Here is a 72,089-nt window from a genome sequence, read left to right as displayed (position 1 = left end):
ACAAAATATGTCATTGAAATTTTTTTCGTTAGCTTCCCAATTCCAGTCCCAGCCAAACTTAGCTAATACGAGTATCCATAGCAACCACATTAAAAGGAACCTGCTGAAAAAATCCTATCATTCTGGCCCTGGTGTGTGTGTGTGTGTGTGTGTGTTTGTGTGTGTGTGTGTGATGTAGGGGAAGATTATAGAATGCAATGTGATTTTATGGTTTATTTAGTCACTCGCTTATAAGTTCACCTCAAAATACTCATGGTCTACTATATGCCTAACACTCTAGGGAAAAAAACAGATAATGTCTCTGCTTTTCTGAAGCTTATATTCTAGTACGTAGAGACAGAAAATAGCAAATAGAAAAGGAATTATATATAATGTCAAAAATACAATACCTGCTAGGAGAAATATAAAGCAGGGTAAATGATACACGATCCCTGAGTAGGATTATTTTCTTAATCAGAGAGGACTTCTTTGAGAAGGGATGGCATAAGCCAAACTTGAATGGCTATGGAAGGACCCACAAAGGTATCTGAGGATAGAAGTTTCCAGATAGAGAAACCAGCAAGTGAAAAGTCCCTGAGGAGGGAGCATCGTTGGTACCAGTGATCAAAGGAAGCTAGCTTAACAGGAGTGGGATGAATAAAGAGTGGTTGCTGACAGATTGTGCAGAGCACTGTAAGAAGATTATTCTGGCTTCTGTCTGGAGAATGGTTCATAAAGGAGTAAGAGTAGAAGAAGACTAGTTAGGAAGTTATTGCAACCATCTAGCCAAAAAGTGATGGTGGTTTGGACTGTGATGGTAGGAGTAGAGGTGGATGTATTATGAAGGTAGATACAATAGAATTCACTGAGGAGACTTGACAGAGACATAAAGAGAGAAAAGAGTAAAAATTACTCTAAAGTTTTTTGGACAACATCACCTAAAGACAGCATTGTCATGTACGGAGACCATTTCATGTCTCGATGTCACCACTAACACAGCCAGTATTTGCTTGAGTGTTTACAACTGCCAGACACATTTACTCTTTACATCAACACTGAAGTCAGACCCTGCTATCATCCTTATGTAACAGATGAAATAATGAAGACTTACAAAAGGTAAGGAAGCTGTTCAGTGTAATTCAGTAGGTTGTGACCCTTGCCTTACACTGGAATAAACAGCAAAGATAATTCTATAAAATACATTTAACCTCTGGAACTCTTCACTATTTACTGTAAAATGAAGATACTTGGCTCAAAGGATATCTGTCAGAACAGAAGGGTGACTAGTTCTGTAATTGGCACAAAGTAGGTACAAAGGTTGACATTTGACCATGACTATTATATAGTATTCTTTCTACGAAATTCATTCTGCAATGAATTGCTAAAAAAAAAAGAGAGAGAATATTTATCTATCATTTATCTTCATTGTTCTTAACTATGTAGCATGAATCTTTTCCTCTTCTTTACCAAAGTGGCTGCTTGTAAACTATTTCACACATAGACACACTGACTCCATACACATTAGATTTATTAGTCTTGGCATTAAATAGACAAAGATAGTTTTATTACAAGATCACAGTTTGAAAATGAGTGCCAAATATAATATTCCAACAAAAAGAAATAAATTTACTGCAAGCGTTGTCATTCACTGATACTCTCCCCATTAAATTCATTTTTTCCTTTTTTTGCTCAGCACCCTTCCTCCCCCACAAAAATGATCTCTACTTGTTCACTGCTCTCCATGCTGTTCTCATGTCTCCAGATTTTGTTTCCCTAGAGTCATCTTTTAACCTATAATGATGAATATTCAATTAATAAATAATATTACCCCCCTTAGAGTCCAAGAGAATACTGCTTCAGTCCCTTCTGAAAAAGGACTAGTGAGAGTAATCTAGTAGAAGAATAGCTACCAAGAAGACCGGGGAGTGGGAAGACAACTTACCTGTGTCTATCAACGCTGTAGGTGATAATGGGGAAACTAGGAAGGCTATTCTGGGAGACTCTAACCAGCCCCCTTTTTCAGCCTCCAGGGTGAAAAATTGAGTTCTATTAACAGGTGTTATCACTATAGATGAGATAATTTAAGGAAGGATTTTTTTTTTTCTGTGTAAGTTTGTGTAAGCCAGAGAGAATCCAGTCCTTAAAAAATCCAATGCTTTGGGCACCTGGGTGGCTCAGTGGGTTAAAGCCTCTGCCTTCAGCTCAGGTCATGATCCCAGGGTCCTGGGATCAAGCCCCACATCGGTCTCTCTTCTCGGCAGGGAGTCTGCTTCCTCCTCTCTCTCTCTCTCTGCCTGCCTCTCTGCCTCCTTGTGATCTCTATCAAATAAATAAACATTTAAAAAAAAATCCAATGCTTTATCTCTTGCAAACATGGTTGTTTGGGTCTCTGGCTTACCCTTGCAATTATATCATCTAAACATTATGGTGAATTAATAGAGAAGCTATCAAATAAGTTATAGTTGTGGTAATGTCACAACAAGATAAAATTCACTTGTTGCCTTTATGAAAATCATTCCCTTATTTCTCAAAACCCATTACTCATTCATTCATCCTTTGATTCATTGCCTAGTGCCCAGAGTTTCACTGATTCACATGTTAATTCAGCAACCATTTATTACACCTTCAATATGTGTAAGTGGCAGGAAGGTGGTCTTCAGGGGGGAATGCAAAGACAGGAGCCTGATTTGAAAGAGCTCCTCCTCTACCATAGGTACAACCAACATTCTAATGAAAAAGAGAGAATATGTTAAATGTGCCAGAGGCATGCACTTCAAAATATGCAGAGGCCAAATAACCACATGTGAATGACTGGAAGATGAAGCATGGATCATGTCTTTGAGACTAGAACACGGAGTTAGACATTTCAACATTTTGTACTGAAGATTAAGTGAATGCCTAAAGTAGGAAATAGAATTCGAAACACCTAATCTTGAAAGAACTGCTTCAGTTTCCTATCACTTCAGGAAGCAAGGGAGTACTATTTGTTGTGTAAAAAGATTAAAAATTTGGAAGCAATGAGGTTCTAGTCATTTCCTATATTTTATCAAAGAAGAGCATCTTTGCTCTTGGAGAGAAAGAAATCCTTTGCTTCGATTGCTTTCAATTATCAGAAGCCACATCTTCAACCAATAACCATGATGTTTTCACCAGCCTCTCTCATACGATAACACATATGGAACAACCAAGAGTACCTCTCCCAGCAGTGCTCTCCCTCATTAAGAACCAAAGGGCACAGGAGTCAAGGAAGGAAAGGTCTACTACACCATCAAGGAATAAAAGCTAAAAATCATTTCAGTGCATCTAAATAAAGCACTCCTTTTAGCCTTTAGGAATAGAAGAAATACGTCTCCAAATCTTTCAACCTAAAGAAATATGCTGTTACCTTATTGTTAAATGTTAGAATTTCTTGGAAAAGTATAGGTACAAGTATTTAAAATTATGCGTGAAAAAATACAGAAAGTAGAGCAAAACCAGTATTATTTAATAGGTTTATTGTAATGCTAAAACTATAACATTTTTACTTTTTTAACCTATATTTTTTCTATCTTGATTACATATTATTCTAATTTTAGAGAATATACCTTTTAAAGAAATTTTATTACCATTTCAAATGTCCCAATAGCTCTTTCTCATCTCTCTTCTTATTTCTTTTGGTGTCAGAAATATTAAAGTTCTGAGATGAATAAGGACTAAAGAAAGTAAGTTTACTCTCCTCTTAAGAGATAGGAATTATTTGGTAATTATAAAGTTCTGTGTGAAGGTTAGCCATTATTATTATAAGTAATAATCAAAAATTAGTATTGACTATTTATATATGCTAGACATCATGCAAAATGTAAATTATCTCCTTTAATATTGTTTAGAGAGAGTTATATGTGGTTGAAAGGTTTCTCCTTCTATTATACAGATAGGAAAACTGAAACATGAAGAAGGAAAGCCTTGTATCCCAGGACATATAGTTAGTGAGAGACAGACCTAAAGGTATAATTCAAGTCCGTCTGGCCTCAAGTCTTGATCTTGACCTTGGCCCCACATTACTTCCTACAGGAACACTCACCAAGGCACATAGCAGATCCTTAATTAACATCCATCTTTCAACAAAGGCTTTAAGAAGACTGATTCTCATTTTAAGTTGTGGAGATATTAACAAATAAACTCAAGAAACACTTGGGAATTTGAAATGCATCAACTTCTTCCTCTCAGAATTTCCCATATTCTCTCTCTGGAGAATTTACTTTTTTCCCTCTGGAGAATTTAGAATTACTATTAATTATTTACTTTGTCAGGTCAGTTAATAACATATTACTGTCCCTGTCCACTTCTAATTTGCCCTAAATTCACCATCAAAAGGTAGTATCCTATATCAAGCACTTACTATTTGCAGTCCTTTCATAGTTAATTCAGTATAACCCTAGAAGATGAATACATTATTTCCAACTCATAGATAGAAAAACTGAGGCTTAGAATGATTTATTTCACTTTTCCGGGATAGTGTAACTAGTAAGCGTTAGAACCAAAAGCCAATTTCTATTGTTTCAGTTCCACAATGTTATCTACCTAATTTAAGAAATTTCTAAAATAAAAAATCCCTGAAAAGTGTTGTACCATGTTTGATCCTGGACTTCCAGCCTCCAGGACTGTGGGAAAAATCAATGTCTGTTTAATCCTCCCTCTCTGTAATATTTTGTTATGACAGCCCAAGCAGACTTTGATGATGATGATAAATAATCCAGATTTGGTGAATAAAGGCCTGAGTTGAATCACCATAATTCAGTTCATAAAGGTCATGGCTCCTCATCAAATCAGCATATTTGCAACATATTTCCAGTCATTGCCAGAAATGTTTGACTATTTCTCTTTCCAGAGCACAGTTACCCTGGCAAAATGGTTTTAGATGCCTTAGAAAAAGGTTAAGAGGAAGATATACACCCCTATTTGTGGTGCTATCACACACTATTCAAGGATACCTGATGATTCCTTCATTCAAAAAATTCTAGCTTTAGGTATTATTCACATATGCTGATTTGATGAGGAGCCATGACCTTTATGAACTGAATTATGGTGATTCAACTCAGGCCTTTATTCACCAAATCTGGATTATTTATCATCATCATCAAAGTCTGCTTGGGCTGTCATAACAAAATATTACAGAGAGGGAGGATTAAACAGACATTGATTTTTCCCACAGTCCTGGAGGCTGGAAGTCCAGGATCAAGGTAGCAACAGGGCTGGTTTCTGATGAGGCCTCCTTTCCCAGCTTGTAGATTGTCCATCTTCTCACACTGTCCTCACATGGCCTCTCCTCTGTGCACACATTTCAGAAAGAGAACTCTCTCATCCCTTCCTCTCCTTACAAGGACACCCGTTCTATAGGACCCCAACCTTATGATTTCAAGGAGTAACACTTGTTCTATTTCCCACTGTTCAAGACTTGAAAGTCTAGGTACAAGTCACGTGAGTAACAAAACTTTTCAGATTACCTCAGGCTCAGCCAGTTTCTGTCTATAACCTCACAACAGACCCTGAACAAGAATTACCACCTCAGAAATGCTCCCAAATTCCTAACCCACTGAAACAATCTGAAATGATGAAGTGATTGCTGGTATTTTCAGCTACTAAACATTGGGGGGACTTTTTTTATATCGCAATGGTATCTGAAACATTGCAGCACTTTAGATACCATATTATTATTCAGGGATCAACTAATTGAACTACATAGAAAGCTAAGAAATAGAAGAATAGATATACAGATATTTTATATATAAAAGTAGAGGTGTTGCAGGGTAGTGGGAAATTCAGTGGTTTTCAATAAATGTTCTGGGAAATTTATTCTTATGATAAAAAGGAATGTATATTTCTACTTCACACCATACCTGAACATTTATGTCCTATATGGGTAAAAGATGTAAATGTAAGAAACAAAACTTTAAAACTTTTTCTTTATTTTATTTTTAAAATCAGGACAGGGAAGGACTTTGAGAAGTGTATGCACACATCTTTCATTCTGAATCCAGCTTCCTCATTTCTGCATAATAGCTTTGGTGGTAAATCCTTGATCCCAACTGCATTCACACCAGTATCCAGGTAGTAGGTCCTCCAATTCTGGTCATTTTGAAGTATTTAATCCACTGTACGGGATTTCTTTCTGATTAAAATACCTAGGTTAGTTTTTATTTCCTTCATTGAAGAATAAATAAAACTTCATGGCTGGCATTTATTCAATACATTTCTTCATGGCTGGCATTTATTCAATACATTTTAAATAAATGGAAGCATTAATATTGCTAAATACACTCACTGGATCCAATTACAAATTGAAAGAAAGATGGGGGCAAAAAATACCAATTTCATATCCAATCTGTGTTGAGAGTTGACCTCTCAGCAAGATAAAGTGTAATGCCAGGGCCTTCAGAAATGACCTTTGTAATACAGTAATCAACCTCCAAAATTTCTATAGAGAAATTGTAAAGAGAGAAGTCACTTTTGACTTATTACTTAAGTCCAGAACATAAAGTTTACAGAGGAGAAAGGCATTCATATGTAAAACAAAACATATTCCCAAAATGCTTAGATTTATTACAATTTAAAAAAAGTATATCCAGAGAACTTAATTAAATGTAGGTAGACTCTGACAGTCTACTGTGATATGAGAGACTAAAGGTATATTTCAACTACCAGAAGAGTCTTTATATCTAGATGCACACAATGCATTGAACAATTTAATTTTTCTGCCCAAAAATTCATTAGGATATAGAAAATCAGCCATATGCTACCATCACAGTATAAAGCTAATAAAGTTCACTTCTCATAGATCTATCCTCAGCTATGAACATGTGCTGTGAAATTTCGAATTAGTTAATTTGACAGGGAATTTATTTCTACTGTTAGATTAAGGTTTTTTTTTAACAATGTGAATTTTTAATTTTAAAATCACACTCTCTTGGACTAAGGAGAATAATTTCTATTAGGTCATATTTTTAAGTACCAGGGAGGTACCATACTCCACCAACAAAAACTTGAAATAAAACAAAAATTCATTGCTCACTGAAGAACCTTAGCACAGTATGATTATATAGATCAGAGATTAAACTTACACAATTCTCTTGCTTTCTAAGGGTTGTAACATACTCCATTTAGATAAAGATTAATTTATGTAGCTATTTCAGAATAAAGAGGCTAACTAACCCAAAGGAAATCATTTTTAAGATGTAATCACTGATAATGAAAGCAGTCCCTGATTCTGTGAAAGAATGAATATCATGTTCTGCATGAGCAATACAGCCCTCTGTCAACTGAGGTCACATTTTTACTCCAAAGTTTCCACATGGCATTTTTTATTTCTGCATTTCTCAGGGTGTAGATTATGGGGTTCAGCATGGGCGTTATGAAGGTCAAAACCACAGTCATGAATTTATCAATGGGAAAGGTAGAATTAGGCCTTGCATACAGGAAGATACAGGGAACAAAGAATAAAATGACCACAGTTATATGGGATGCACAAGTGTGGAAGGCTTTGTGTTTCCCATCCAAACCATGAGTGTTAAGGGAGTGTAATATGACCCCATAGGAAACTAGGAGAATGAAGAAGATGCCAGTGCAAATGGCTCCTCCATTAGCTATCATAGAAACTCCAATGAGGTAGGTATTGGTACAAGCAAGTTTCAGCAAGGGATACATATCACATACGAAGTTGTCAATGACATTGGGGCCACAGAAAGGAAGCTGATAAATAAAGAGAAACTGAACCGCTGAGTGCAGAAAGCCTCCAGTCCAGGCCACCAGCAGCATAAGAACACATGTCCTCTGATTCATGATAATTAGATAATGAAGTGGTTTACAGATGGCTACATATCGGTCATAGGCCATCACCACCAGAAGAATGACTTCAGCACCAGCAAATAAGTGATCTAGAAAGACTTGAGTCATACAAGCCTGGAAGGAAATAGTCTTCTTCTCATAAAGCAAATCTACAATCATCTTGGGAGCAATGACAGTAGAATAGATGGCATCTATAAATGATAAATAAGCAAGAAAAAAGTACATGGGAGAATGCAGTGACTGGCTGGCCATAATGGTTACTATGATAAGCAGATTGCCCATTATTGTCACAATGTAGATGAGTAAGAATGGGACAAAGAGCACTTTTTGCCCCTCAGGATCCTGTGTGAGCCCTAGAAGGACAAACTCTGTCACATTGTTTCTATTTCCCATATATTCTTTGGAAGGCATTGAACTCAGGCATCAGAGTCTGTAAATGAAAGGGCCATAATGAATTTGAGAGGATTGCATGCTTTAGGTCAAAAACCATTGCCGCACTCAACCGCATTTGCCCCACAGGACCTCACACAGGGTGACTTTCTAGAGAATGAAAGTTTAGAATCACCACCCACAGTTTCTGCTTTCATTTCCACAAATTTCTTGCATCAACTACAAGGAGACCAGTTCTCTACCTGGGAGGTACATGGTAGTAGGCATATCTGTGACATGACCTACCAAAAAACAAGGAAGCGGCTTTCATCAGAATCCTGCCTATGAATACTTCATTTTTTATTTTGTATGTCATTTCTTCTTTTCTTGAATGCTTTCTGGGTTTCTGACATTGACTATGAAAACATGCTCACCTTTAATAGCCTTGTTTACATAATAATATCTAGTGCATGGAGCATAAAGTGATTATCTGACATTTAGATAACTGCCTTTCTGAGTGACTTCACTATGAGCTCCAAATATCAAAAAAATATGTCACCTGCTGCGGTGAAAGACCCAGACATACTATGAGTGCCCCTTAAATATTTATTAAACTTTACTTAATCCAGCTGAATTTTAAACATGTAAGAAACCATCTAAGAAGAGATCAGTACGTTAAATTCTTCCCTGGGATGCCTGGGTGGTTCAGCCAGTTAAGGATCTGCCATCAGCCCAGGTCATGATCCCAGAGTCCTAGGATTGAGCCCCACAACCCGCTCCTAGCTCAGCAGGGAGTCTACTTCTCCCTCTCTCATTCCCCTTTTTTGTGCTCTCCCCCTTCTTTTCTCTCTCTCTCTTTCTTTCTAATAAATAAAATCTTAAAAAAAAAAAGAAAAAGAAATTCATCCCACTCATAAAAGTACACTTTGTTTGAAAATACAGACACACACACATACGCACACAAATGGAATTGGTATTTATTACAACAGAGGTTATAGAGGAGAAAAATGGATAGTACAAATTTAAGTAAATGGGTACTACCCAGGCATTTTCCCTACTTTCCAAAATGTTTTAGAATTGGTTATTGCTAACTGTAGCTCAATTCATAATGCCAACATAAAGATTTTAGGCAGAATCATGGTATAGTAGCAAGAATCCCACACTAAAAATCTCAAAACGTTAATTTTTGTCAGTCATCCTGGGAAAATCATGTCCCAACTCATGTTCTTATTGGAAAGGTTATAGCCTTCCCAGAGATATGTGTTTCTGAACTCTAGTCATGGAAAACCTTATCTTAAATGACACGCTAGCACTTACTGCTGGACCATTTTTATACTAACCACAGTGAATTAGCATGTGTTAAAGGTTATTTGATTATTAAGGTGATAAATTAGATTACACCAGATATTTCATTCATATTGTTAGCTCTTGATTTTCCGAGTCTGTATGGAATACAAGACATTCCTTCTCACTTGAGAAAAAAAAATTATCCATGAGGCCTACCAGATACAATCCAGGACCAATTGTACATGTAATATGTGCAACTTTGTTTTGGCAAAATTATTTTAGATGTGCTCCATTATAATATCTACATTTGTAAACCATCATTTGTGAAGGAAACCTTATTCTATTCTTTCTGCTTCTAGACATGTGAGAGGGAGAATAAAAATGTAGCAAAGAGATAATAAAAGAAAACAGAAAAGGCAGATAAGTACTAGCAAAGACCATAAACTAAATGAAATAGGCTTTGAATTGATTGAGTTTGGTTTGGGGAAACTGCATTGGAAGTAGAAGAATTTCAGATTTCCTGAGCTTTCAATCAAGAGTTAGACCAGAGGGTAACCTAGCATCAGTACCAGGACTCACTGCTCAGACTTTTTACATTTCCAGAAAACCAAATTCTGAACCTTAAGATATATCAGAAGAGGCCAGCTGCTTAAAGGACTTCCATCTTTGGGACTTCCTGCAGGTTATTCACATACATACATAATTAAATATCCCCACTCACAGTTATGAAGCTATGTCTGCATTTATAATGACAAATACTCATAATGCATAGGGGTCATCTGAGCATTCAAGAGATAACTTCCGGTATGAGGGTCCAACCTCTTGCCCTGTAGCACTCATTTGTTTATAGCTGTGTTTTCCCCAGTCATCTGTTAGATCTTCCAGGAGAGTAAACACATCTTTTTAACAATGGTATCACCAGAATCTATCGGTGTGCCATATAATATAATATGCATTTTAAGTCAATAAATAGTTGACTATTAAAAATGTGCTTATGAACATAATTATTACTCTAGACTATTGAAAACTAATGATTTGCTTCAGAACGATACAAAATTCTATATTTTACCATTATAGTATTTTATTAAAAATAAATATATCTGCTTTCAACATTCGTGAGATATTTCAAATTTCTTAACATATTCAATGATAACAAATAAATCACTAAGGAATGCTCCAAAAACTTTAATCTATAACTATCCCACAATAAGATAAATTAAGAGCTATACTACACCAAATTCAACAACATGAGACAGAAAAACAACCCAGGTGTGTGGTATGCAAGGTGTAAAACACTGGGAAAGACTTTCAGATCAGCAGGATAATGGAAATTGTAGACTCTGAAATTGTAAATTTCAGTCCAGAACTTTTTGAAACAATGATCACAATACTTATCTGAATGTTTCTATTTAATAGTCTGTATAGTAAAATCTGTTCCCCACATAAACTAGTGCTTTTTTTAATGGTTGAGCAGTGACCATAAAAATGAAGCACCAAAATTTTGAGGTCCTAATAAACACCTAATCAGATCATCAGATAAAAAATGAAGATACATTGTATGGGGTGCCTGGGTGGATCAGTTAAGCATCTGCCTTCAGCTCAGGTGATCATCCCAGGAGGGACTCCCTGCTCAGTGGGTAGCCTACTTCTCCCTCTCCCTCAAGCCTTTCCCCCATGTCCCTCACCCCTCCTTCCCTACCCTCGTGCTTGCCCTCTTGTGTTCATCCAGGGTGCTTGTGGGCTTATGTACTCTCTTTCTCTCAAATAAACAAATAAAATGTTTTAAAAATTCTTTAAATTTTAAAAAGATACATCTTAAAAAGCTATCACATTTTCCAAATGAGTTACTTTATAGCGAAGGAAAAATGCTACCTCTAAAACCTGAATGGAGTTGAACAGAATCTGGGGACAAGCACAGAAAACAACAATCAGAGAGTGTAGATTGCCTAGCCCAAATATAATCTTTGTGAGTTTTGTTTTGTTTTGTTTTATAATTTTGCAAGAGTGGCTCTGGATGCCCATAGTGTACTTTATGAGAATTCAGGTTCTATATTCTATCTTGGAATCTAAGCTGCAGAATCCATACTTAGCAACAGTGTGACCTTGAGTAAATTACTCACATCGTCTACATAATGAAACATAATGGCATCTAACACATAGGACGGTTTTAAAGATTAAATATAATAATGCAAATAAAGGGGGTGCCTGGGTGACTTAGTGGGTTAAAGCCTCTGCCTTCTGCTCAGGTCATGATCCCAGGGTCCTGGGATCGAGCCCCGCATCTGGCTGGCTCTCTGCTCAGCCAGGAGCCTGCTTTGCTTCTTCTCTCTATCTGCCTCTCTGCCTACTTGTGATCTGTCTGTCAAATAAATAAATCAAATCTTTTTTAAAAATTTAAAAATAATGCAAATAAAGCTCTCCAGAAACTATCTGACAGGTAATAGTTACTAAATACATTCAAGATATTATTTACCCTTGTTTCCCCGTGTAACTTTAGTGCCACATTACAAGAGTTTCCCCAAAGTCCACTATCTTATTTCATAACACAAAGGAGCATTCCCTGAGGGATGGATGGATTGACTGGGTCATTATCATATATGATTACAGAAGATGTGCTTTCTTTACAATTCACATCCCTGTGTGCAAATTTCCTCTTTCTCCACATCTCATTCACCTCTTTGCACTGAATCATTAAATCTAAATTCAGTAAAAGGGGGTCTTCATTTTATAAATAAGAGGTCAACTGAGTACATAATACAATGTGTCCATTTTACTCAGAATATTTTAAGACCCTAAAAATAAGGAAATATCCATATAATTAACCCATAGGCAAAAATAGATACTGGCATTTTCTGTAGATTTCATATCTAGTAAAATTCATGAATTCCATTTTCACAGACACTAAAATTCACTTTCTAATAAGGTGTACATATTATAGGTCAATGAGTCTAACAAGTAACTAAATTTCTCTGACCTCAACTTTCCACATTATAAGTTTTAAGTTTCCCTTTGTAATAAAGGTTGCTATCTTAAATATCAAACTGTAATCTTACATATACACACAAGAATAGAAAGCAGAGATTCAAACTGTTAATCGTACACCAATGTTCATAGCAGCATTATTCACAATAGCCGAAAGGTAGAAACAATCCAAATGTCCAAAAGCTAATGAATGCATACAGTGTGGTATGTATAGATGATGGAATATTATTCAGCCTTGAAAAGGAAAGAAAGTCTGATACATGCTATAACATGGATAAAGCTTGAAGACACTATGCTAGGTGCAATAAGGTCAACATAGTCATAAATAAACAGTCATAGTCACAGTACAGCAATGAATACCAAGGGGCAGGGGAAGGAGGAAATGGGGTGTTATTGTTTAATGGGTACAGAGTTTCAGTTTGGGATGATGATAAAAGTTCTGGAGATGGATGGTGGTGATGAATACACAACAATTTATTATGTGTATTTTACTTCAATAAAAAATGCCAATGAAATAATATGTCTAGATGGGCCAGAACATTTAAAGATACTAGACATAAGGTAACAATTTATAAAGGACTATAATAATCCTTACTATTATCCAATATATTAAGACACAAAAATAATCATTGGATTCTTTAAATTATAAAAGTAATCTTAAAAAGTTATTTCGAAGACCATATATATGAGAAGCTGTATTGTTTTGATGTGATTTCTTTCTCTTAATATATATTTAACTAATTCTAATATAAAATGTTGGATGAAATTACTGACACTGTACTTATTCCAATAATATTTTATAAAACAGAGAAAATGCATGTACTTACTATCTTTTTCTTGGAGCATCTGGCATAAAATATTTTAGATTAAATGGTAAACCTGTTGCTTAAAAAAGACACATAATTTACTACAAGTAAGTCTATTTTGCCCTATTCTTATGGCAGTGAAGAGTTTTTTTGAGTATGTTACCTGGGTTTTCTCTTTCCTCTTTGGTCGCTTGTTCCAAATCCACACTTCTACAATTCTATCTTTGGTCCTAGGAAATAACGGCTTCTTTAGATGAAGGTAAAACAGGATTGCCACCACATCAACCCTGGTGTGCTGCAGAAAAAAATATCAGGACAAACTTTGTCACTGCAGCCAGAAATGCTTTGTCACGTAAGGATTTCTCTCTCTCTGCCTGCACAAAGCATGACCATCTTCAACTTTCAAAAACATTTAACAGTTTGGATTATGGAAATATCCGGAGTTGACCAAGAATATACAGTTGAGATTTCTGATGAATCATTGAATTTGAAAGTCATCATTGACATTATGTATCAAAAATCAAATGCAAAACTTCATTATTATGTGTAACTGACCACATTAATTGAATAATAAGCCTTTAATAGTATTTTTTTGTCCATAAGGCAGACATCTGGGTAATCAAAGAAATGGATATTTTGGATTGTTTGGGCTATTTCTGAAGCATTCCTATGACTGTTTTAATAGGGTCTATGACCACTAAAGTAATGGTTTCTTTTCCCTTCTTGACAGCAACATCAATCCCCAAGGAGAAACCTTCTCCCAGGTAAGGAAAGACATGATTGGGCACTAAATCAACAATGAACAACAAATTACTTGGCTGAATTGTTAAAACAGTTTGTCCCCAAGGATGTTTGTTCAAAATTAAATTCACCAAGGATTCATGCTCTTGAGAACTGAGACTTTCCACATAATCCTTATTTTCAGAGGCTTCTCCTGGCCAGTCACTTCAGAAGAATTACGTGGGGAAAAAAAAAAAACAGCAATTTAACAGCAAGGACCACGTCACTTATTAATAGCAAACATATAAGGTTGCATGAACAGGAATTCTTTATTTTCCATTATTCAGCACATATATGAAATTCTCAAGCTGAAGAGGGCACTGGAGTGAAGTAAAAAGCTTGAGTCTTTGTGTATAAAAGAAATACATAATAAGAATGGCACAAGATTATTGGTAATCAATGCACTAAAAGTTTCCATTTAACTCCGAGGGTATAACACCCACATGCAAAATTCCAGCTCAAAAGTTTTGCCCAAAATAAGAGAATTTTTCTTACAAATAAATACAAACCTGGTAATTAGGATGTGTGATTTGCAAGTCACTATTGTAAATTAATATAAGAAAAAAAATAAAGACTAAAAATCCAGAAATATTTGGCACTTGCTATTCAGATGTCTTTTATAAAATAAAGTCAGGTCCTTAAATCTGAATCTCTCTACAAATGCTCTAAAAAACATACTATTTCTTTATATTTTTATTATGTTATGTTGGTCGCCATACAATACATCATTAGTTTTTGATGTAATGTTCCAAGATTCATTGTTTACATTTTACATCCAGTGTTCCCTACAATATGTGCCCTACTTAATACCCACCACAGGCTCCCCCATCCCCTCACCCCCTTCCTCTCTGAAAGCCTCAGATTGTTTCCCAGAGTCCTTAGTCTCTCATGGTTTGTCTCCTCCTCTAGGTTCCCCTCTTCAGGTTTTGTTTGGTTTGGTTTTTGTTTTTATTTTGTTTGTTTGTTTGGTTTTGGCTTTGGTGTTTTTGTTTTGTTTTGTTTTTTGACAAAGAGAGAGCAAGAGACCATAAACAGGGGAAGCAGTAGAGGGAGAGGGAGAAGCAGACTCAGCAGGGAGAAGCTGAGAAGGGAGCCTTATTCCAGGATGGATCCCAGGATTCTGGGATCATGACTTGAGCAGAAGGCAGATGCCTAACCAACTGAGCCATCCAGGTGCTCCCATACTATTTCCTTATTGAGGTTTGTTGATATGGAAGTTTTCTGTCTCTTTATTAATATTTCCATTTTATTCATGACCTTGACCTTTCCTTTATCTTCCTTTTCTTGGCCATTGCCACTTTTTTCTTTACTTCTTTGAGCATCTCTAAGTCATCGTGTTCAAGTCCTTGTCCAGGCATCAGAGCTTTTTAGGGGCAATTTTTGCTGGTTTTTTTTTTTTTCCTTTGAATGGGCCATACTTTCCTGGTTTTTTGTATGTTTCCAGGTTTTATGTTGAAAACTAGACACTTGAATCTAATAATGTGGTAACTCTGTAAATTAGATTCTTTTCTCTTCCCCAGGTTTGCAGATTGGGGTTTTCTTTTGGGTTTGCTGACAGGCATTTTTTGTTTTGTTTTGTTATTATTATTATTTTTTTATTGTTGTAGGCTATCTCTGTGTTAAGGATTGGTCTAAGGTATAAACTCAAGGTGCTTTTAGGTCTTTTCTAAGCCTGTTCCCTCCCCTGGGCATGCATGCTGAAGTCCCCAATTTCCCTAGCATATGTTGTTCTTTTTGAATGTCCTCTTCTTCAAAATCTGGCTCCTAAAAACAGAGAGAGAGAGAGAGAGAGAGAAATGAAGGGGGCAGGGAATCACCACCTCTCTTTAATGAAGATATTTTTAACCAGGAAATACCACAGGCATTCCCATTGAAGGTAAGAATAAGTCAAGGTGTCCTTTATTCATTTATTATCCCATGTTTTCCCTATGTTAAGTGTTACAATAATATAAGGAAAATGTAATACAAAATATTGGAAAGAAAATATTAGAAAAATCATCAAAATATTAGCATCATCTATCTAGCAAAACCAGATGAATTAATGGAAATCTCAGTTTAAATGAGAAAGGTCAGTAAAGTGACTGAAATTAAGATTTAACTGATAAATATTCTTAGTAACTAATTAAATAGTAGCCATATTTAGAAAATAAAATGTAGAAATTGTATCTTTCATTAATGTAACCCAAATTACAAAAAATATGGAAATCAACTAAAAAAGGTGAAACATAGAAGATTTACTGAAGACCTAAATAAAAACAGAGATTTTCATTTTCCCAGATAGATGATTCAATGTGATCAAGATATCTGCTCTTTTCCAAATTAATTAGACGTTAAATATATTGTCAGACAAAATCTTCATACATTTCTAAGACCTCTGACTTGTCTAATACTCATGTGGGTAATAATTATTCGAAATGGAAAATGTTGTTTTTAATAAGAGTATTGAGTGGGAGGCTTCTTCTCAGACATCAAAATCTACTCTCGTGACCTAAAATAATGGGGTATTGGTTTAGGAAAAAGCAGCCAATCAAAGGAAATAGATACACAGGTATTTGGATATATAATAAGCATATAATATCAAATTAGGGAAGTAGCTTGATTTTTTTAGTTTGTTGACAATATTGGATTTAAAGCGACAAAAATCCATTTGAAAAGTACATTTGGGGCACCTGGGTGGCTCAGTGGATTAAGCCTCTGCCTTCAGCTCAGGTTATCATCTCAGGGTCCTGGGATAGAGCCCCACAGGGGGCTCTCTGCTCAGCAGGGAGCTTGCTTCCCCCTCTCTCTCTGCCTGCCTCTCTGACCATTTGTGATCTCTCTCTCTGTCAAATAAATAAATAAAAATCTTTAAAAAACAGTAGATTTAAATTCTTAACTCATGAGCATACATGCACACACACACACTCTCTATTTTTCTCTAAGAACTCCCACACACATACATGCTTATTTATACTCAAAGCTTTAAACATAAACAAAGAGGAGAAAGTACTTATGGATTGTTATATAAGCTGGAAGTAAAAATGCAGCAACTCTGATAAATGTGATTGACAACTTTGAAAGAAAAAGTACAACCTTTCACACTACAAAAACACTATCTAGAAAAAACATTCAAGTTTTGCATTATAAAAAAAAATCTCTTTTAGGTCATTAAAACACTGTGAACATGTCAATTAAAGTACATGAAGAGGCACTTCATAAAAGAAATGCCAATGGTCAAATACAGCACTGCTAACAAAATGAACATAAATTGTTTACTTACAGTGAGATATAATTTGGCTTATTGAATAAAAATTATGAATATGTGTAAAAATCTATTTTCATTAAGTATGTGGGAAGGAGAAATAAAAATATACAGAAAGGTACTCATTAAGAGATATTTTAGAGAGAGGAGTCAAGATGGCGGAGAAGTAGCAGGCTGAGGCTACTTCAGGTAGCGAGAGATCAGCTAGATAGCTTATCTAAAGATTGCAAACACCTACAAATCCAAAGGGAGATCGAAGAGAAGAAGAACAGCAATTCTAGAAACAGAAAATCAACCACTTTCTGAAAGGTAGGACTGGCGGAGAAGTGAATCCAAAGAGATGGGAAGATAGACCATGGGGGGAGGGGCCGGTTCCAGGCAAGCGGCGGAGCAACAGAGCACAAAATCAGGACTTTTAAAAGTCTGTTCCACTGAGGGACATCGCTCCAGAGGCTTAACCGGGGTGAAGCCCACGCAGGGTCAGCGTGGCCTCAGGTCCCGCAGGGTCACAGAAGGATCGGGGGTGTCTGAGTGTCGCAGAGCTCACAGGTATTAGAACGGGGAAGCCGGCTACAGAGACAGAGCCGAGGAGTGAGCTCTAAGCTAGGGATTACCTTGAACCGGTCGCAGGCTCAGTCAGCTCAGAGCGCGGCCTGAGGCGGGGTGACGGGAGTAATTGGGCACTGTTCTCTGAGGGCGCTGAGGAGTGGAGCCCTGGGCTCTCGGCAGCTCCGGGCCAGAGACTGGGAGGCCGCCATCTTCATTCATGTCCTCTGGAACTCTACGGAAAGCGGAAAGAGCTCAGGGAACAAAAGCTTCCGAACAAAACCGGATCAGATTACTCAGCCCGGCCCCGGGTAAGGGCGGTGCAACTCCGCCTGGGGCAAAGACACTTGAGAATCACTACAACAGGCCCCTCCCTCAGAAGATCAACAAGAAACACAGCCAGGACCAAGTTCACCTACCAAGGAGTGCAGTTTCAATACCAAGGAGAGCAGCGGAATTCCAGAGGAGGAGAAAGCAAAGCACGGAACTCATGGCTTTCTCCCCATGATTCTTTAGCCTTGCCGTTAATTTACTTTTTTTTCTTTTTCAATATTTTTTCTCCCCTTCTGCTAAATTTTTTTAACTTTTATCCTTTTCTTTTTTAATGTTTTTTAACTAGTTTATCATATATATATATTTTTTCCTTTTTATATTTTTTTTTATTGTTTTTCTTTTTTTAATTGTTTCTTTTTTTTTTTTTCTTTCTGAACCTTTTTATTCCCTTTCTCCCCCCTCATGATTTGGGATCTCTTCTGATTTGGCTAAAGCATATTTTCCTGGGGTTGTTGCCACCCGTTTAATATTTTACTTGCTCCTTCATATACTCTTATCTGGGCAAAATGACAAGGCCGAAAAATTCACCACAAAAAAAAGAACAAGAGGCAGTACCAAAGGCTAGGGACCTAATCAATACAGACATAGGTAATATGTCTGATCTAGAGTTCAGAATGACGATTCTCAAGGTTCTAGCTGGGCTCGAAAAAGGCATTGAAGATATTAGAGAAACCCTCTCGGGAGATATAAAAGCCCTTTCTGGAGAAATAAAAGAACTAAAATCTAACCAAGTTGAAATCAAAAAAGCTACTAATGAGGTGCAATCAAAAATGGAGGCTCTCACTGCTAGGATAAATGAGGCAGAAGAAAGAATTAGTGATATAGAAGACCAAATGACAGAGAATAAAGAAGCTGAGCAAAAGAGGGACAAACACCTACTGGACCACGAGGGGAGAATTCGAGAGATAAGTGACACCATAAGATGAAACAACATTAGGATAATTGGGATTCCAGAAGAAGAGGAAACAGAGAGGGGAGCAGAAGGTATATTGGAGAGAATTATTGGAGAGAATTTCCCCAATATGGCAAAGGGAACGAGCATCAAAATCCAGGAGGTTCAGAGAACCCCCCTCAAAATAAACAAGAATAGGTCCACTCCCCATCAACTAATAGTAAAATTTACAAGTCTTAGTGACAAAGAGAAAATCCTGAAAGCAGCCCAGGAAAAGAAATCTGTACCATACAATGGTAAAAATATTAGATTGGCAGCAGACTTATCCACAGAGACCTGGCAGGCCAGAAAGAACTGGCATGATATATTCAGAGCACTAAATGAGAAAAACATGCAGCCAAGAAAACTATATCCAGCTAGGCTATCATTGAAAATAGAAGGAGAGATAAAAAGCTTCCAGGACAAACAAAAACTGAAAGAATTTGCAAACATCAAACCAGCTCTACAGGAAATATTGAAAGGGGTCCTCTAAGCAAAGAGAGGCCCTAAAAGTAGTGGATCAGAAAGGAACAGAAACAATATACAATAACAGTCACCTTACAGGCAATACAATGGCACTAAATTCATATCTCTCAATAGTTACCCTGAATGTTAATGTGCTAAATGCCCCAATCAAAAGACACAGGGTATCAGAATGGATAAAAAAACAAAAACCATCTATATGTTGCCTACAAGAAACTCATCTTAAACCCGAAGACACCTCCAGATTTAAAGTGAGGGTGTGGAAAACAATTTACCATGCTAATGGACATCAGAAGAAAGCTGGAGTGGCAATTCTTATATCAGATCAATTAGATTTTAAGCCAAAGACTATAATAAGAGATGAGGAGGGACACTATATCATACTCAAAGGATCTGTCCAACAAGAATATCTAACAGTTTTAAATATCTATGCCCCTAACGTGGGAGCAGCCAACTATATAAACCAATTAATAACAAAATCAAAGAAACACATCGACAATAATACAATAATAGTAGGGGACTTTAACACTCTCCTCACTGAAATGGACAGATCATCCAAGCAAAAGATCAACAAGGAAATAAAGGCCTTAAATGATACACTGGACCAGATGGACATCACAGATATATTCAGAACATTTGATCCCAAAGCAACAGAATACACATTCTTCTCTAGTGCACATGGAACATTCTCCAGAATAGATCACATCCTCGGTCCTAAATCAAGTCTCAACCATTATCAAAAGATTGGAATCATTCCCTGCATATTTTCAGACCACAATGCTCTGAAGCTAGAACTCAATCACAAGAGGAAATTTGGAAAGAACCCAAATACATGGAGACTAAACAGCATCCTTCTAAAGAATGAATGGGTCAACCAGGAAATTAAAGAAGAATCGAAAAAATTCATGGAAACAAATGATAATGAAAACACAATGGTTCAGAATCTGTGGGACACAACAAAGGCAGTCCTGAGAGGAAAATATATAATGGTACAAGCCTTTCTCAAGAAACAAGAAAGGTCTCAGGTACACAACCTAACCCTACACCTAAAGGAGCTGGAGAAAGAACAAGAAAGAAACCCTAAACCCAGCAGGAGAAGAGAAATCATAAAGATCAGACCAGAAATCAATGAAATACAAACCAAAAAAAAAACAATAGAACAAATCAATGAAACTAGGAGCGGGTTCTTTGAAAGAATTAATAAGATTGATAAACCCCTGGCCAGACTTATCAAAAAGAAAAGAGAAAGGACCCAAATAAGTAAAATCATGAATGAAAGAGGAGAGATCACAACGAACACCAAGGAAATACAGACAATTATAAGAACATACTATGAGCAACTCTATGCCAACAAATTTGACAATCTGGAAGTAATGGATGCATTCCAAGAGACATATAAACTACCACAACTGAACCAGGAAGAAATAGAAAGCCTGAACAGACCCATAACCAGTAAGGAGATTGAAACAGTCATCAAAAATCTCCAAACAAACAAAAGCCCAGGGCCAGACGGCTTCCCGGGGGAATTCTACCAAACATTTAAAGAAGAACTATTTCCTGTTCTCCTGAAACTGTTCCAAAAAATAGAAATGGAAGGAAAACTTCCAAACTCATTTTATGAGGCCAGCATCACCTTGATCCCAAAACCAGACAAGGATCCCATCAAAAAAGAGAACTACAGACCAATATCCTTGATGAACACAGATGCAAAAATTCTCGCCAAAATACTAGCCAATAGGATTCAACAGTACATTAAAAGGATTATTCACCACGACCAAGTGGGATTTATTCCAGGGCTGCAAGGTTGGTTCAACATCCGCAAATCAATCAATGTGATACAAAACATTAATAAAAGAAAGAACAAGAACCATATGATACTCTCCATAGATGCTGAAAAAGCATTTGACAAAGTACAGCTTCCCTTCCTGATCAAAACTCTTCAAAGTGTAGGGATAGAGGGCACATACCTCAATATTATCAAAGCCATCTATGAAAAACCCACCGCAAATATCATTCTCAATGGAGAAAAACTGAAAGCTTTTCCGCTAAGGTCAGGAACACGGCAGGGATGTCCGTTATCACCACTGCTATTCAACATAGTACTAGAAGTCCTAGCCTCAGCAATCAGACAACAAAAGGAAATTAAAGGCATCCAAATCAGCAAAGAAGTCAAACTATCACTCTTCGCAGATGATATGATACTATATGTGGAAAACCCGAAAGACTCCACTCCAAAACTGCTAGAACTTGTACAGGAATTCAGTAAAGTGTCAGGATATAAAATCAATGCACAGAAATCAGTTGCATTTCTCTACACCAACAACAAGACAGAAGAAAGAGAAATTAAGGAGTCCATCCCATTTACAATTGCACCCAAAACTATAAGATACCTAAATATAAACCTAACCAAGAGGCTAAGAATCTATATTCAGAAAACTATAAAGTACTCCTGAAAGAAATTGAGGAAGACACAAAAAAATGGAAAAATGTTCCATGCTCCTGGATTGGAAGAATAAATATTGTGAAAATGTCTATGCTACCTAAAGCAATCTACACATTTAATGCAATTCCTATCAAAGTACCATCCATTTTTTTTCAAAGAAATGGAACAAATAATCCTAAAATTTATATGGAACCAGAAAAGACCTCGAATAGCCAAAGGAATATTGAAAAAGAAAGCCAAAGTTGGTGGCATCACAATTCCAGACTTCAAGCTCTATTACAAAGCTGTCATCATCAAGACAGCATGGTACTGGCACAAAAACAGACACATAGATCAATGGAACAGAATAGAGAGCCCAGAAATGGACCCTCAACTCTATGGTCAACTCATCTTCGACAAAGCAGGAAAGAATGTCCAATGGAACAAAGACAGCCTCTTCAATAAATGGTGTTGGGAAAATTGGACAGCCACATGCAGAAAAATGAAATTGGATCATTTCCTTACACCACACACGAAAATAGACTCAAAATGGATGAAGGACCTCAATGTGAGAAAGGAATCCATCAAAATCCTTGAGGAGAACACAGGCAGCAACCTCTTCGATCTCAGCCGCAGAAACATCTTCCTAGGAACATCGCCAAAGGCAAGGGAAGCAAGGGCAAAAATGAACTATTGGGATTTTATCAAGATCAAAAGCTTTTGCACAGCAAAGGAAACAGTGAACAAAACCAAAAGACAACTGACAGAATGGGAGAAGATATTTGCAAATGACATATCAGATAAAGGGCTAGTGTCCAAAATCTATAAAGAACTTAGCAAACTCAACACCCAAAGAACAAATAATCCAATCAAGAAATGGGCAGAGGACATGAACAGACATTTCTGCAAAGAAGACATCCAGATGGCCAACAGACACATGAAAAAGTGCTCCACATCACTCCGCATCAGGGAAATAAAAATCAAAACCACAATGAGATATCACCTCACACCAGTCAGAATGGCTAAAATTAACAAGTCAGGAAATGACAGATGCTGGCGAGGATGCAGAGAAAGGGGAACCCTCCTACACTGTTGGTGGGAATGCAAGCTGGTGCAACCACTCTGGAAAACAGCATGGAGGTTCCTCAAAATGTTGAAAATAGAACTACCCTATGACCCAGCAATTGCACTGCTGGGTATTTACCCTAAAGATACGAACGTAGTGACCCGAAGGGGCACGTGCACCCGAATGTTTATAGCAGCGATGTCTACAATAGCCAAACTATGGAAAGAACCTAGATGTCCATCAACAGACGAATGGATAAAGAAGATGTGGTATATATACACAATGGAATACTATGCAGCCATCAAAAGAAATGAAATCTTGCCATTTGCGACGACGTGGATGGAACTAGAGGCTATCATGCTTAGCGAAATAAGTCAATCGGAGAAAGACAACTATCATATGATCTCCCTGATATGAGGGAGAGGAGATGCAACATGGGGGGTTAAGGGGGTAGGAGAAGAGTAAATGAAACAAGATGGGATTGGGAGGGAGACAAACCATAAGTGACTCTCAATCTCACAAAACAAACTGAGGGTTGATGGGGGGAGGGGGGTTTAGGGGGTGGGGTATGGACATTGGGGAGGGTATGTGCTATGGTGAGTGCTATGAAGTGTGTAAACCTGGTGATTCACAGACCTGTACCCCTGGGGATAAAAATATATTATGTTTATAAAAAATAAAATGAAATTTAAAAAAAAAAGAGAGATTTTAAAATTTTATAAAATTTTTCCAAATTTTAAGAGTACTGAAAACCTAATGCAGAATTATGTTATATTCAGAACCGGAAGATTCAGTTGTCATTAACATCAGTGCAATTCCAACATAAAAATGCTAACATCTTTTTTTAAATTCCAGTAAAATTAACACAGTATTCTATTGGTTTCAAGTGTACAATATAGTGATTTGGCAATTCTATACATTCCTCAGCTCATCACAGTAAATGTAATCTTATTCCCTTCACCTATTACACTCATCCTCCTACCCGCTTCCTTCTTGTTACCACCAGTTTGGTCTCTACAGCTAAGAATCTTTTTGATTGTCTCTTTCTTTTTTTTTTTTTCCTTTCTTCTTCTTTCCTTCTTAAGTTCCACATATCAGTGAAATCATATGGTGTTTGTCTTTCTCTGACTGACTTTTTTCACTTGGCATTATACCCTCTAGTTCCATTCATGTCATTGCAAATGGCAAGAGCTCATGCTTTTTTAAGGCTGAATGATATTCTTCTGTGTGTATGTGTGTGTGTCCACACAACTTTTTTATCCAGTTGTTGCTTCCATAATTTGTCTATTGCAAATAATGCTTCAATAAACATAGGGGTTCATGCATCCCTTTGAATTAGTGTTTTTGTAATGGGGGGTGGGTGGGTAAAATACCCAATAGAATGATTACTGGATCACAGAGTAGTTCTACTTTTAATTTTTTTTAATATTTTTATTTATTTATTTGACAGACAGAGATCACAAGTAGGCAGAGAAGCAGGCAGAGAGAGGAGGAAGCAGGCTCCCGCTGAGCAGAGACCCTGATGCTGGGCTTGATCCCAAGCCCCTGGGATCATGACCTGAGCCAAAGGCAGAAGCTTTAACCCACTGAGCCACCCACATGCCCTACTTTGAACTTTTTGAGTAACTCTATACTGTTTTCCACAGCAGCTGCACCAATTTTCATTCCCAACAAATGTGCACAGAGGTTCCTTTTTCTCCACATCCAACACTTATTGTTTCTTGTACTTCTGGTTTTAGCCATTCTGACAGGTGTGAGGTGATATGTCATTTTGGTTTTGATTTGCATTTCCCTGATGATGAGTGAAGTTGAGCATCTTTTTGTGTGTGTTAGTCTTCTCTATTTCTTCTTTGAATAAATGTTTGTTCATATCTCTTGCCCATTGTTATTTGGATTATTTGTTTTTGGGGTGTTATATCACTTCTTTATATGTTTTGAACACTAAGTCTTTATTGAATATGTCACTTACAAATATCTTCTCCCATTCAGTAGGGGTTGCCATTTAGTTTTGTTGATTATTTCCTTCACTGTGCAGAAGGTTTTTTTTTTATTATTTTGATGTAGTCCCAGTAGTTTATTTTTGCTTTTCCTTCCCTTGTGAAGGAGACATATCTTAAAAAATGTTGCTATAGACAATGTCAGAGAAATCATTGCCTTTGCTCTCTTCTAGGGTTTTTATGGTGTCATACTCACATTAAGGTCTTTAATCCACTTTGAGTTTATTTTTGTGTACAGTTTAATAAAGTGGTCTGGTTTCATTCTTTTGGATGTAGCTGTCTAGTTTTCCTGACAACATTTGTTGAAGAGACTGTCTTCAGGGAAGACAGGGAAACCCTTTGTCAAGGATTAGTTGACCATATAATTGTTGGTTTATTTCTAGGTTCTCTATTCCGCTCTATTGAAGTATGTGTCTATTTTTGGGTCAATACCATACTGTTTTCATTGCCACAACATTGTAGTATATCTTGAAGTCAAGGATTGTGATACATAGTTTTGTTTTTCTTTTTCAACATTGTTTTGGCTATATGAGGTGGTCTGTGGTTCCACACAAATTTTAGGATTCTTCATTCTACACTGTGAAAAATGTTGATATTTTGATAGGGATTGTATTAATTCTGTAGATTGCTTTGGGTAGTATATACATTTTAACAATATTTGTTCTTCCAATCCATGAGCACAGAATGTCTTTCCATTTCTTTGTGTTATTTTGAATGTCTTCATCAAAGTTTTATAGTTTTAAGAGTACAGGTCTTTCACCTCTTTCGTTAAGTTTTTTCCTAGGTGCCTTAATATTTTTGGTGTAATTGTATATTGAAACATTTTCTTAATTTCTCTATCTACTGCTTCATTATTAGTATATAAAATGCAACATATTTCTGCAATGATTTTGTATCCTGTGACCTTACTGAATTAGTTGATCAGTTCTAGTAGCTTTTTGGTGGAGCCTTGAGGGTTTTCTGTATAGAATATCATGTCATCTATAAATACTGAAGGTTTTACTTCTTCCTCTCCAAATTACATGACTTTTATTTCCTTTTCTTGTCCAATTGCCATGACTAGTATTTCTAGTATATGTTACATAAAAGTGGTGAGAGTGGACATCCTTATTTTGTTCCTGATCTTAAGGGAAAAGCTCTCAGTTTGAGTATTATATTAACTATAGGTTTTCTATATACGGCTTTCATTATGTTGAGGTATGTTCCCTCTAAACCTACTTTGTTGAGAATTTTTATCATGGATGGATGCTGTACTTTGTAAAATGATGTTTATGCATCTATGGAAATGATTATGTGGTTTTTTAATCTTTTCTCCTGGGGATGTGATGTATCACATTAATTGATTTGTAAATATCAAACCATTTTTGCAATCCAGGAGTAAATACCTCTTGATGCTGGTGAATGATTTTTTTTAATGTATTGTTGGATTCAGTTTACTAATATTTTGTTAAGGATTTTTGCCATTTATGTTCATTAGTCATATTGGCCTATAGTTCCCTTTCTTGTGGTATCTCCATCTGGTTTTGGCATGAGGGTAACACTAGCCTCAGAGAATGAACTGAGAAGTTTTCCTTATTGTTCTATTTTTTAAAATAGTTTGAGAAGAATAGACATTAGCTCTTCTTTAAATGTTGGGTAGGAAAAAAAATAAATGTTTGGTAGAATTCACCTGTGAAATCATCTGGTTCTGGACTTTTTTGGGAATTTTTTTAAGACTTTATTTATTTTTTTGACAGACAGAGATCACAAGTAGGCAGAGAGGCAGCAGAGAGAGAGGAGGAAGCAGGCTCCCCGCTGAGCAGAGACCCCAATGTGGGGCTCGATCCCAGGACTCTGGGATCATGACCTGAGCCGAAGGCAGAAGCTTTAACCCACTGAGCCACCCAGGCGCCCTTCTGGGAATTTTTTGATTACAGATTCAATTTCATTGCTGATAGTGTGTCTGTTCAAATTTTCTATTTCTTTCTGATTCAACTTTGAGAGGTTATTTGTTCCCAGGAATTTATCCACTTTTTCTAAGTCGTCTAACATATTGACTTGATTTTTCATAATATTCTCATAATACTCTGTATTTCTGTGGTGCTTGTTGTTATTATCCTCTTTCATTTATGATTGTGTTTGTATAGATCCTCCCCCCATCTCTCTCTCTCTCTCTCTCTCTCTCTTTATGAGTCTGGCTAAAGGCTTATCAACTTTGTTGAACTTTTCCAAGAATGAGCTCCTGCTTTTACTGATGTTTTATTGTTTTGTTTTGTTTTGTTTTGTTTTTTAGTGTGTGTGTTTATAATAGTTTTTGTTTTTATTAACTTTTTTATTTTAACTCCAATATAGTTAACACACACTGTTATATTAGTTCCAGATGTACTATATAGTCATTCAACAATTCTATACATCATTACTCAGTGCTCATGATGACAAGTGTATTCTTAAACTCTTTCACCTACTTCAGCCATTCCCCCAACCACCTTCCCTCTGACAAGCTTTGTTTTAAATGAGTACCCTCAGTTAATTTTATTTTTTTCAACAAGAACATTTTGCTTGAAGCATATTTGAGAATACATGGTTCTAAAAGATATATCTATATGTCTGTGTGGGTGTGTATATATGTATATATATGTATGTGTGTGTGTATATGATATATGTTATATAATTATAATTATATATGTAATTCCTCCTGAGAAAAAATAGAATACACATTTCCTTCAAGTACATACAGAAAAACTCCCTGGTTAAAACCCATAAAGAGGTACGCCTGGGTGGCTCAGTGGGTGAAGCCTCTGCTTCTGGCTTATGTCATGATCTGAAATTCCTGGGATCAAGCCGCACATCAGGCTCTCTGCCCAGCAGGGAGCCTGCCTCCTCCTCTCTCTCTGCCTGCCTCTCTAATTGTGATCTCTCTCTCTCTCTGTGTCAAGTAAATAAATAAAATCTTTAAAACACATAAAGAGAGACATAATAAATATTACAAATTTAAGAAGACTGAATCAGACCATATTTCTGCTCTAATCTTTATTATTTCCTTCCTTCTCCTTGTTTTGGGTTTTGTTTCTTCTACTTTTTCTAACTCTTCTCAGAGATTATAAAATTTAAAAGTGAATTGCATATATTATTCAGCATGCATGAAAAATACTTAATGAAAATTTAAAATAAAAAAAGCTCTAAAGTCATTTTTTTTTAGTTAGAAAACTCTTACAAAGCATAGATAATGTTCCATATTACAATGAAAGTAATTCCATTTTATTCCTAGGTTGCAATGTTCCAGGGTTTACTGCAGATGGGAAAACCTGTTACTGGTATTTTTACATAACAGTGAAAAACAAAATCTTGTTTATATTAAAGCAAATCACTACTAAGTCTGTAAGTACAAAGTATTTCAGTTGAATACAACTTTGGGGGAACACACTATTAAGCAAAATAATGCATTTCTTTACCCAGATCTTCAGTATCATGCAGACAAAATAAGCAGTTCTATCTACTCTTTGAAGAACGGTAAATAACGTAAAAAAAAGCTAATGAGGAATAGCATGAAAATGTTTATAACTTGGATTAGTATGGTTTTCCGTGCTCAAGTCAAGAATTAGAATGTTTTCATCATTAGCCATCCCATACAGTTTCATCCCAACCTGTGAAAACATCCAACATTCAATTTAACAAAATTACTCATCGACAGTGTCTAACACAAACACAATATCATCTTCCATATAAATGGTATTGAAGTGCAAAAGCATAAGCATTAACCTGAGGAACAGAAATAATCTTAAAGACAGGATGCATAACACAGCTACAGAAAGTTGTCATGTTGATAGAACATGCGGATAGAATAATGAACATTAAAATTTAGAAGGCACTCCTTTGGCTCTAGTAATTTGTAAGTATCTAAGTATTAGCCAAATTGCTTTCTCATTAATTTGGGTGATAGCAAATTTTCAAAGGTAGCTTCTTTTTCACATTTTAAATTTAAAAGCTCTTGTTTCTGAATTCTCGTTTCAGTATGTCAAGAAAAATAAGACTACAGAGTGAAATTAATTTTATTTTTTCTTACAATAGGACAAATACCTGTGCCTTTTATTCATCCTCCAGAATTTACTGATTAGATTGATTCTTTTTTTTTTTTTAAAGATTTTATTTATTTATTTGACAGAGAGACAGATCACAAGTAGGCAGAGAGGCAGACAGAGAGAGAGGGGGAAGTAGGCTCCGTGCTGAGCAAAGAGCCAGATACGGGACTTGATCCTAGGACGCTAGGATCATGACCTGAGCCAAAGGCAGAGGCTTTAACCCACTGAGCCACCCAGGCGCCCCCTGATTAGATTGATTCTTACCTCAAAAGACAGTTTATTCTACTTTTTGATGTCTTTGTATAAAATTTTAAAAAAAATCTCTAGAGAATCCATTGAATTGCTTAAATATATTGTTAGAATTTATTACCTTTTTCTTGCTTTATAATTAATGGGGGTTCACTGTAGGTGACACAGTCTTATTCTTTCTTTGGTTAAATTGTTACACCAGAATTTTTTCATAGCATTTTTCATCTCTGAATTTCTCAAAGTGTATATTAAAGGATTTAACATGGGGGTGATCACTGTATAAACCAGAGTTATGGATTTATCAATGGGAAAGTTGGAAACAGGTCTAACATACATGAAAATGCAGGGAACAAAAAAGAGGACAACCACTGTGGTGTGGGAACTGCAAGTAGACAAGGTTTTGCGCCTCCCTTCCAGACTGTGGCTTTTAAGAGAATTTAGAATGACTCCATAGGAGATGAGCAGAAAGATAAAGATGACCATACAGATTGCTCCACCATTGGCAACCACAGTGAGGCCTATCAAATAGGTGTCAGTGCAGGCAAGTTCTAATAATGGGTACATGTCACAGATGAAGTGGTTGATGACATTGGGGCCACAAAATGGGAGGCTATACACAAAAAGAAGCTGAACCATAGAGTGCACAAGACCTCCAATCCAGGCTGCCACTAACAGCAGGATGCAAACCTGTCGATTCATAACTGTCAAGTAATGCAGTGGCCTACAGATGGCCACATAGCGATCATAGGCCATCACCACCAGAAGGAAGACCTCAGAACCCCCAAAGAGGTGTTCTAGGAAGAGTTGGCCCATGCAAGCTGGGAAGGAAATGGTTTTTCTGTCCCAGAGTAAGTCTATAATCAATTTGGGTGAGATGACAGTGGAATAAACAGCATCCATAAGTGACAGATAAGCTAGGAAGAAGTACATGGGGGAGTCCAGAGAGGGGCTGCCAAAAACAGTCACCACAATGAGTAGGTTGCCCACCATTGTCACAATGTAGATGAGGAAAATCATGACAAATAATGTTTTTTGTCCCTCAGGATCCTGAGTGAGGCCGAGAAGGACAAATTCTGTCACATTATTATTATTTCCCATGTACTCTTTCTCTAAGGCCTGTTTCAGGAACGAGAGCTCAGGAGAACAGGATCTGTAATGAAATCATGAACATGACCATAAATATGTCCATTGTTAAGAGCACATCTTCATCGTTATGTCGTTTTCTACAGCAGTTCACACACAATAAATATTTAATGGTATCTATTGAGTTTTTCCTCCAAAAAGCCTTCCCTTGACAACCCTATTTTTCTTCAGATGGTATTTTTGGACGGCAAGTAAGTTCTTTCTCTAAGTCTTAAAGGAGCATCTACAGAAAAGAATAATCAAAAGCCCAAATATAGTAATAGATTTACATTATATATTTATATTAATTGAATTTATATTTATTTATGTTATATTTTTATTTATATTATTTTATGTATAATACATACTATTGAAACTATGTCAGTTTTTGGCACAGAAGTCAGCAGTCACAACCAAGGAAATGATTCCTGCTCTCCACAAATTTACTTTTGGTAATGGCAATAAACTACACAAATCAGCATAGAGTCAGTCCTTTGAGGCAGTAGTAGTTGCAGTAAGTACCTTTAGAATGTGAATTATCTAGCACCAAAAGTAGCATCTTCTCTGGGACAATTCATTTAATACTATGGTATCCCATTACTAGATGTTCAGACTAGACTTTGACATAACAACTAGACTGAAGTGTATCAAACAACTACAAAATTATTTAGTACATCATTCCCTTTTACAATGACTTGGTCTGATTCTCTATCAGCTTTTTAAGGAGTTGGGAGTTCTCTCCCTTTAATTTTTGCCTACCTCACAATTCTCAACACACATACACTATCTAGATTTTCAGCAAATATAATTGAACTAAGATGAACTGACCTGCAATTTTCACAAATTGTTACATCAGCCCCTGGTATTTTTTTCAAAATTCTTAGGGTAAGCAAGGTAGTGAGGGAGGAAAAATAGATCCTGAAAACAGAGGCAATGGACAATGCGGCATTGTTTTATTTATAGTGCTTCTTAGGTACTGACAGCACTCAAAACTAGAACTTCAGAGGTGCCTGGGTGGCTCAGTCAGTTAAGCATCTGACTTTGGCTCAGATAATGATCTCAGGATTCTGGGAAAGAGCCCCACCTGGAAACCTACCTTGAAACCCACCTCAGGCCCTGTGCTCAGTGGGGAGTCTGCTTCTCCCTCTCCCCCTACCTGTCCCCAGCCCTCATGTGCTCTTACACATCCTCTCTCACAAATAAATAAATAAAATCTTAAGGAAAAAAAAAAAAGAACCTCAGTGCCCAGCTTGCAAAACAACACACTCAGGGGAGAAGTCTAAGCCCAGGGTAAGAAGGCATGTGTTTGAGTCATCTTCTAAATGTAATTACAAGCCTGTATCAGTCTGCTCACTGGAAAATAAAGTGATTGAACTAGGTAATCTCAGAATCCTTTCCAGTCCAACTATCTGTGATAATTTTCGTTTAGCCCCACCTCTTCTATTATATGACATTTTAAACAATTTTTATTATGTTCAATTAATCATCATATAGTACATCATTAGTTTTTGATGTAGTGTTCAATGATTCATTAGCTGCGTGAAGCACCCAGTGCTCATCACAACACATGCCTTCCTTAATACCCGTCACCCTGCTGACATTTTTTTTCTTTTTTCATATTCTTATAATTAGATAAAAATTTCTGAGCTTATCACTGTTACTTAAAAAATGCTATTCAGTGGCAGATGGGATTTGATCATTGCAAAGATCAGATAATGACTATGAGTCTCTTATTCAGTGTACCTATTTAAGACCCAAAACAACCTTGTAGAAAGAACATAGCACAGTGGCAAATAATGTGGACTCTGGAGCTGCACTGCCTGTGTTGGAATCCCAGCTCCACCACTTCCCATCTAAGCGAACTTGGGCAACCTAATCTCTCTGGGTCTCAGTTTCATGATTTTTAGAATGGGGATGACAATAGTTTCTACCTCCTAAGGTTATTGTTGTATTACAAAGAAATCACCTAGAACATGCCTGGCACCTGGTAAAAGCTCGGTAAATTATAGTATTATTAATGTTCTTGAATCTTTCACTATTAAATTGCATCAGAAAAAATCATCTGGATTTTTGTCAGTTTGACAAGAATTATAGACATAGTCTTGGATAAAAAGAGAATAGTGCATCCATAACTCGTGAACCCCTTTTTTGTGCATAGGATAAGGTTTTATGCCTTAGGAATTACCTATTTTCTTGCATATGTGTAGTAATAGTTATCTATGATGAAATGTGTCTTGCCTAGATGCAAACATAAACCTAGAGGAAAAAATGGCAGAAAATAAGTATCAAATCAGGAAGGAAAAATTATATTTAAGAAATGAATATCCACAGGTTAAAAAAAAAAAAACTATTAATGTGATAAGTAAATGACCTTAGTATTCTTTGAAAAATCTTATTCAGAAAGATCTCCTTTAGTGGGAGAATACTAGAAACCAAACCCCCTGAGACTTATAGGGTCACTCAGGAGGCCTTTGGGGGAATCATAACAATTAAATGCACAGTACTTGTCAGTAAAAGGGGGGGGAAGGAAAAATCAAAAAGAATAAAAACACTCTTTTCCCAGAGCCCTACATCTGATGGTAAGGACAAAATTAAAAGAGAAAAGGATTGTACAGCTACAGATACACCTAAACTTTTGGGTTATTCAATGGTCAGGAAAATCGGAGAATTACTAAACCTCAAATATAGACAAGTTGATTCTATTCCCATGGCCATGCGCTGGAGAAGATTGAGCTTTCCTTAGTAGTCACGTATGACGAATAGTCCACATGCCTCATTCACATGACTATTCCATTTGGTTTAAGAGTTCTATCACTGTTGAAGCTCTAGATTGACAAAGCCACACCTGTTGAAGAACATAAGGTTATAAGGCAGTCTATATCCAGTTATTATTTTTCAGTCCTTACTTTCTTCAGGAAATAGTGTTCTCTTGTTAATCCCCAATGTTGGATTTCACCAGGATAAATCTTCTGTTAGCCAGTTAAATTGCTCACATGTAGAAACTAGGTATTCAGACTATTCTCCACAGATTAAGTCATCGAAGATTTGATACTATAAAAACTGACAGATGGTGTTCCAGGACTTTAATAACTAAAACCATTGAGTTAACATGGCTCTATTTTAAAAATATAATTTACATAGTTTCTTACAGATATGTCTTTAAAAAGGTCAATTAAAATCCCATGGTACAAAAATAATATAGTACTTTATAATTACAGCTTTATGTCTAAGTGGCCAAAATTTACTTACCTGAACATGAGTTTCTTCATGAATATATACAAATATGGTTTCTGTAATAAATTTAAGATTCATACATATCAGCCCACATCAAGCTTCCAGAAGAGAATATTTTTTCCTTTGTATTCCAACATATCTGATATGATATGCAAGTCTTAAATAATCTAACGGTAATTATAAATATTGGCATATTTTGTAAAATATAATAGCCCATGAACCAAAGTTATTTATAAATCCAGTAGTTCACTTTAAACTAAAATAAAGTCTCTTTGAGGTTCTCTCCCTCCGCCCCCCTACCTGTGTGCTCTCCCTCTCTCTTTCCCTTTCTCTCTCTCTCTCAAAAAAAATAAATACTATATGTTTTATCTTTTCCCCTTTGTTATTTGTCAAATGGACCATAAACATCTGTCAGGCTACAATACTAAAACCAAATACATTTATATACACTGGCTAATTTCAGTTTTGCTAGCTTAATTAGGAATTCCTCCAATGAAAATATATGGTATATAAGACACTACCTATAGTTAAGTAAATCACATGAATTTTCATTGAGTATACCTTGGCTGTTTTAAGGACTAACTTCTCGGGTCTTTTCTTTGGTCTTTAAAATCAGTGCTTCCTTCAGTGTGGATAACTGTAGATACTTTGCATATCTGTGTATGACCATAGAACATATAATAATGCATAGTTAATCGATACATCTAGAAATGGTTCCAAGTGGTCACATTTTCCACATTTCCATGCAGGCTTCCCATCATCTCAGTCTTTCAGATGAGTGCAAAACTATCAATGTGGATGTCTAGAATATAAACACACTTAAATACAATAAATATTTACTGTGCAAAGATATTTGAACTACTCACTTGCTGGGAAAATGTCATCAGAGAAAGAAAAAGCTGCTATGTTTGAGAAGTATGCAAAAATTGGCCTAATTAGTAGAAGTTAACTTGGCCAAGCCCTTATCTGCCGATACAAAAACACTCAATTTTTTAAATAACCTTGAACTAGTTACTTGAATGAATCTCTTATTAGGCAGTTATGGTGAGGTACCAAAAAAGTATTTCATTCATGTGTTTGGACATTAATATATCTCTGTGCCTAACAAAACAAATTCTGGAATTTGTTTCACAGAAGATCAATGACTGAGCAATGTCTCACATAGTAAGAGAACTGTTTATCTATTCAGTCATTCAAAACATATTCCTAAGGCTTCTTCCATAATGAAAATCATGTTTCTACCTTTCCCCAGCTTCATCCCAGAGAACCGGAATCTCCCATACGTTTGCACAAGCAATGAGGGATATCTACGCACAGGAAAATATATCAAGGAAACATCTAGGGAATGAAGAGAAACTCCAGCCTAGGCAGATATTTGAGTTGTCAGAAATCTCTTGGGCCATTGTACCAGGAAAATAATCCTTCCATTTATATGCGCAGACACAGCCTAGAGCTTTACACATCACTACTGTTTTCAATGAAAGAGAATGTAAGACCGTTATAGATTAGCTTAATAGAATATTTGGAACAAATTCAAATACAGTAAACTCCTCTGGACAGTTTTCTTTGCAGGGCAATCCCTAGAGAAAAAAAGACTAAGTTTTTGCCAAGAAAGATTAGTCAGGTAGTAGTGGTTAAGCAATGGCCTTTGGCTCAAGTCATGATCTTGGTTCACAGGATGGAGTCCTGTTCCCTGCTTAGCAGGAGTCTGCTTCTCCCTCTGCCCCTCAACCCACTTGTGCTCTCTTTTTCTCTCTCTCAAATGAATAAATAAAATCTTTTTTTAAAAAGTAGCAGACAGTCAAATATGTGAGAAGTCTCTAATTTGAATAGAAAAAAAAAAGATTAAACCAATAATAAATTGTGAGTTTCATATAGCAAAACTAAGTAAGGCAAATCACATTTAACCCAAAGCAAAAGGATAACCAGTGTTGGGTTCACTAATCCAATCATGTCCTCAGCCAAGGAAGTCCTATCTCTAGCTGTTAGCATCTCTACTAAGAGGCCCTGGTCCAGAAGCAGAAGGCTTTAGGATGAGGGAAGCTGCTGAGGTTGAAGCTGAAATTCTTTAAAAGATAGGTAGTCACAGTTCTGTAGGTCTGTGTTGGAATGGATGCAGTTGACCACGACCTGAATCTATGTCAACTGACATTGTAATGACTTTCAGTTCATTAATTCAATCCCTTAATTTTAGTCCAATGTCCACTGAGTGTTTCTACAAGAAACAAATTATTTTCCAACAAGAGCCTGCCTCTACATCAAAACTCCAGGGGCTTCCACTCTTATTTGTTCTCCCACAGCTTACGATGAGCTCCAATGAGCATCTTCATCTCCACATATCTTGAGTTGTGAACTGTATTTTCTATTTCATAAGGAACATCGATAATGAGTGATTAAATACCTGTATGAATCAGTTGAAGATCTTCCTTGCTAAGCCACACGAAAAGTTGCTTTTTTCAGCTTACCTAAATTTATGGATAGCTTTATACTTATGTTAAAGATAAAATTTTAAAAGCAACTAAGCTTTTAATTTAAGAAGTTACAAAAAGAGGAATAAATTAAAGCTGGGGAGGAAGGGGGATGTAATGAAAGAAAAAACAAAAATCAATACAATAGAAAACATAAACAAAATAGCCAAAAGTTGATACTTTCATATTACAATGATAAATTTCTAGCAAAAGTGATCAAGAGAAAATTACCAATATCAACAACTAAAAAGTTGATGAAATCATAAATATGCTTTAGTTTTTGAAATGGTAATAAATGGTTCTTATGAAAAACATCATTATAATAAATTTGATACCTTAAGAAATGGGTAAAATAAAGGAAAAACACAAGCTTTTGAAAAAAGACTAAAAAATAAATCTAAAAGCTAAATACTCCTGTATCTTTCCAAGAAATGGACTGTCCTATTTTTGAAGAATTTTATTTATTTATTTGACAGACAGAGATCACAAGTAGGCAGAGAGGCAGGCAGAGAGAGAGGAGGAAGCAGGCTGCATGCTGAGCAGAGAGCCTGATGCTGGGCTTGATCCCAGGACCCTGGGATCATGACCTGAGCCAAAGGCAGAGGCTTTAACCCACTGAGCTACCCAGGTGCCCCTGTCCTATTTTTGTAAATGGGATTGTGTCATAGAAAACCCTAATGAATCTACACAGATTACTAGAATTAATAAGTGAATTTAGTCAGTTTTTAGTACACAAGATCCAAATAAAATATTAAATTACATTTCTATGTATTCATAACAATTGAAAAATTGCAAAATGTTAAACACCTTTAACATCAGTATCTGAACTCAAATTTACTTAGGAAAAGATAAACAACATCCCTCCATGAAAAATTATAAATATTAACAAAACAACATTTTGTGAACACTCCAATAAATTAATACCTTGTGTTCAGGAACTAGAAAATTCAATATTTTTAAGATGTTATGCACTCCAAAGTGATCTGTAGATTCAACACAATCTATGCGAAACTCCCAGCATGCCCTTTCAGAGATGTGGACAGTTGTATCTCACAACAATAGATACAATATCTTCCATCCCACATGCCCTTCTGTAATGTCACTTTGCCATCAAGTGTGGACTTCCCCACCAAGCATAATCACCTAATTCTCCACCACCTCAAATCTGGGCAGGTTATGCCCCTGCCATGACCAGTAGAAAATGGTGAAAGTGACATGATGCTCGTTTTGGAAGTAGCCTGTAACTGGCTTGACTCCTTTCACTTTCTAAAACTGAGATCTTAGAGCACCATGTAAAAAGTCTGACTATCCTGCTTGTGGTATTGTTTCTAACTGGATAGGGAAAGGGACCCTGTGAGTTCCTTCTAGTCCTCATTTCCAAGACACTTTGAACATGAGTAAAGCTGTGCCAGATCCTGCAGACCCCTCCGTTACCCCTGAATACCACAGAGTGACTTGAGTTCATGACACATGAAGCCAGAAAAAATACCCAGCCAACCTCTACCTGTATTGCTGCTCCACAAAATATTGAGGGAAATTAAAATAGCTGTTATTTTATGTCACAAAACTTTGGAGTCATATGCCATGTAGCAAAAGATAACCAAAATAAAAAGTGGAACCTGGAAGTATGGTGCTTCCATAACAAAATGTAAAGCATGTGGTGTTGGTTTTGGCACCAGAAGTGATGGAAGCTGGAAGGGTGTCAAGGCTTCTGTAAGGCAAATCTTAAAACACAGGAGGAACTGTGCTTGGAGACTGAAGAAAAAGTGACTTGTGTTACCAAGTGCAGCAAAACTTTGACTATCCCTCACCCATAGGAGTGCGGAAAATGGGAAATATCCCTGAATAAGCAGATAGTTTTGACTAAAATTTCCAAATAGAATACTGAAGTGCCAACTGTTTTCTCAGCAGTGTATGGTATGTTGAAGAATGGATAAAGAGAGGTGAATTAAAAGAGGAACTGTTGGGGGCGCCTGGGTGGCTCAGTGGGTTAAGCCGCTGCCTTCGGCTCAGGTCATGATCTCAGGGTCCTGGGATCGAGCCCCGCATCGGGCTCTCTGCTCAGCGGGGAGCCTGCTTCCCTCTCTCTCTCTCTCTCTGCCTGCCTCTTTGTCTACTTGTGATCTCTCTCTGTCAAATAAATAAATAAAATCTTTAAAAAAAAAAGAGGAACTGTTAAGTTCTCAAGCAGAATTCAGGAAAAACATGAAGGGAAACCAGAACTACTGGATTCAAGTAGTTCTTGAATCTCATTCCCAGCCTCTCCAAAAAACAAAAAGGTCTGAAAGCGAAAAACGGTACCAAAATAAATATAATCTCAAAGTTGTAGATATAAGACCCTAGTGAACACTTCAGAAAGATTTAAGGTATGTCTAATAGTCTCTTAACCATAAAAAAAGTTGTCTAATATATAAGGGTGTTATCAAACGGACTTCTTTCAGCCCAAACCTGAGAGGAACTAGTCTCAAAGTATTTCTGGGTGAGACCCTTATATAAACTTTAATGAAAACATATAGAAATTTTTAAGATAATTGCACAGAAGGAAGCACATGGCCTTTCCTTGTAGACCAATACCCTTGGTTATATTGTCCACTCTCAAATTGTATGTAGGGCATATGGAAGAAATATCATGTTTCTAGTTTATAGAGTTTCTTTTTTTAGTCATAAAATAAAATTTTATTATTCATTTGTTTATCATTTATGTACTTATTTATTTATTTATTTATGTTTTCCCACCTTTATTAAAATATGATTGATATATAACATTATATAAGGTTATGATGTACAACAAAATGATCTGATATATGCATATATTGCAAAATGATTACCACAATAAGGTTGGTTGATACAACAGCACCTCACAACTAAAATTTTTAGGTGGAATGAAAGCACTTAAGATTCACTCTCTCAGCAACTATTTCTATAATAAATTGTTGTTAACTACTGAACCCTGCTATACATTAGCTCCCCAGAACTTACTCATCTTATAGCTAATACTCTTTGACAAATATCTCCCATTTTCCCCCACCCTTCAGTTCTTGACTTCTATACATGGGATTTTTAAATTCCACACATAAATGAGATCATAGAGTATTTCTCTTTCTCTGTCTGACAATTTCATGTCAAGAGAAAGCAAAGAGAGAGAGAGAAATCTCAAAGTCTCTCATGGTGTTGCAGTTGGTAGGATTGTCTTCTTTTTGATAGCTGAACGACTTTCTCTTATATTCTCTTATATACACATTTTCTTTTTCCATTCATCCATCAATGGATGGTTAGGTTGTTCCAAAATTGGCTATTGTGAGTAATACTGCCATGAACTAGGAGTGCAGATATCTCCTTGAGATGCTGATTTCATATTCTAGGATATACTCACAGAAGGGGCATTTCTAGACCATACTGTAGCTTTATTTCACTTTATTGAGGAATCTCCATGCCATTTTCCACAGTGGCTGAAAAACTTTACATATCCAACAACAGTGAACTAGGGCTCCCTTCTATCTACATCCTTTCCAGCACATTATCTCGTAATTGTTTGTAACATCCATCCTAATAGGTATATCCCATTGTGGTTTTGATTTGCATTTCTCTGATGATTAGTAACGTTGAGCACCATCTCATGTTCCTCTTGACCATTTGTATGTCTTCTTTAAAAAATATCTATTCAGACCCCTTGTCAATTTTTTGACTAGTTTCTTGTTTTTGATTTGCTTTTTTCCTATTTAGTTGTATAAATTCCTTATACATTTTGGATATTAACCCCTTATAAAATAAATGACTTGAAAATATTTTATTCCATTCCACAGACTGCCTTCCTTTTGGTGCAGAAGAAGTCTGGATTTAGAACTCGAGATCCTGAACTTCAAGATCATATCAGGATGGGATGAGATCTTAACTGGCCTAATCCCTTCTGTGTCTTCCCTTAGGAAACCCTGAACTGCTATTTTACAAGTCTCACATACTTACTGGAAAGACAGACTACATGGGGAAGGAGAAGGAGCCGGAATATACCAGCCTTCTCTCCATCCCTGCCAAGGCACAGCTAACATGAGTAAAGTCATCTTAAACACTTCCTAACACCTTAATCAGCTGAATACCAGAGAAGAACTTCAGTCCATGCTACACAGAACTGAAGAATTGTTCAATCGTGTCCTCAACAAATTCATATCAGTCAGATACAGATGTGTGTATAAAAAGTGCCCTGTGTGTAGTAAGATACAGGCCTGTGTATGGTCATATCAAATAATGTGTGTGTGTGTGTGTGTGTGTGTGTGTGTGTGTGTGTGTGTGTATAATATACATATATAAGATATGTATTCCTATGGGTCGTCAAATACTCCCGCTTGTGTTGTTAGATATAGATCTCTGTATGTTTACATGTAGACAAATATATGAAATGGGATACAGACCTACAGATCATTGACTATGTACCTACATGTGGTTATACAGACTACATGAAGTCAGATACAGATCTCTGTGGTTGGATACATACTTGTGTATTGTCGAGTGTAGGCTTATGAACATTTGCCTGCAAACATACACAAGTGCCTATGAAAACTATGCTCTAACTCATGCCAGCAAAAGACATGGAGCCCTTTCTAATTAGCTCATTAAAAATGTGAATCAAGTGTAAATAAGACAAGCTCCTTCTTAAATAAGGAAATCAACAGGCAAGATTTATATATTCTATGGAAATGATTGCAATTTTTCCCCCTTGAATAAACATTTTTATTGGCCATATGATTTTATTTTTTGAGGTGCCAAAAGCTTACACGGTTTGCTCAAATTAGAAAAATAATAAATACCACAAGTTCAGAGAGCATGCAAGCAAGAGCTCTAAATGGGGCAGGAGTTACAGATCTGCCTTGTTGATTGTCATTCTCCAAATTCTCTCCCTGTGGGAGGACCTGTCCTTTCGCCCTCGAGGTTGTCTGAATGGGCTCAGCAGCATCCTCACCTGTCTTCGCTTGACCCCTTGTCCAGAAGGACGAAGGTGTGGCCTTCACACTGCTTCCTCTCCTTCTCTCCCTCCTTCTCTCTTTCCTGTTGAAGTTGCTTTTCCAGCTCAGTCATTTCAAGTTGGAATTTGATTTGCATATCTAAACTGCTAATTATACCAATTACTTGGCTTCTATGTTCCAGAAAGAAGTCTGAAACTGACCCCTTTCATTAAAGTCAGTTTCACTTTGCCCCAAAATTAGGAACTATGGAGAAAAATCCTTTTTTTTTTCCTTTTACCTTCTTTTTTTTTTAAATTTTTTTTACAACTTTTATAAGCATCTTTATTATGTGTGTTTTTTTTTAATTTTTTATTTGTTCAGCATAACAGTATTCATTATTTTTGCACCACACCCAGTGCTCCATGCAATCCGTGCCCTCTACAATACCCACCACCTGGTGCCCCCAACCTCCCACCCCCCACCCCTTCAAAATTCTCAGATCGTTTTTCAGAGTCTATAGTCTCTCATGGTTCACTTCCCCTTCCAATTTCCCTCAACTCCCTTCTCCTCTCCATCTCCCCTTGTCCTCCATGCTATTTGTTATGCTCCACAAATAAGTGAAACCATATGATAATTGACTCTCTCTGCTTGACTTATTTCACTCAGCATAATCTCTTCCAGTCCCGTCCATGTTGCTACAAAACTTGGGTATTCATCCTTTCTTTTTTCTTTCTTTTTTTTTTTACAGCTTTATAAACATATATTTTTATCCCCAGGGGTACAGGTCTGCGAATCGCCAGGTTTACACACTTCACAGCACTCACCATAGCACATTTTTTTAAAATTTTTAAAATTTATTTTCAGTGTAACAGTATTCACTGTTTTTGCACCACACCCAGTGCTCCATGCAATCCGTGCCCTCTCCAATACCCACCACCTGGTTCTCCCAACCTCCCATCCCCCACCCCTTCAAAACCCTCAGATTATTTTTCAGAGTCCATAGTCTCTCATGGTTCACCTCCCCTTCCAATTTCCCTCAACTCCCTTCTCCTCTCTAACTCCCCTTGTCCTCCATGCTATTTGTTATGCTCCACAAATAAGTGAAACCATATGATAATTTACTCTCTCTGCTTGACTTATTTCACTCAGTATAATCTCTTCCAGTCCCATCCATATTCAGACATTGATCAAGCCTTCACAATTTATGTCTCATTCTGGATGGGAAAACAAGATATGAAAACATGCCAGTTTCCTTAAAATCAATGCGGAGTGTCATATAAAACTAAATATAGCTTTATGGGAGGATTTCAAACTTCACAAAATAATCCTAAAGTTTATCAGGAAAAATTAATATTTAGAAATTGCAAAAGACTTGAAAAGGCTGAGGAATTAAGGGAGATTATCCCTACCCAGTATAATACATGTTAAAATCCTTGGGTACTGACATAGAATGTTAGTCGTAGGGAAATACACCAAAGGAAAAGAAAGAGGAGGAGGAGAAGAGGGAGAGACAGCAGCAGAGGAGGAGAGGAAATGGGCCCCAAATCAAACATACTCATTGTATAAAATTTGACATATTAAATAGAAAAATTTTAAATTATTACTGAAATGAATAACTTTGGCAGATTATTTTTCCTGTTAGAGGAAAACAAGCCTAGATATATCCTCATCACAAACAAAAATAAATCCTAGATCATTTGAAAAGAAAACTTTTGGGGGAGTTATTTTTTAAAAAGATATTAAAATTTATAAGTTCACTGAAAGACAGTAAATGACATTTCCCAAGTGATGTGCTAGAAGAAATCAAAGTAAAAGAATATTAAAAGATGACATCCTTATATAAAACACTCATAATTATAATAAAACAACATACTGTAGCAAATATCAAAGAAGATGAAATGTTTGTTGCAAATGTATATAATGAAAAAAAGATTCAAAATTCTCACTCCAGTAGTTCAAGAATTTGAGAATGCAAGTAACTGACAAAGTTCATGAGTGGATTCAATATCCCAGACATTGTGCAAATACAGAGTACAAAGACAATTAGGTAACGTTCCCTGCCTTAAGGGAACTTGCAGACCAATGAACATAGACAATTAACCAGGATTTTTTATCTCAATACTTGAAATAACACTAAAAATTTGGAAATTAACTAAATGTCTATTTAAGTCCATTTGGGTTGCTATAGCAGAATACCATAGACTGGCTTCAGCATCATTTATTTCTCATGGTTCTGGGGTCTGCAAGTGTCTTGAAGTCCAAGATCAAGACACTTGCAGATTCTACCATCTGGTGAGAGCCTGCTTCCTAGTTCATAGATGATTATCTTTTTTCTGTTTCCTCACATGGCAAAAAAAAAGGCAAGTGAGGTCTGTGGTGTCTCTTTTTACTAATTTTTAAAAGATTTTACTTATTTGTTTGAGAGAGAAAAAGAGAGAGAATAAGCAGCAAGAACAGCAGGTAGACAGAGAAGGAGCCTCTCCCGCTGAGCAGGGAGCCAGATATGGGGCTCAAACCCAGCCTGGGATCATGGCCTGGGCCAAAGGCAGAGATATAACCCACTGAATCACCCAGGCACTCTGGGGTATCTCTTTTTTTTTTTTAAGATTTTATTTATTTACTCATGAGAGACAAAGAAAGGGGCAGAGAGAGAAGAATAGAAGGGAGCCCCATGAGGGATTCAGTCCCAGGGCCCTGAAGTCAGGATCTGAGCTTAAGGCAGACCCTTAACAGACTGAGCCACCCAGGTATTCCTGTGGTATCTCTTTTTAAAGAGACACTAGACCCATTCATGAGAGCCTGCCTTCATAACCTAATCAACTCCCAAACACTCCATCTCTAAATACCATTAGTATATAGGATTTATCTCGTGAATTTTAGGGGGAAACCATATATTGAATCTACAGCAACACTCAAAAGATGATGACTTCATTATATAACTTCTGATAAAATCAAATGTTTACTATCATTTAATGAATAACGTCATGTTTGGGAAGACTTTGAGATGACATAAAGTACCTCTAGGTAATACTAACTGGGACTGAAAACTGGGATATAGAGTTTTTCATACACTGTGACGTACCAGTGAAAGGCTCCAGTCCCCAAAGCCTGAGTACCTCATGAATCCAGACTAAATAAGGGAGGCAAAGCCAGGAGTTTCTTTGACTGCATGCTTCCTACATTTTTAGAGGCCAATAGTATTTCCTCTCATACCTCATTCAGAGAGAGGGATGCTTATGAAAGAGGTCTCCATTACAGAAATCAATATATATTATGGCCTCTTTATTGCCGAATAATCTGCATTTCATCCACAACAGAGTAAAGAATGGTTTGCCATGTTGTCAGCATCTTTCTGACAATGATATCATCCAAAATATCTACTGTCAGGTTCCATATTACATATTTGAAGGTCATGAATTATGCATTATGGTAATTCCACATATGAAAGGAAAGGCCTAGTTCCCTAAAAAAGACGATGAAACACTGTAAGCAGAAGAGATGGGGATACTAAAAAAACGACAGAAATATTATCAGATATTCCAAATGATCAGGGAATGTTAATGGGTCATCTCAATGAAAATATAACACCAAATAACACTTCTCTACATGAGGAGATAATAGGATTCCCTACTCAGAAAAATAAGTGAATCTAACTTATTATATCTACGTATTTTGTTCAGATTTTTTCTTCACTTAACTTCTTTATGATTGATATTATAACTTGGAAACAGCATTCCCTTTCAATCTTATGTGCTAAGCAATGAACAAAATTATACAATTAAATATCTTGCAAATACAAAAATAAGACATATACCTCAAGTATTAATAAGAGTTGTCTTTGTAAGGAAGGAGTGAACCAAGTGTTTAGGTCCCATTCTTAAAATGCTTCTCAGAAATATGTAATGAGCACTATTAATTCTGAAAAAGAAGAATTGTGCAAAAGAGAAGCAAGTGAAAGTTGTCCAGTAATGAAAATAAAGATATAGTATTACCTATAGCATAACTTATCACATAGAACATAAACCCATGGTTTCAACAAAGACATTTTATGCCCAAAAGCTACAGACCTATTTTCCTAACAATTTATGAAAGTCTTAGAAATCTTTTTTGATCATTATAATATTTACACCTTAAATGCTTTCATCATACACAAGTTCATTAAACCTGAGGAGAAATTCATTACAAATAAATAATCCTTTCCTGGATGGAGCAACTCTTCATTGAAAAAAGGTGACAATTTCTCTTCAGCATCATTTTCTTCTTCTGGTCCACAGCTTTTTCATGGCATTTTTCATCTCTCCATTTCTCAGAGTATAGATCAGAGGGTTTAACATAGGGGTGATAACTGTGTAAAACACAGTCAAGAATTTATCAATAGGTAAGGTGAAAGGAGGTCTCACATACATAAAAATGCAAGGGACAAAGAAGAGGACCACCACTGTAATGTGAGAGCCACAAGTGGATAAGGCTTTGTGCCTCCCTTCCTGACTAAGAGTCTTCAGGGAGTGCAGAATGACCCCATAGGAAATGAGTAAGACTGTAAAGATGCCCACACAGATTGTCCCATCATTGGCAATCACAGTGAGGCCAATAATATAGGTGTCAGTGCAGGCAAGTTTTAATAATGGATACATGTCACAGACAAAGTGGTCGATGACATTGGGACCACAGAAGGGAAGGTTGTAAACCGAGAGAAGTTTAACGACAGCATGCAGAAAACCTCCAACCCAGGCCAACAGCAGCAATAGAATACACACCCGTTGATTCATGATTGTCAAATAATGCAAAGGTTTGCAGATGGCCACATAACGATCATAGGCCATGACCACCAGGAGCAAAATCTCAGCACCACCAAATAAGTGCTCTATAAAGAGCTGGGACATGCAAGCTTGGAAGGAAATGGTTTTCTTCTCATAGAGTAAGTCTATAATCATATTTGGAGTAACTGTAGTAGAATAAACAGCATCCATAAATGATAAGTAACCAAGGAAGAAGTACATAGGGGTATCCAGGGTTGGGCTGACCACCACAGTCACCACAATGAGTAGGTTGCCCACCATCGTCATGATGTAGATGATCAAGAACACGACAAATAGTATTTTCTGACCTTGGAGGCTCTGGGTGAGCCCCAAGAGGACAAACTCAGTCACATTGTTCCTGCGTTCCATATGTTCTTTTGCATCTCCTTATTTCACAGTTCAAGAAAAAACTAGCTATAAATGTGATAATTACTGGTGACTTCCTGAAATCTAACACAATCTGTTTATTCATTTACCTAATAGGCATTGTAGTTTCTTATGTTCCAGTACTTTCAGAAATTATAAGAATACAAGGTGGATGAAAACATTCTCCCTAACCTCACCAGTCTTGCTGACTCAGGCAGAGATAAGTCACTAAAAACATTGTGGGGAAAGGACACAGTATAAATAAATGGAGGGGCACAACCAACTTTCCAACTGGAAGCTAGTAAAATTGTACATGTAGTGAATTCTTCATATACAAAATTTTAAATGCATTGTTTTAATGAGAAACTACAGCAAGATTTGTATTTACATCCCAGCTAACACAAGAGATGACTTTCTAACTTCTGGAATCCTCCTAACTCATAAATGAAATTGATATATTTTATGATATCAGAACATCTCAAGAACTTTAAAAAGATGCCATGACATCAATAGATAAAAGTAGATGGTGGAAAAGACTTGCATTTTAGAGGACATACACAGAGTTAATATCAAAATACACACAGGGGCCCCTGGGTGGCTCAGTGGGTTGGCCCTCTGCCCTCGGCTCGGGTCATGATCTCAGGGTCTTGGGATCGAGCCCTGCATCGGGCTCTCTGCTCAGCGGGGGGCCTGCTCCCCTCTCCTTCTCTTCCTGACTCTCTTCCTATCTCTCTGCCTACTTGCGATCTCTCTCTCTCTGTCAAATAAATAAATAAATCTTTAAAAAAAAATACACACAGAGCTTTAAGCAAATAAAATATAGAAGACAAAGAAACCTATGGCAAGTGGGTAAATCATATAAAGAAGCATTTAAAGGAATAGCCAAAAAACATATGCTATGATACTGAACTCATTTGTAAACAGAAACATAGGAAGTGAAGTAAGAGCTTGATTATGAAAGTGTGACCTTGGATTCCTCAAAATCACTCATTGAAGTTTGAGGATGCTACACCATCCTCTAAACTTCCACATATCAGCAAACAATGCTCAGAGAACATATCAATTGGGACCACCTGTAGAGTTAGAAATATTTGGTCCATTAAAAATATCCCTAAGCCTGAAACTAGTTTCTAAAAATACTGATGTTAGAGATGTTAGAGAAGGTACATTTATTCTGTATCTTTATATATGAAAATAGCCAAAAGTAGTATTACAGAACTGAGCTAATTCCCATATATTCTAATAACCATAAAGAATCCCTAATATGGCTGATTATGAGATTCACACAGCAGGAATTTTAAAAGATTGAATCCCAGCACCACCAAGATGTAAAATATAAAGTCTATTTTGGAATCTTACAAGTAGTTACACTTCCTGGGTTACCTGCATGCTGAAACATCTTTCAGTTCAAGGCTGCAGTCCCTTCTCCCTTCTTTTTTGTGCACTGATACCATCTCTGAGCACACAGACCAAGAAAACACATGCATCATCACAAGATCTTGAACTATTTCCATGTGAACAATGCTTTCTATGTTTGCAGAAAGTCTTATTCATTTCAGTCTTTCAGAAAAAGGTTACCTCTTAAATTTCTGGGATTTTCAAAATGAATACAAAGGCCCTGTAATCTAAAAAAGTCTGAACATTGGCTGTGAACAAAGAGAACTAAAATCTTCATTTATAGCCTAATTTGCCATAATAACAAATGTTAAACCAACATCTTGATGACAAAAAAAAAAATCCTTTGTGGGAGAGAAATTTGTGAATTGCTTAAATAAAGATTTTTTTTTTCATTGTCAATATAAGTAAAATAGTGAAATAGCCTTTATGACTGTCACTTCTCAATAATTTAGACTGGTCTGTCTGCACAAAGCATAGTTAAAGTTTGGATTCCCTGAATGATGGAGAATAAGTTCACCTAGACACTTCACTAAGTTCTGACTCCATCATTTGATTCCTGAAAAAGCCAGTCATATGAACATGGATCCAAATACCCTCTGAGATCAAGATAAAGGTCTGTAAACACTTTATCTTCATTTGAACCACAACAAGCGCTATTGAGTCATTCCATTGGTGCATCTCCACAAGTCATTCTTCCCTAATTAAATTCATTGGGACTCTCATCATAATTTTGAGGGTAGACCTGGATCTCCAGAGATGCCACCAGGATAATTACCATGTACAACAGGACTTGAAGAAATATGTACTCTGGGGGCTGTTGGAGGGGGGGATGTAGAATCCCCAAAGAACAACTTAAGATTGAATCACCAAAGGAGAAATGTCCAGTGTGGATGAAATTAAAATATGTAAAACCTTTCTTCTTTCAAGCATGACTTTCACAATAGGCAAAGCTATTTCAGTTAGTTTAGGCTATGTCTTTGCACATGGACACCTAGAACTGACTTCCAGAACATCATGAGAGCAAATTTCATACTATCCATTTAAGTGTTGTCTCAAATGTAGTAAAGCAAATTTCTAATCTAAGGGGAAGAATCTTGAGTTTGTCACATAGGGGCACAAGTATTTAGAACCTGTGTTAGTACCGAGTGGGGAAACACTGTGGAGTGTTTCACACAGTGAAAACACTGTGAACACTGTGAACACAGTGAAAACACAACTAAATGAATCACATTTCATATTTACAGTAAGAACTGTAATCTTCATTTCATAGTTGAACAAACTGCGGCTTAGAACATCTAATTCTTTTTCCCAGGTCACCCATTTTTAAGTAATTAAACTGGAATAGAAATCTAAGTTTCCTCTATTTCAAAGTAATTTAACTTTTACATGATGAAAAATTCACACACTTAGAAGCCTAGTTCCCAATATTTACTGTTAGTCTTACCTTGTGATGGTATGTCCACAAGCTGAAGAAAGACTTTTTAATTCATTCCTGGGACTGGAATTTTTCCTTTATCCAGTATGACAAAAGAAAGTAAAAAGCTTCATTAATACCTGACAGTATATTTTATTTCATTTGGCTATCAGTCCATTTTCCTCATGGGGTGCATTTTATATCATTTGGTTTTCAGTCCATTTCCCTCCTGATTATTCAGGACATTGCATTTATTTGCACTGTAGGTTATATAAAAAGAATTCCATGGTCCACACATGAAATAAAACTTTACTACCTTAGGATAATTTATCTAAAAGACAAGTAACCTAGGGGTGCCTGGGTGGCTCAGTGGGTTAATGCCTCTGCCTTTGGCTCAGGTCATGATCTCAGAGTCCTGGGATCGAGCCCCACATCGGGCTCTCTGCTCAGCGGGGAGCCTGCTTCCATCTCTCTCTCTGCCTGCCTCTCTGCCTACTTGTAATCTCTGTCTGTCAAATAAATAAAAAAAATCTTAAAAAATAAAAAATAAAAAAAATAAAAGACAAGTAATCTAATTTTACAAAAGAAGATAGCAACCAGCCATTTCCAAGGAGATTGTTCTCAGGTAACTTCTTCCCTACTAACTTCAAAATAGAAAAATAACATTCACTTGGTTCATTCTTTCATTCTATTCTGTTGGTATGACCACACCAATTGAGTTCAAAATTTGAGAAGAGATATTCTTGTGCTTTTTTGGGAGGTGTGCTTTCAGCCTAGCAAAAACCTCCTAAAAATGTGTTACCTCCTAAGAGTGTAACACCTTCTTCCCAATAGGGAAAGAGATCATGAGACATTTCATCCCATCTGATTACATATGTCATTAAGTCAGAATTGGAAATTGTCCCAAGGCTGATTCTTGCTTAATTAAATTCACTGGATATTTCCTCGGATGTTTTAAAAATATCTATGCATAATAGTACTAGACCAAATCACATAATTAAGGTCTAATGGATGTAGCATGAAGAAAAAAAATAGGTTTGGAAAAATTATGATACTATTGCCAGGCATAAATAAAATACCAGCCAAAGCATTTTATTCCAATGAAGATTAATTTATCATGCATTTCCCCACTTGTCATACAAAGGTCTCCTTTCTTTTTATTTAACACTCATTTTATTATCAGCCTTAAAGTGTGAATAGATATATTAAATATTTATTTACCAATATGGGTGTAATAGGTATTAAATTTTTAATTATTGTTTTTATATTAGAGCACATATTTAATGCCAGGAACCATGCTATGAGTGAGAGCAAAACAATTAATAAACAAGGGATAAAACACATGTAAAGTCCTTCCTGCATGGATTTTATTTCTCATATAGTCACAGAAAAAATAAGAGAACAATTTAATAAAATAAGTGTAGTCTTCTTCAGATGACTATTAAGAACTAACCTAATTAGTAGAAATTAACATGGCCAAGTATATTATTTGTCCTAAAACTATGAAAAATAAAACTCAGTAAAGTTTGGCAACCACAATGTCCTTTACTTAGAGTAGTAGGATACTATTCATGTCCCTGGACATTAACCTTCTCTTTGCCTATTAAGACAAATGCTGGAATTTAACTTCCTGAAAGACCATGACTGAGTAGTCTCTCAGGTAGTAGAAATCTTTACCTGTTCAGTCATTCAAAATGTATCCCCAGTAGTGCAATTTCTGGGTCATGGGGTAGCTCTATTTTTAACTTTTTGAGGAAACTCCATACTGTTTTCCAGGGTGGCTGTACCAGCTTGCATTCCCACCAGCTTGGTAAGCGGATTCCCTTTTCTCCATACCCTCACTAACGTTTGTGGTTTCCTGACTTGTGCTACTAGGTATTTACCCAAAGGATACAAACACAGTGATTCAAAGGGGCACATGCACCCCAAAGTTTATAGCAGCAATGTCCACTGTAGCCAAAGTATGGAAAAACCCCAGATTTCCATTAATAGATGAATGGGTACAGAAGATGTGGTATACGAATAAATGGAAGATTACACAGCCATCAAAAAATGAAATCTTACCATTTGTCATGATGTAGATGGAACTAGAGGGTATTATGCTAAACAAAATGAGTCAGTAAGAGAAAAATAATTATCGTATGACTTCACTCATTTGTCGAATATAAGAAACAAAATAGAAGGTTATAGGAGAAAGGAGGGAAAAATAAAATAAGATGAAATCAGAGAGAGAGACAAACCATAAGAGACTGTTAATTATAAGATACAAACTGAGGGTTGTTGGAAGGGAAATGGGTGGGGGATGGGGTAACTGGGTCATGGGCATTAAGGAGGCACCTGATGTAATGAGCACTGGGTGTTATATGCAATGATGAATCACTGAACTCTACCTGAGAAACTAAGAATGCACTCTATATTAATTAACTGAATTCAAATAAGTAACAAAAATAAAAATTAAATTAAATAGAAAACATATCCCCAAGCCTCTTCCTACCCACCTGAAGGGACGTTCTACTTTTCCCCAGAATCATCCCAGAAAATTGGACCATTTGACATTTTGTGCAAGCAATGAGGGATGTCTATACACAGGAAAATTATCAAAGAAACATCTGGGGGATGAACAGAACCTCCAACCTAGGCAGACATTTGAATTCTCAGCAATCTTTCAGGCCACTGTATCAGGAAAATAAACCTTCCAGTTATATGCGCAGACACAGCCTATGGCTTTCCACATCACTACAGGTTTTACTGAAAGAGAATGTATGGCCATTACAGGTTAGCTTATTAGAATATTTTGAACTAATTCAAATAAATTAAACTGTTCTGGACAGTATTCTCCCCTAGAACAATGACTAGAGAAAAAAAGACTATGTTCTTGCCAAGAAAGAGTGACAGACACCCAAATACGTGTACTAGCACTCTTAGACCAAATCACATTATTAAGGTCTAAAAGATGTAACATGAAGAGGAAAAATAGGTTTGGATCAATTATGAGACTATTGCCAGTCAAGAATAAAATACGACCCAAAGCATTTTAGTCAAGAGATGATTGAATCATCATGTATTTCCCCACTTGCCATAACAAGATTTTCTTTTGTTTCATTTTACATTCATTTTATTAACGACCTTGAAGTGTGAATAGATACACTAAAAAATTATTTACCAACATAGATGTAATAACTATTCAATTATTAATTATTGTTTTATATTAGGCACCTATTTAATGCCAAGAACCATACTATGAGTGAGGACACAACAGTTAAGAAAATGGGGGGAAAAAATCATGTGAAAAATCTTTCCCATATGGACCTTATTTCTCATAGAGTCACACAACAAATATGAGGACAGTTGTACAAAGTATAGTTTCTTCAGATAACTATGTAAAACTAGCCTAATTCATAGAAATTAACTTGGCCAAGCTATTATTTTCCCTATTTTTTTAAATCTCTATTTCAATGTATATTTCAATGTATCTTTCCTTGGTCCATACAATTAGGCAACCAAAAGTCTTTTATTTATATCATTAGGATAGTATTCATGTCCCAGGACATTGTCGTAATAAGAAAGTTGGTGAAATTTAGCTTCAATGACTGAGCAATCTCTCAGATAGTAGAAGAACTTTTCACCTGTTCAGTCATTCAAAATGTATCCCTAAGGCCACTTCTTCTCTAATAGAAGGCAGGTTTCTACCTTTTTCCAGCTTCATCTCAGTGAATTGGGCCCCTCCAGATGACTGCACAAGCAATGAGGGATGTCTATACACAAGAAAATATATGAAGGAAACATTTAGGGGGTGAAGAGAAACTCCAGACTGGGCAGACATTTGAATTCTCAGAAATCTCTTGGGCCATTGGATGAGGAAAATAATCCTTCCATTTATATGTGCAGACACAGCCTATGGCTTCCCACACCACTACTGTTTTTCAATTAAAGAAATTGTAAGGCCATTACAGACTAGATTACAATATTTGGAATAGATTCAAATAAAGTATCCTCCTCTGCACAGTGTTCTCCCCTAGAACAATAACTAGAGAAAAAAAAATACTAGGTTCTTGCCAAGAAAGAGTGGCGACACCCAAATATGTGAAAAGCCTCTAATTTGAACAGAAAAAAAATGTTAAATAATAAACTGTGAGTTTCTTATGGCAAAAACAATTTAAGTAAGGCAAATCACCTTGAATCCAAAGTGAAAGGATCCAAAGTTTCACTTATCGGTCACGTCCTCAGCCAAGGAAGTCCTATCTCTAGCTGTTAGCATCACTACAAAGAGGCCCTGAAGTTCAGAGGCAGAAGGCGTTAGGCTGAGGGAAGTTACTGAGGTTGAAGTTGCAATTCATAAAAAGATGCATAGTCACAGTTCTTCAGTTCTGTGCGGGAATGGATGCAGTTGACCAAGGCCTGAATCTATGTCAACTGACACCATAGTAATTTCCAATTCATTAATTCAATCCTTTAATTTCAGTCCAGTATCTATTGAGTGACTGTTTCTACAAGAAACAAATTATTTTCCAACAAGAGCCTGTTTCTAAATCAAGTCTCTGAAGGTTTCCATTCTTACTAATTTCCACAGCTTATGATGAGCTCCACTGAGCATCTTCATTTCCACGTTTGGTTGTATATTGTATTTTCTAGGTCATAAGGATCATAGATAAAAAGTCATTAAGTACCTGTAGGAACCAGCTGAAGATCTTTTTGATGTGTTAAGCCACACAAAAAGTTATTTGTTGGGGCGCCTGGGTGGCTCAGTGGGTTAAAGCCTCTGCCTTCAGCTCAGGTCATGATCCCAGCATCCTGGGATCGAGCCCCACATCGGGCTCTCTGCTCAGCAGGGAACCTGCTTCCTCCTCTCTCTGCCTGCCTCTCTGCCTACCTGTGATCTCTATCTGTCAAATAAATAAATAAAATCTTTAAAAAAAAAAAGTTACTTGTTTTCAGTTTACATAAATGTATGCATAGTTTTATGCTTGTGTTAAAAAAAAAAAGATCCTAAAGAGCTAAACTCTTATCTTAAGTTAGACATAGAGGACTAAATCAATGTCAAAGTTAAAAAAAAAAAAGATGTAATGGAAAGATTAAAAAAAATCAATACAATATAAAACATTAAAGAGAACAAACTACAACAGCCAAAACTTAGTACTATTATTCTACAACTGGTAAATTTCTAGCAATAGTGATCAAGATAAAATACCAATATCAGAAATTAAAAAGGAAATATACTCATACAGATGCTTCAGACTCTAAAAGGATAATAAATGATTTTTCTGGAAAAAAAAGTTATTCTAATAAATTTTATACCCTAGATAAAATGGGTAAAATTTCTTCACAAACTTCTGAAAAAGACTCAAAAATAACTTGAGGAGGAGAAGCAAGATGGTGGAGGAGTAGGAGACCTCAGTTTCATCTGGTCCCAGGAATTCAGGTAGATGGTTTTCAAACCATTCTGAACACCTACAAACTCAACAATAGATTAAAGAAAAGAATAGCAGCGATTCAATGAACAGAAAAGTGACCACTTTCTGGAAGGTAGGATGTGTGGAAAAGTGAATCCAAGGCGATATTTGGAAAGATAGACTGCAACGGGGGAGGGAACCTCTGTGATCCAGCTGCCAGCAAGTGACAGAGCAGTGGAGAACAAAATTGGAACTTCTACAAGTCTGCTCTGCTAAAGTATGTCATTCCAGTGGCTAAGCATGGGATGGAACCCTTTCTGAGACTCTTTGTGAGACCACAACCCTCAGGGCCACAGAACAACTGGGGGTGCCTGAGTGTGGCCGAGCTCCCAAGTCTTGGAGCCCAGAAACTGGCTGCAAGCCTAGGAGTAGGTTCTCAGCTTGGGGCTGCCATAAACCATTATCCACAGCAGAGTTGGGCCATACTCTTTGAGCAGAGACCCAAAAAGCAGGCAATCCAGGGAGCCTCCCTTTCCTCCCCCAGAGGAACAGCACAGGAGTGCACTGTAGGAATCTGCAGGGTTTGGAGACTCTAAATGTGGACATGTGCCAGAGAGAGAAGTGCTTGGTTATAGGCCTGGTGAGCATGGAGTGCAGCTAGAAACCAGAGAGACAGGAGGGATTAACTGCTTTTCTTTGCAGGCTAACTGAGGAGTGGTGCACCCAGTTCTTGGGGCCTCCAGGCCCAGAGATTGGGAGGATGCCATTTTTATTCTTGTCCCCCAAAGCCATACAGAAAGCTTTCAGGGAACAAAAGCTACAGAGAGCAAACCCGAGGAGAATGGGAATACTTAGCGTGGCCCTGGCAAAAGTGGTGCAGTTCCACCTGGGGCAAAGACACTTGAAAGTCACTGCAACAGGCTGCTCATCCAGAAGATCAGCAAGAACATCCAGCCAAGACCAAGTTTACCAATCAATGAGAACTGCTAAACGCTAGCAATGTGCTGTAGGGGAATACAGCACGTAGAATTCATGACTTTTTTCTCATGATTCTTAAGCCCTTCAAAGTAAATTTTTTTTTAACTTTCTTTACTTTTTGTTTCTATTTTTTTCTTTTTCTTCTTTCCTATTTTAACCATCTTATCAACTCCTTTTTTTAATATTTTTTTCAATTTTCATTTTTACACTCATCTTTTATCCCTTCATTGTATTTAACTGTATTTTTCATATATGACTATGTAAGCAGAGTTTTATACTTACATTTATACAAAAATATAAATATAGAAGTATATATTTTTTGTATATAACTTTTTCTTTCTTTAAAATTCTGGCATACAGTTTCTTCTAACAGACTAAAATATACCCAAAAATACTAGTGTATAGTTTTCTTCTAGTCTCCAGCCTGATCACATTCTCTCCTCGTTTTTTCTTTCTTAATTTTTTGCCTTCTTTTTTCAACATACTTCTTAACTCAACAATTCCTTTTTTTAAAACTTTTTTAATGTTCATCTTTATAGTCCTATTCCATCCCTTTATCATACTTATCCTTATTTTTGTGTATACATACAAGGTTTATATCTTTAAAATTTTGGGAGGCAGTTATTTTTAACAGACCAAGATACACCCAATATCTAGTGTGTGGCTCTGTTCTATTCACCAGCCTTATCATTTTTTTTTGCCTTTCTTTTTCTCACAGTTGCAGGTCTCTTCTGATTGGTATAGTGTATATTTTCCTAGGGTCATTCTTACACTTTTAGCATTTTGTTCTCTCATTCATCTATTCTTCTCTGGACAAAATGATGAAACAGAAAAACTCACCTTAAAAAAAAAAAAAGACAAAGAGGCCATACTCACTGCCAGGGACCTAATCAATATGGACATTAGAAAGATGTTGGAACTAGAGTTCAGAATGATGACTATAAAAGTACTAGTTGGGCTTGAGAAAGGAATAGAAGATACTAGAGAATCCCTTTTTGGAGAAATAAAAAAACTAAAATCTTAAAAAGTTAAAATCAAAAAGGCTATTAATGAGGTGCAATCAAAAATGGAGTCTCTCATCATTAGGATAAATGAGGCAGAAGAGAGAATTAGTGATAGAGAAGACCAAATGATGGGGAATAAAGAAGCTGAGAAAAAAGAGAGATAAACAACTACTGGGTCACTACAGAATAATTCAAGAGATAAGTAATACCATAAGACAAAACAATATTAAAATAATTGGGATCCCAGAAGAAGAGAGACAGAGGCAGAAGATATATTGGAGCAAATTATAGGAGAGAACTTCCTTAATTTGGGGAAGGAAGCAGGCATCAAAATCCAGGAGGCACAGAGAACTTTCCTCAAAATCAATAAAAATAGGTCAAAACATCATCTAATAGTAAAATTTACAACTCTCAGTGACAAAGAAAATCCTGAAAATAGCTCAGGACAAGAGGTCTGTAAAATACAACAGTACTAATATTAGATTGGCAACAGACCCAATCACAGACACTTGACAGGCCAGAAAGGACTGGTATGATATATTTAGAACACTAAATAAGAAAAATATGTGGCTAAGAATACTATACCCAATGAGGGTGTCATTGAAAATAGATGGAGAGATTAAAAAAAAAAAAAACTTCCAAGACAAACAAAAAATAAAATAATTTGTAAACACCAAACCAGCCCTACAGGAAATATTGAAAGGGGGATTCTTTAAACAAAGAGACAGCCTAAAAGTAACATAGGCCAGAAAAGAACAGAGACAATATACAATAACAGTCACCTTACTGGAAATACAATGGCACTAAATTCATATCTTTCAATAGTTACTCTATATGTAAATGGGCTAAATGACCCCAATCAAAAGTCACAGGGTATCAGAATGCATTAAAAAACAAGACTTATGGGATGCCTGGGTGGCTCAGTTGGTTAAGCAGCTGCCTTCAGCTCAGGTCATGATCCCAGTGTTCTGGGATCGAGTCCCACATTGGGCTCCTTGCTTGGCAGGGAGCCTGCTTCTCCCTCTGCCTCTGCCTGCCACTCTGTCTGCCTGTGCTTGCTTTCACTCCTCTCTCTCTGACAAATAAATAAATAAAATCTTAAAAAAAAAAAACAAGACCTATTGATATGCTGTCTGCAAGAAACTGATTTCAGACCCAAAGACACCTCCAGATTTTAAGTGACGCAGTGGAAAACAATTTAACATCTAGTGGACATCAAAAGAAAGCTGAGATGGTAATCCTTATATCTGATAAACTAGATTTTAAAATAAAGGCTACAATAAGAGATGAGGAAGGATACTATATCACACTTAAAGGGTCTGTACAACAATTAGACCTAACAATTTTAAATATCTATGCCTCTAATATGGGATCAGCCAATTATATAAACCAACTAATAACCAAATCAAAGAAACACATCGGCAATAATACAATAAGAGTAGGGGACTTTAACACACCCCTCATTGAAATGGACAGATCATCTAAACAAAAGATCAACAAGGAAATAAAGGTTTTAAATGACACACTGGACAAGATGGACAGATATATTCAGAACATTCCATCCCAAAGCAACAGAATACACATTCTTCTCTAGTGCACATGGAACATTCTCCAGAATAGATCACATCCTGGGTCACAAATCAGGTTTCAACCAGTACCAAAGGATTGGGATCATTCCCTCCATATTTTCAGACCACAGTGCTTTGAAACTAGAACTCAATCACTAGAGGAAAGTTGGAAAGAACTCAAATACATGGAACCTAAAGAGCTACCTATTAAGGAATGAATGGGTCAACCAGGAAACTAAAGAAGAATTTAAAAACATAATGGAAACTAACAAAAATGAAAACACGAATGTTCAAAATCTTTGGGATGAAGCAAAGGCGGCCCTCAGAGGAAAGTATATAGCAATACAAGTCTTTCTCAAAAAATAAGAAAGGTCTCAAATACACAACCTAACCTTACACCTAAAGAGATGGAGAAAGAAAAGAAAGCCTAAACCCATCAGGAGAAGAGAAATAGGAAAGATCACAGCAGATCTCTGATCTCTGCTCATAATACATTCTTATAACTGTATTTCTTTGGTGTTGATTGTGATTGCTCCTCTTTCATTCGTGATTTTATTTGGGTCCTTTCTCTTTTCTCCTTGATAAGTCTGGCCAGGGGTTTATCAATCTTATTAATTCTTTCAAAGAACCAGCTCCTACTTTTGTTGATCTGTTCTACTGTTCTTTTGATTTCTATTTCCCAGAAGGTTGCCCCCAGGGGGTTGCCCTTTCTCCACTTCCTTGTCAACAATTTTCCCTCTCTTGTTAATTTTAGCCATTCAGACTGATGTAAGATGGTTTCTCATTGTGGTTTTGATTTGCGTTTCCCTTATGATTAGTAATGTTGAGCAACCTTCCATCTGTATGTCTTCTTTGGAAAATATCAATTTAGGCACATTGCTCATTTTTTAATCAATTTTTGTTTTGATTTCCATTTGCTACTTAGTTGTATAAATTCCTCATACATTTTGGATATTAATCCCTTATGAGGTATATGACTTGCAAATATTTTATTTCATTCCATAGGTTGCCTTTTCCTTTGGTGCACAAGCAGTCTGGATTTAGAACTTGAAATCCTGAACTTCAAGATCATATCAGGATGGAAGGTGATATTAACTGGCCTAATCCCTTCTGTTTCATCCTTCTGGGAGCCTGGAACTGCCATTTTCCAAATCTGACATACTCACTGGAGAGACAGGCTACATGGAGAAGGAGCTAGAAGATTCCAACCTTCTAGCCATCTCTGCCAAGTCACAGATCACATGAGTAAAGTCATCCTAAACACTCCCTAAAAGCCCCTAATCAGCTGAATACCAGAGAGGAACCTCAGTCCATGTCACATGGAACAGAATGGTTCAGTCACGTGCTCCCAAAATAAACATATGGTTAGACAAGACTTGTGTATGGCAAGATATATCCCTGTGTGTAGTCAGATACACTGTGTGTGATCATATCAAATACTTATGTATACACATAAGCATTCATATGGGTAGTCAGATACTTATCCATATGTTTTTGGAAATAGACCTCTCTGTGTTCACATATAGACACATATATGAAATTGGATATATACCTACAGATCACTGAACAATGTACCTATATATAACCTGTAATTATACAGAGCTACATGAGGTCAGATAGAGATCTCTGTGGTTGAATACCTACTTGTGTATTGTCAAATGTAGGTCTATGAATTTTTAATGCAAACATACACACATGCCTCTGAGTATTGTGCAAAAGACACTGAGCCCTTTCTGATCAGCTCGTTGAAAATGTGAACAAACTGAGGGTTATGGAAGGGGAGGTCAGTGGGGGGATGTGGTAACTGGGAGACGGGCATTAAGGAGGTCATGTAATGTGAAGAGCACTGGGTATTACATGCAACTGGTAAATACATCTGAAACTAATGATGTACTTTATGTTGACTAATTGAATTTAAATTAAAAAAAGAAAATATGAATCAAATGTAAATAAGACAAGCGATTATTCAATTAATAAAACCAAAAGTCAAGATTTATGTACATTCTATGGAAATGATTACAAATTTACTGAGACATTGATCAAGCCTTCACAATACATGTCTCATTCTGGATGGGAAAACAAGATATGAAAACATGCCATTTTCCTCAAAATCAATGTGGAGGGTCATGAAATTCTAAATATAGATTTATGGGAAGGTTTCAAACTTCACAAAATAATCCTAAGGTTTATCAGGAAAAATAAATATTGAGAAACTTCAAAAGAATTGAAAAGGCTGAGTAATTAAAGGAGGTTATTCCTACAAGGTATAAACACCTTAAAATCCTTGACTACTGACATAGAATGTTAGTGGTAGGGAAATGCACCAAAGGAAAAGGAGGAGGAGGAGGGAACAGCACAGGAGGAGGGGAAATGGGCCACAAATCTAACAGACTAATTGTATAAAATTTCACATATTAAATAGAAAATTTTAAATTATTACTAAAATTAATAATAACCTTGGAAGATTATTTTTTCCTGTTTAAGGAAAACAGGCTTAGATTTATCCTTATAACAAGCAAAAATAAATCCTAGATCACTTAAAATGAAAACATTTTTGAGAGTTATTTTTATTTTTAAACAGATGATAAAATTTATAAATTCCCCAAATGAAAGTAAATGAAATTTTCCAAGAGTGATGGGATAGAAGAAATCAAAATTTAAAGAATATGGGAACATCATTATAGAAAAACACACATAGTAAATGTTTTGAGCAAATATCAAAGAAGACTATTGTAGCAAATGTATATATTTAATGTAGAAAGAGTTCATGAAAATTCATCAGTAAAAACTCTTCAAGAGATCAAGAATTCAAGAATGCAAGTAACTGACAAAGTTCATGGAGTGGATTCTATGTCACACATTGTGCAAATACAGAGTATAAAGACAGTTAAGTAACATTTCGTGGCTTAAAAGAACTTATAGAATAATTAACATAGACAATCAAGATTTTTTTTTAAAGATTTTATTTATTTGACAGAGAGAGATCACAAGTAGACAGAGAAGCAGGCAGAGAGAGAGAAGGAAGCAGGCTCCCTGCTGAGCAGAGAGCCCAATGTGGGACTCGATTCCAGGACACTGGGATCATGACCTGAGCCGAAAGCAGCAGCTTAACCCACTGAGCCACCCAGGTGCCTGACAATCAAGATTTTTATCTCATCACTTGCAATAACAGTACAAATTTGGAAATTAACTAAATGTCTAAGTTCATTTGGGCCACTTTAACAGAATACCACAGACTGATTGGCTTCAACAAAAGTCATTTATTTCTCACAGTTCTGGGGTCTGGGAAGTCCAAGATCAAGACATTTGCAGATTCTATATCTGGAGAGCTTGCATCCTAGTTCATAGATAACTGTTTTTGCTGTGTACTCACATTGTAGAAAAAGCAAGTGAGGTCTACGGTGTCATTTTTTTTTGTAGATAATTCATGTTGCTTTTATTTAGAATAAGAATGAATCATACAGTTCTTCAACAGTGAATTTGTTTTATCATTCATAGTATATGCTTAAGTTGAAATTACTATAGATTCTTTTTTTTTTCATTTTATTTTATTTCTTTTCAGTGTTCCAGAATTCATTGTTTATGCACCATACCCAGTGCTCCATGCAATATGTGCCCTCCATAATACCCACCACCAGGCTCACCCAACTCCCCATCCCCTTCCCCTCCAAAACCCTCAGTTTGTTTCTCAGACTCCACAGTGTCCCATGTCCATCTCTGCCTCCAATTTCCCCGATACCCCTTCACCTCTCTTCCAATGTCCTCCATGTTATTCCTCATGCTCCACAAATAAGTGAAACCATATGATAATTGACTCTCTCTGCTTGACTTATTTCACTCGGCATAATCTCTTCCAGTCCTGTCCATGTTGCTACAAAAGTTGGGTATTCATGGTCTCTGAGGGAGGCAGAATACTCCATTGTCTATATGGATCATATCTTCCTTATCCATTCATCTGTTGAAGGGTTTCTTGGCTCCTTCCACATTTAGGGGACTGTGGCCATCGCTGCTATGAACATTGGGGTAAAGATGATCCTTCTATTCACTACATCCATATCTGTGGGATAAGTACCCAGTAGTGCAATTGCAGGGTCATAGGGTAGCTCTATTTTTAGTTTTTTGAGGAATCTCCACACTGTTTTCCAAAGTGGCTGCACCAACTTGCATTCCCACCAACAGTGTAAGAGAAATTCTCCTTCTCCACATCCTCTCCAACACTTGTTGTTTATTGCCTTGTAAATTTTGGCCATTCTAACTGGTATAAGGTGGTATCTCAATGGGTCTTGATTCGAATCTCTCTGATGGCTAATGATGACATACATTTTTTTCATGTGTCTGTTAGCCATTTGTATATCTTCTTTGGAGAAGTGTCTGTTCATGTCTTCTGCCCATTGTTTGATGGGGCATCAGCCCCATCTTGGATCTTGGATATCAGCCCGTTGTCTGTAGTGTCATTTGTGAATATCTTCTCCCATTCCATGGGTTGCCTCTTTGTTTTGTTGACTGGTTTCTCTTTTTAAAGAGACAGTAGTTACATTCATGACAGCTCTACCTTCATGACCTAATCAGCTCCCAAACACTCCACCTCCAAATATCATGAATTATAAAGAATTTAATGAATTTTGGAGGGAACACAAATATTCAGTCTATAGCGACATCTAAAACTGATGACTTAATGATATAACTTCTGTTTACTATTATTTAATGATAGTGTCTTATTTGGGAAGAATTTGAGATGACATAAGAAATCTCCATGTAATAATAATTGATATAAATTGGGATATAAAGTTTCTCATACACTGTGACTTACCAGTGAAAAGGCTCTATTCCCCATAGCCAGGGCACCCCATGAATCCATACTAAATAAGGGAGGCAGAAACATGAGTTTCTTTGATCACATACTTCCTACACTATTAGTGGCAGATAACATTTTCTTTCAAACCTCAGTCAGAGAGAGGGAGACTTATGAAAGAGATCTCTGTTAAAGAAATCAATACATATTATGACCTCTTTTTACTCAATAATCTTCATTCCACTAAGAGAAGAGGTAAAAGTGGCATGCCATATTGTCAACATCTTTCTTACAAATGATATCACCCAAAATATCTGGTGTCAGGTTCTGTATTGCATACTCAAAGCTCATGAAGTATGGATTATGTTAATTCCACAAAAGAAAGGAAGGGCCAAGGTCCCTAAAGAAGGCAATGAAATGCTGTAAGCAAAAGCACAGATGGGGATACTGAAAAATAGCAGAGATACTATCAAATATTCTAAACTATAAGGGAAGATTAATGGATCATCTCAATGAAAATACAACACGGAACAAAGGTGCTCCACATGAGGAGATAATAGGATTCCCCACTTAGAAAAATAAGTAAGTCTTACTTATCATATCTAGGTCTTTTGTTCGGATTTTTTCCTTGCCATAAATTCTTTATGAGTAATATTATAATGCAGAAGATGAATTCCTTTTCAATCCTATTAGCTAAGTAATATGAACAAAATTACATACTTAACCATCTTGCAGTTACAAAAATAAGATATATACTTCAAGTATTAAGTATGAGTTGTCTTTGTATGGGAGGAGTGCACCAAGTGTTTATGCCCCATTTCTGAAAATCTTTCTCTAAAATATATAATGAGCATTATTAATTCTGAAAAAGAACAATTGGGTAAAAGAGAAGCATGTGAAAATTGTCCAATTATGAAAATAAAGGTACAATATTTATTATAGCAAAACTCATCATATAGAACACAAACCTATAGTTTCAATAGAAACATTTTATGCCCAAAAGCTACAGACCTATTTTCCTAACAATTTATGAAAATCTTAGAAATCTTTTTTGATCATTATAATATTTACACTGTAAATGCTTTCATCATACACAAGTTCATTAAACCTGAGGAGAAATTCGTTACAAATAAATAATCCTTTCCTGGATGGAGTAACTCTTCATTGAAAAAAGGTGACAATTTCTCTTCAGCATCATTTCCTTCTTCTGGACCACAGCTTTTTCATAGCATTTTTCATCTCTCCGCTTCTCAGAGTATAGATCAGAGGGTTTAACATAGGGGTGATAACTGTGTAAAACACAGTCAAGGATTTATCAATGGGTAAAGTAGAAGGAGGTCTCACATACATAAAAATGCAAGGGACAAAGAAGAGGACCACCACTGTAATGTGAGAGCCACAAGTGGATAAGGCTTTGCGCCTCCCTTCCTGACTGTGGGTCTTCAGAGATTGCAGAATGACCCCATAGGAAATGAGTAAGACTGTAAAGATGACCACACAGATTGCTCCATCATTGGCAACTACAGTGAGACCAATAACATAGGTGTCGGTGCACGCAAGTTTTAATAACGGGTACATGTCACAGATAAAGTGGTCGATGACATTGGGACCACAGAAGGGAAGGTTGTAAACAAAGAGAAGTTGAACAACAGCATGCAGAAAACCTCCAACCCAGGCCAACAGCAACAACAGAATACACACCCGTTGATTCATGATTGTCAAATAATGCAAAGGTTTGCAGATGGCCACATAGCGGTCATAGGCCATGACCACCAGGAGCAAAATCTCAGCACCACCAAATAAGTGTCCTATAAAGAGCTGGGACATGCAAGCTTGGAAGGAAATGGTTTTCTTCTCATAGAGTAAGTCTATAATCATATTTGGAGTAACTGTAGTAGAATAAACAGCATCCATAAATGATAAGTAACCAAGGAAGAAGTACATAGGGGCATCCAGGGTTGGGCTGACCACCACAGTCACCACAATGAGTAGGTTGCCCACCATCGTCACGATGTAGATGATCAAGAACACGACAAATAGTATTTTCTGACCTTGGAGGCTCTGGGTGAGCCCCAAGAGGACAAACTCAGTCACATTGTTCCTGCGTTCCATATGTTCTTTTGCATCTCCTTATTTCACAGTTCAAGAAAAAACTAGCTATAAATGTGATAATTACTGGTGACTTCCTGAAATCTAACACAATCTGTTTATTCATTTACCTAATAGGCATTGTAGTTTCTTATGTTCCAGTACTTTCAGAAATTATAAGAATACAAGGTGGATGAAAACATTCTCCCTAACCTCACCAGTCTTGCTGACTCAGGCAGAGATAAGTCACTAAAAACATTGTGGGGAAAGGACACAGTATAAATAAATGGAGGGGCACAACCAACTTTCCAACTGGAAGCTAGTAAAATTGTACATGTAGTGAATTCTTCATATACAAATTTTTAAATGCATTGTTTTAATGAAAAACTACAACAAGATTTGTATTTGCCTCCCAGCTAACACAAGAGATGACTTTCTAACTTCTGGAATCTTCTTAACTCATAAATGAAATAGATACATTTTATGATATCAGAACATCTCAAGGACTTAAAGGTACCATGACATCAATAGATAAAAGTAGACGGTGGAAAAGACTTGCATTTCAGAGGACATACACAGAGTTAATATCAAAATAGACACAGAGCTCTAAGCAAAGAAAATATAGAAGACAAACCAATCGCAAGTGGGTAAATCATTTAAAGAAATATTTATAGGAATAACCAACAAGCATATCCTATGATGCTGAAACATATCTGTAAACAGAAACATAGGAACTGAAATAAGAGCTTGATTATGAAAGTGTGACCTGGGATTCTCCAAAATCACTCATTCAAGTTTGTGGATGCTACACCACCCTCTAACTTCCACAGATCAGCAAACAATGCTCAGAGAACATATCAATTGAAACCATCTGTAGAGTTAGAAATATTTTGCCCATTAAAATATCCCTAGGCCTGAAACTAGTTTCTAAAAATACTGTTTGAGAAAATACATTTATTCTGTATCTTTATATATAAAAATAGCCAAAAAAAAGTATTACAGAACTGAGCTAATTCCCATATATTCTAATAACCATAAAGAATCCCTAATATAGCTGATTGTCAGATTCACACAGCAGAACTTTTAAAAGACTGAATCCCAGCACCACCAAGATGTAAAATATAAAGTCTACTTTGGAATCTTACATCTAATTACACTTCCTGGGTTAACCTGCATGCTGAAACACCTTTCAATTCAAGGTTGCATCCCTTCTCCCTTCTCTTTTGTGCATGGATACCATCTCTGTGCACACAGATCAAGAAAACACATGCATCATCACAGAATCTTGAACAGTTTCCATGTGAACAATGCTTTCTATGTTTGCAGAAAGTCTTATTCATTTCAGTCTTTCAGAAAAACGTTACCTCAAATTTCTGGGATTTTCAAATGAATACAAAGGCCCTATAATCTAAACAAGTCTGAATACTGGCTGTGAACAAAAAGACCCAAAATCTTCATTGATAGCAGATTTGTTTCAATAACAAAAGAATGTTAAACCAACATTTTGAAGTTAAAAAAAAAAGGAAGAAGAAGAAGGTCAAGTGGGCACCTGGGCGGCTCAGTCAGTTATGTGTCTTCCTTCTGCTCAAGTCATTATCCCATGGTCCTGGGATGAATTCCTAAGTAGGGCTCCTGCTTCAGAAGAGAGGTTTTTTTTTCCCTCCCTCTGCCTCTGCCCCCTCCCCCTCTTTGTGAGTTCTCTGTCTCACTCATCCACTAGATCTCTCTCAAATAAATTTTTAAAAAATCTTTTTTAAAAAAAGTTTAACTTTGCAGGAGAGAAAGTTGTGAATTGTTAGAAAAGTTCATGTGGTTATGTGGTCAGTTATACTGGTCTGTCTTCACAAAGCATAGTTAAACCTTGGATTCCCTGTATGGAGAATAATTGCATATACATACTTCATTATGTTTTGAGTCCTTCCTTTCAATTCCTGATAAAGTCGGTCATTGAACACTGATCCAAACTATCCTAGATCAAGACAATGGTGTGTAAACACTTTATCTGCATTTGAACTACAACACAGATTGTTCAGTCATTGAACTGGTACATCTCCAAGACTGATTCTTCCCTAATTAAATTCATTGGGACCTTCATCATAATTTTGAGAGTAGGCCTGCATCTCCAGAGATGCCAGCAGGATAATAACCATGTACAACAGGACTTAAACTTTTCCTCTTGGGGAGAAATCACAAAAGAACATTTTGAGATTGAATCACCAAAAGAGAAATGTCCACTGTGGACAGAAATAAAATATGTAAAAACTCTCTTCTTTCAAGCATGACTTTCAAAATAAGCATAGCTGTTCTGATTACACTTAAGCTATGTCTTTGCACACAAACACCTAATCTGACTTCTAGGGCATCACAAAAGTAAATTGTGTCTAACCCATTTAAAAGTTGTCCCAAATGTGGATAAAGCAAGATTCTCCCCTAAGGGGAAGAGTCTTGAGTTTGTCACATAAAGGCACACAGACAAGTTGATAGAACCTGTGTTAGTATGGGAGTGGGGAGGGAGAAAACACTGTGGGAGGTTTCCACTTATCTCAGAGTGCTCAGAGAATGTTCAGCAAAATACACACTACACTTGGCCGAAAAACAAATTGCAATGCATTTTGAAGGACTTAAATCATACAGAATATATATAATGAAATTCAACAGATAAATAACACTGTTTCCCAATTATTTACAAATTAAACAACATAAATTTAAATTACCATGAATTAAAGAAGAAATATCAGTGAATAGTTTTTATTTATTTTTATTTTTGTAAGATTTTATTTATTTATTTGCCAGAGAGAGAGAGCATGCACAAGCAGAGGGAGCAGCAGGTAGAGGTAGAAGCAGAATCCCCACTGAACAAGGAACCCAGTGAGGGACTGGATCCCAGGACCCTGAGATCATGACCTGAACCAAAGGCAGATGCTTAACTGACTGAGCCACCCAGACATCTCAGTGAATAGTTTTTAAAATGAAGTTTCAACAGAAAGATAATGAAAGGGGTGTGTGTGTGTGTGTGTGTGTGTGTGTGTGTGTGTGTCTACTGGGTGCAGTTAAAGGAGTGCTTAGAAAGAAATGGATAGCTGTAAATAGAAGTATTAGGAACCAAGAGACATTACATGAAATGAAGTCAAGCCTCCATCTTAAGAACCTGAGCAAGGAAAACCAAAATAAACCCAAAGAACATTGGGTAGAATGGAAATACTAAATAAAATATAGAAACCTTGGGGCACCTGGGTGGCTCAGTGGGTTAAGCCTCTGCCTTCAGCTCAGGTCATGATCTCAGAGTCCTGGGATCGAGCCCCGCTTTGGGCTCTCTGCTCAGTGGAAAGCCTGTTTCCCTTCCTCTCTCTCTGCCTGCCTCTCTGTCTACTTGTGATCTGTGTCTGTCAAATAAATAAAAATCTTAAAAATATATATAGAAACCTTGGAATGAGAAATTAATTGAATAAAAACTGGAATACAACATAGTATAAAGAAAATATATAAATCCAGGAAGTTGTTCTTTCAAAGATTCCTAAAACTGATACGTTCCTAGCAAAATGGATTAAGAAAAAAATCTAAGAGAAAGAACAAAGGATAAGAATCAAGAATGAAGAGAGCTCCATCCTTCCATTCTACTGATCTGAAAATGATAACAAAAGAGCATCATAAATGAATTTATGCCATCTAAGAAAGTGGAGCTCTGTTATGAAAGATACAACTTTCTAAAGAGACACAGAAAAATAATTAAAAACAGAAATAATCTGGGGTGCCTGGCTGGTTCATCGGTGGAGCATGTGACTCTTGATCTTAGGGTCATGAGTTCAAGCCTCATGTTGAGTATAGAGATTACTTTAAAAATAATAACAATAGGGGCACCTGGGTGGCTCAGTGGGTTAAAGCCTCTGCCTTCAGCTCAGGTCATGGTCCCAGGGTCCTGGGATCGAGCCCCACATCGGGCTCTCTGCTTAGCAGGGAGCCTGCTTCACCTCCTCTCTCTGTCTGCCTCTCTGCCTACTTGTGATCTCTGTCAAATAAATAAATAAAATCTTAAAAAATAATAATAACAGTAATATTTTTTGAACTGGAATAATCTAATGCTGTTAAATAAGTTAATAAATAAATTCTTTAAAGTCCTTCCCCTCCTAAAACAAAAATTTCACTCCCATAAAATTTATCAATTATCCTATATAAAAATTAATCAAAGCATAGTACCAATCTTACATAAATATGTTCAAGAATAAGGAGAAATTAAAATACTCCCTAACTCATTTTATTTATCCAACATAACCTTTACACCTGGAAACAAGAGCATCACAAGATCAATAATTACACCAATCTTCTAAAATTTCCCTATTCAAAGACAAAATAGTTTCATGCCTAGAAAATCTCAAAGGATCTACAAAAAGAGTTACTAGAATTAATTAGTGAGTTTAGTAAGGTCATAAGATACATACATGATCCAAAAAATTAATCATGTATCTATAAATTAACAAAAACAACTTGAAATTGAAATTTTTAAATGTGCCATTTAAACTAAAAATAAAAACCATGACCTCCTTAGGCATAAAATGCATAAATATATGCTGTAATATACTTAAACTACAAAATATTAATGAAAAATATCAAAGGAAAAGTATTTGGGGAGGTATACCACAGTCAGGAATTGGAAGGCTCATTACTGCTAAAATCTCAAATCTCCTCAAAATGATATAAAGATTCAATGCAAATCTCAACAAAATCCCACTAAGCTTTTATGTGTTATAAAATTAAGTTGGTTCAAAAATTTATCTATAAAGGTAAAAAAACAGGATTCCTGTGTGGCTGGTTGGTTAAGCATCTGCTTTCAGCTCAGGTCATGATCCCAAGGTCCTGGAATCAAGTCCAGATTCAGGCCCCTTGCTCAGTGGGAAGACTGCTTCTCCCTCTGCCTGCCCCTCCTCACACGCCCCAGCTTGTGCTCTCTCTTCCTCCCTCTCTCTCTCAAAAATAAATAAGTAAATAAAATATTTTTTAAAAGAAAGGTAAAATAATAGAATAGCCAAGTTTAATTTTGAAAAGAACAAGTTCAAGAAGTTAGACTACCTACTTTCTAGACTTAATATATAGTATTGGAGAAAGGGTACATATGTAGGTCAATGAAATCAAATAGTCTAGAGACAGACCCTCATATTTGATAACTTATAAATGCATGGAGGCAATTCAATAGAGAAATGATAGCCTTTTCAACAAATGGTGCCGCAACAAAAGGGTATCTATTTGAGAAGAGTGAACCTTGATCAATACCTCAAGTCCTAAACAAAAGTTAATCCAAAATGGCTCATAGAGCTAAATATAAACCTAAAACTATAAAACCTCTTGATGAGAACATCAGAGAAGATCTTTTTGACTTTGAATTAGGCAAAGATTGTCTAGGTATAACAATAAAGGCACAGTCAATTTAAAAAGTGATGTCTTGAACTCTGTAACACAAAAATTACTCTTTTTAAAGGATATTTTTATTAAAGAAAATGAAAGATAAGACACTGGCTGTGAGAAAATATTTGCGAATTATATATCTGATAAAGGACTTGTCTTCAGAATACATAAAGAATTCTCAACTTTCAATAATAATAAACAACTCAGTATACAATGGTCGAAGGAACTGAACAGACATTTCACCAGAGCAGATAAATAAATGGGCAAAAAAGCACATGAAAATTGATCAAAATCATTAGCTACTTGGGAAATGGAAATTAAAACCCCAAGAAGATAACACTACTGACTATTCAAAAGGCAAAATTAAAAACTTGATAATGCCACTTTCTGACAGAGAGAAAACCTAGAAATGTTATTTGCTGCTAGTAATATGCTACGCTTTAGAAAATAGTTTAAAGCTGTTTTATGAAATCATACACTACCATAAAATTCACCTCTTCCACTCCTCGGAATTTATCTAATTGTAATGGGAACTTATGTTCGTGCAAAAAAAAATCTTTAAGTGAATGTTTATAGTGGTTTTGCTCATTATTTCAAATATCTGGAAACAACCAAAATATCTATTAATTGAAAAGGGGATAAATAAACCTCTCATATAGCCATAGGATGGAATAGTATTCAGCAATAAAAATGAATGAACTATTGATAAACACATTATGCATTAGTCTCCAATGCATTATAGTAAAAGAAAGAAGCCAGATTTAAAATACTACATATTGGACATGATCTTATATATAAATAACCCTAAAATCTCCACCAAAAATTGCTAGAATTAATTTTTTAAAAACTCAGCAAACTTACAAAATACAAACTGAACATACAAAAATCAGTTGCATTTATACATAATAACAACAAACTATCCAGAAAAGAGGTTAAGAAAATAATTCCATTTACAACGCCATCAAAAAGAATAAAATATGTAGGAATAAGTTTAACCAAGGAAATAAAAGATTTTCACCCTTAAACTTAAATGACATTGATGAAAGATATTAAAGATATGAATAAAGGGGAAAGATAACCTGTGTTCATGGATTGAAAGAATAAAGTTGTTAAAGTTTCCATACTATCCAAAGTACCTACAGATTCAATAAAATCCCTATGAAAACTTTAATGGCACTGAAAAAAAAAATTCATATGGAACCACAAAAGACCCCAAATAGCCAAAACAATCTTGAAAAAGAATAAAGTTAGCAATATCACAAAATACATTTCAAAAGTAGAGTAATCAAAAGGTTATGATTCTGACATAAAAACAGGTATGTAGACCAATGGAAGAGACTAGAAATCTCAGAAATAATCCCATGTATATGCAGTCAACTAATCTCTGAAAAGGGCGCCCAAGAATACACTATGGAGAACGGAAAATGACTTTGTTGTGCTGGAAAACCAGATATCAATAAGCAAAAGAGTGAAATTAGACCTGAGCTATTGTTTGAACATTTGCATACCCCAAAATTAATATTTTCATATCCTAATGTCTGATGTAATCGTATTAAGAGATGTGCCTTTGGGAGGTGATTAGATCATGAGGGCATGAAATAAATGCCCTTATAAAAGAAGTGTTTTGGTGAAGACACAGAGAAGTTAAAACCCTTGTATGCTGTTGGTGGGAACATAAACTGGTGTGACCACTAGGAAAAACAGTATGGAAATTCCTAAAATAGTTAAAAGTAAAACTATCCTATGAGACATCAATCCTACATCTAGGCATATATCCAAAGGAA

General features: G+C 36.3%; 4 protein-coding genes across 4 annotated transcripts; all 4 read right to left on the bottom strand.

Annotated features, from left to right (window-relative positions):
* Positions 1-7,239: 7,239 nt before the first annotated feature.
* LOC125078845 (olfactory receptor 4A15-like) lies at positions 7,240-8,202 on the bottom strand. The gene has a single exon (XM_047692053.1). The coding sequence runs from the start codon at positions 8,191-8,193 to the stop codon at positions 7,240-7,242; it is 954 nt and encodes a 317-aa protein (XP_047548009.1). The 5' UTR covers positions 8,194-8,202.
* Positions 8,203-21,592: 13,390 nt separating this feature from the next.
* Positions 21,593-30,451, bottom strand: LOC125078816 (olfactory receptor 4A16-like; the record flags this gene model as incomplete). Its single annotated transcript, XM_047692015.1, has 2 exons — positions 29,548-30,451; positions 21,593-21,603 (listed from the first exon to the last, which is right to left on the bottom strand). Coding segments are annotated over exons 1-2 (912 nt in total), but the record flags the coding sequence as incomplete, so codon positions are not given.
* A 14,910-nt stretch (positions 30,452-45,361) lies between these two features.
* Positions 45,362-46,287, bottom strand: LOC125078775 (olfactory receptor 4A47-like). The gene has a single exon (XM_047691933.1). It carries the CDS (start codon positions 46,277-46,279, stop codon positions 45,362-45,364), a length of 918 nt encoding a protein of 305 aa, XP_047547889.1. The 5' UTR covers positions 46,280-46,287.
* Positions 46,288-64,014: 17,727 nt separating this feature from the next.
* On the bottom strand, positions 64,015-64,932 carry LOC125078704 (olfactory receptor 4A15-like). The gene has a single exon (XM_047691749.1). The coding sequence runs from the start codon at positions 64,930-64,932 to the stop codon at positions 64,015-64,017; it is 918 nt and encodes a 305-aa protein (XP_047547705.1).
* Between the last annotated feature and the right edge of the window lie 7,157 nt (positions 64,933-72,089).

This window comes from Lutra lutra, chromosome 10, assembly GCF_902655055.1.
Source record: "Lutra lutra chromosome 10, mLutLut1.2, whole genome shotgun sequence".
Taxonomy (NCBI): Eukaryota; Metazoa; Chordata; class Mammalia; order Carnivora; family Mustelidae; genus Lutra; species Lutra lutra.
The sequence above is the reverse complement of the archived record's forward strand: the minus strand, read 5'-3'. Positions and strand labels throughout refer to the sequence as shown.

Bases quoted from the DNA above. Each gene is read 5' to 3' on its own strand.
- LOC125078704 (XM_047691749.1), bottom strand. From the start codon at position 64,932: ATGGAACGCAGGAACAATGTGACTGAGTTTGTCCTCTTGGGGCTCACC.
- LOC125078775 (XM_047691933.1), bottom strand. From the start codon at position 46,279: ATGGAACGCAGGAACAATGTGACTGAGTTTGTCCTCTTGGGGCTCACC.
- LOC125078845 (XM_047692053.1), bottom strand. From the start codon at position 8,193: ATGGGAAATAGAAACAATGTGACAGAGTTTGTCCTTCTAGGGCTCACA.